The sequence below is a fragment of the Castanea sativa genome, chromosome 12 (assembly GCF_040712315.1).
Source record: "Castanea sativa cultivar Marrone di Chiusa Pesio chromosome 12, ASM4071231v1".
In the NCBI taxonomy this organism is placed as follows: Eukaryota; Viridiplantae; Streptophyta; class Magnoliopsida; order Fagales; family Fagaceae; genus Castanea; species Castanea sativa.
The window spans coordinates 37650080-37722168 of record NC_134024.1 but is presented as its reverse complement, the minus strand read 5'-3'; the positions used below and the strand labels follow the sequence as shown (position 1 = coordinate 37722168).

The following is a 72089-nucleotide window of genomic DNA, read 5'->3' as shown; positions in this document are numbered from 1 at the left end:
TTAATTTTTAAATAATGGAGTTTTTAAGTCACCTTAAATGAGAAAATGTTTAATATATATATATATATATATATATATATATATATATATATATATATATATAAAGTTGGAAATAAAAAATGATGACGTGGCTGCTGATGTGACTCAATGTGAGCGTAGCAATATTAAATGCTACGCTTTAGCTTTTAATAATATATAGATTTGAAATCTTTATAATGCATACCAAAATAGCCAATCATGTATTTATCATGTAATGTGCTTGAAATCTGAGTTACAATTACCAGCAGTAATTTATTAGTACTTGCAATTAAAGATCTACTAGTACTCTAGCCATTACATAATCTTAAACAAACAATTGCCTTCAGCAGCATAAATTTGACAGATTATATCACATTCCAAACAATTCACTATATCCTTGCTTGTCCTGGTGAGATTGTGTGGCCCTAGGAAAGTGCATTTTGGATTGACAACAGTTGAGAAACCATGTGCATAGTTGGTCTACAGTCTGGATTTGCATGCAAGCATGCAATTGCCAGCTTTATGATGACTAGCAATTGACTCTCAAGTTGAAGAGTGGGAGGTGAAATGCGTAAGTCTAACAAATCTTTCAATAGTAAATTATCCCCCACAATTGAAGCAGATAGAATGGGGATCATTTCACCAGGATGTCTTCCTTTGATCACTTCAAGAGCCAAATCTCCAAAACTATAAACATCACATTTCTCATTTATCTTCATTGTATAAGCAAGCTTTACAAAAAAACAGAATATTAATGTCAATGTGTTCATATGCTTTGTATTCTACATTGATTAAAAAATTGAAATATATTACCTGGTGCAATATATCCATATGTGATAGCAAGTGAAGTCCAATTGGATGAGTCTCGATTAAGAAGTTTAGCTATGCCAAAGTCTGAAACATGAGCCTCGTATTGAGAATCTGGCAAAACATTTTTGCTTGATATGTCCCTATGAACAATTGGTGGTGAGCAATTATGGTGCAAGTAAGACAAAGTGTAAGCAACACCTTTGATGATATTCACCCTCTTATTCCAGTCCAATCTTTTAGCTCCTCCGCCATTGGTAAAAATCATGTTCAAGCTACCCTTTTCAAGGAACTCATAAATCACGAACGAGTGTTGTGAGTGGGAACAAAAGCCATGCAAATTCACAATATTTAGATTCCGATTCTCTGTTAATGCCCTTATCTCATTGAAGAACTCTTTTTGTTGTACAATCTCACCATCACCCAAGGATAGGATTTTCTTCACTGCCACAATGTTTCCTGATGCTAGACTTGCCTTATAGACAGTGGCATGTCCTCCCTTCCCAATACAGAACATAGCATTAAAACCCTGGGTCGCTTCAATGATTTCATTGTACATTGCTCTTCCCTCAAAACTTGATATCGAAAACACATTTTCATTGTGCATGTTATTTGTTTGATCAGTACGGGGGTGCTTCCTTTTTCTTTGAAAAATTAAGAAAATTCCAAGAAACATCAATACAAGTGAAAGTGTTCCCAGAAGAGGGAAAATGATTAAGAAAATGATTTTGTGTCCCTTCTTCAAAACTTGTCTTCCTATCACACAGGGTTGCAATCCTGTAACATTTCCACATAGCCCTTTATTACCTTGTAGTGCTTCTATGGGAGCATGTTGAAATACTTTGCTATCGGGAAGAGAACCCTCCAACATATTAAAGGATATGTCCACATATGATAGGCCATGCATTTCTTCAAAAACAATTGGAACAACACCAAAGAGGTTTTTGTGGGAGACGTTCAACATCTCCAAGTCCTGAAGATTGTCAATTTGTGAAGGTATCTCTCCTTCAAGCAAGTTATGACTCAAATCTAGCTGTGACAAATGAGCTAAATTGCACATTTCAATTGGAATGTCATTGCTAAAGTTGTTGTTGCTCATATTCAAATAATTTAGTTTCAAAAGGTTCCCTATATTTGAGGGGATTGACTTATCAAATCTATTAGTTGATCAAATCTATTAGTTGATAGATCTAGATACTCAAGATTTGTTAATGATCCAAACTCTGGAGATATATCACCAGAAAGTTGATTTCCATTCAACTTCAACTTCAACAAAGAAGTCAACTTCCAAAATTCCTTTGGAAGCTTCCCAATTAACTGATTATAAGAAAGATCAAGTACATGGAGTTGAGTAAAATTTCCAATTTTAGGCGGTATGACACCACTAATATTGTTCCTAGCCATCCGTAGTGTAGTTAGTCGTGGACAACTACTCCAATTCTCTGAGATTTCGCTATAAAATCTATTGTTGCTTAGGTCTATGAACTCCAGGTTATTGTAGACACCAAAATCTTCAGCAATATTTCCACTAAGTTGGTTGTCTCCAAGGCGGACTCTAATTAAGCTCTTGCAGTTTCTCAAGCTTTTTGGTATTGGACCTTCGAGATGACTGTTGTTTGCAGAAAACTTTTGAAGATAACCACTTTGGCACAAGTTTTGAGGCAAAAAACCAGTGAAGTTGTTTGTATCCAACTGTAGTATAGCCAACTTTGTCAGGTTTCCTATTTGTTGAGGAATGAAACCAGAAAATTGGTTTTCACGAAGGTATAGAACTTCCAAGTTGGTCAAATTGCCCAAGGAAATTGGAACATTACCATTTAACATATTTCTGCTCAGTATAAGATGAATTAGGGACTTCAAGTTTCCTAATTCTTTAGGAATGGAACCCGAAAGTTGATTGTTGAATAAATATAAGACGGTGAGGTTGCTGAGAGCACCTACCAATGTTGGAATGGTGCCAGAAAGATGATTTGTATAAAGGCTTAAGAACATGAGAGACTTCAAATTCCCTATTTCAGTGGGGATGTTACCAGAGAGCTGATTTTCATACATTTGCAACAATGCTAGATTTTCAAATTTTCCGATACTAGGAGGGATGAGACCTTTTAGATTGTTGTGGCTTATGTCAAGTTCAACTAAATTGGTAAGGTTTCCAATTTCTGGAGGAATGGAACCGGAAAGTTGATTATCACATAGGTACAAATAAGCCAAGTTGCTTAATTCAGCCAAAGATGTAGGAATGGAGTACAAAAAAAAATTTTCATCAAGATACAAGTAAGCCAGGTTGCTCAAATTACATATAGAAGCAGGAATGCGGCCATGGAGATGGTTGGCATACAAAGAAAGGTCATTGAGAGACTTTAAGTGGCCTATTTCTATGGGAATTGAGCCATTTAACTGATTTTCACCTAGGTGCAACACCTCAAGATTGGTCAGTAGACCAATTTGGGGTGGCATTTCCCCCGATAAGTTATTAAAGGACAGATCAAGATAAATGAGTTTAGAGAGATGACTAATTTGAATAGGGATTGTACCAAAGAATCCATTCATGCTGAGATCAACGTATGCAAGATTGGGGAGAGATGAGAATGGAAATTCATGAAGCGTACCTTTCAAGGCTGAGCTAGTCAGGTTTAATCTAACAACACTTCCTGCATGCAAGAAACGCCAAACCAACTGCATGGGGTTGAGCTGGTGTATTGATTGTTGGAAGAATTTGTTGCATTATTAGGAAGGAGAGTCCATGAAGGCAGGGGTGACTGGGTTTCACGTTGAAGACTGGCTTTCCAAATGAGTAGAGCATCTGCCTCTGCCTCCCTCTCTGCATTCACAGAAATAGAAGCAACTTCGAATGAGGAATGTAAAATGGCGAACGCGACCAGAGAAGCAAAGGAAAACGCGTTTTTCAAGCTAGTCAATCCCATGGGTGTTTGTTTTGGAAGTTGCAAACTGATTCTCTCTATTTAAAATGTCCAAGCTTATCCGCACTATTACTTTACAGGTCTCAGATTTGGATGTCTCTTGCAATCTGATACAATGGATCATTGTTTTTTACTGTTCTTCATGTGGAAAGTATCATTACACGGGTCGAAATTATATTATTTTGTTTCAAGCTAGTCAAAAAGTTAGTGAGATATTTAGGAAGTGTTTGATAGAGGTGTTTGAGATAAGATTTTTATAGTTTTTTGTAATTTTTTGAAAGACGTGTGGGTAAAAAAGTGTGTAGAAATGTGTGTATTGTTGTTTAAAATATGAAAATGTGAGTTTATAATTACTCACCAAACAGACCCTAAAGATCTAAAAACAAAGGTGGGACCAAGGTTTGATTAGAGATTTACGAGCATCCACATCAGACTTGTCAAACCAATCAAACTAGTTTGATGATAAAAATATAGCTTAAAACACACAAAACTCTCACACATCAGTTTCAATAAATTAGCATTAAAACTTTAATATGTAACTATCAGAGATTTTACTAGTTGAGCTAATTAATTGAAACTTACAAAAATAGAACAAATCCTAGATTTTAAGTTGTTACTAGTTTTAATTGGAATCTACCTCTAAAATTACTTTTTTGCCCACCAATAACAGCTAGTAACAACTTGTCACTTAGGATTTGTTATGAAAAATGTTTTGGATGTAACATCTTTCTCTCTCTTTTTCTTGTTTTTCATTTGATAATAAATTATTATTTTATTTATTGGCTAACTTTTGTGCTTATTTAATACTGTTACAATCAAAGAAATAACTCTATTTGGAAAAATTTGAAGGTCTTTTTCTACTTGGGATTTTAGACAACTGCCTCATTCGTCTATATTGTTGCGCCACCTCTGGGTCGTTGTTTGGAAGTTGCAAACTTCCCCACGCTATTACTTTACAGGCCTCAGATTTGGATATCTCCTGCAGTCAATTTCCACGGTGATGGGAAAGAGAAAAGGGGATCTGAATGTTTTTTGATACAAGGGGATCTGAATTTGTATATTGATACAATTGATCATTGTTTTTTTTACCGTTCTTCATATGGAAAGTATCATTACACTGAAATTATATTATTTTTGTTTCAAGCTGGTCAAAAAGTTAGTGAGAAATTAAGGCCCTATTTGGTGAGTGAGTTCTAACTCACATTTTAAATAACATTACACACATTTTCACGTACTTTTTTACCCACACATATATCAAAAAAACTAAAACAACAAATTCAAACTCCTCTCTCAAATACCCCCTAAATATCTAGAAACCAAGATGTGAGCACATGGTTTGTGACTCAGTAGCAATACTGGTATTGATTTGTGATTTCTTACGTGTAAATTTATTTTGTAATTTTTTAATAAAAAAATGTTACATCATTCAAAAAAATATTAAGTTATTGTTTTGTTAACCACAAAAGTAACAGTACTAACGACAGTTAGTAAAATGACTATTACAACTTAGTTTTAAAACTTAAGAGACTAATTGTGCTTCCTTAGAACTTGAGGGACTAGCTGCACACACAAGGTAAAGTTGAGGGATCAACATTGATATTGTTTGACATGTTCGTTTAGGTCTAACTAGTCTAATGATGTGAATTATAGATTCATGGTGCTACTCCTATGTTATCACTAAATAAATGGGTTGGAATAGTTGTTCCATTACAATTTTATATATTCATTATGATATTTATTTCTAAATAATTATCATTATAGTATGAGATATTATGTAGAAAAAAAAAATTGTCATAAATTTGATGTGTTAAATTGTGAATAGAGAAAAAATGATGACTTTATGTAAAAGTGACGAGACTATGTGAAAGTAACAAACAATTTTGCCTTATCATAGTTATGACAAAAACTATGGCACAAAAAATGAGTCAAAAAAATATATACCAACTGGGTCATAAGATTTTAGAGAAGTCTGTAGGTGCATTTGCAATTATTTTAAATGACCAATCAAATCAACAAGACATATAGCTGGCAATCATTGAAAAAAAATAGAGAAGATGTTTAAATGTTGGACATTTTTTAAAGAGGTAAAGACTCAAGAAATTCGTGCATTTGTAATTATTCTAAACTAGTATGTAACCGTCTTTACGCATAGGAATGATAAATTATAGTTGTGCTATTAATGTTAGTTTGAGTTGTTAAGCATATAGAGCATAGTTCGATCAAGACATTTAAAGATGCTAAAATAGTTTTTCCTTGCAATTTGAATGATATTGGTTATGCTAAATTTCTCATTATATTGCTAATGCATAAATAATTTTGAAAATAACTATTGGATACGGCATATACAATATCAATTCACAATCATTGTCTGTAAAATTCTACTAAATATAATGCAAAATAAAATAATAAATTGGTCAAATAGTATCTCTTAAATTAAATGAGAATAGGTGCATAGAATCATACAGCTCAATTACAGTTTGTTACATTCAATATCTTTGCATACAAAATATCTAAATAGAAACAGTACCAAAATAGATTAAGGTGTACATAGCATAGTTATTAAACTCAGGCTAGCTCGATAAGTCGTACCAAAATTTCAGTGACTTGGCACCTAAATTGGTACAGGTGTACATAGCTAGCTAGGTTTGGCTACCTTTGTAACTTGAACGGTTTTTTTTTTTTTTTCACCTAGCTGGGTTTGTGAAATTTGTAAAATTACATCTAATAGGTTCATTTTATTGCCTTTTTTTTTTAATTTTGTTTTTAACTTACATATTTATTCTATGATTTTTCAAATCTATATAAATAGCAGATCAAGCAATGATCCACTTGTTGAACTGGCAACTCAGTGCTCATAAATTGAGTCAACTTTTGAGACGAGTTTAATGACTATGGGTAAGAGGTTTCTAGAGAAATTGGTGCAATGGAAATTATTGCAATTGACCCCTCAGTGCAAGACTTTTTTTTTTATTTTTTTTATTTTTTTAATAGTCATGTAGGGCAAGACTTGGAAGCACGCTTGTATAGGAAATTGATGCAGTTTTAACTTTTATGTAATTCTGCTTTACTTTGACTTTTTGGAGAAATTATACAATCCTCTGGTGAATCAAGTCACTTGTTTACCATTCCACTAAAAGACTCCCCACTTGTTTAAAATTGTTGAGTCAGTAATTAGTTTTTATTTTTATTTTTTTTAAAAATTCTGACTCACCAATTTTAAACAGGTGGGAGTTTTTTAGTGAAATGGTGGACCACGTCACTTGTCCACCATGAGGACCTTATAATTTTTCGACTTTTTGAGGGGATTCACATGGAAAATTAGAAGTTGTTTTTAAGAAAGAAAAGAAAAGAAAATAATAGTTTTCTTGGTTTTTAAAATTAGAAACATGTTTGGTAAGTTGAATTTTTCAAAAATGAAAAAAAAAAAAAAAACAAAAATTATTCAGAATAATAACTATCAAAGATACTTCTTCATCTTCTATTTCTTTCTTTTAGAACTTTTATTTTATTTTAAATTTTTTTGGTATATAAGGTTTGTAGACGACTAAATTCTTAGTTTGAAATAAATCAAACAAGTAAAATAGTTTCACAAATGCGAATTTGTATTGATGAATATGTGGTACAATTCTCTATAATTACAAAAGAGTGATCCTCTGATTCGATCTCCTTGAAAGATTTGTTAATTGGAATTGTGGTAATATAATTTTGATTCGAACACAAGATATCGTTCAATTTGGCTGAGGAATGGATCGAAGATCTTTAAAACGGAATTACAATGAATCTTTGGCTATGAGCTTGTTAGAAATTCTTTGTTCTTCGTGTTCTTTGTGTTCTTCGTGCGTTCTTCTTTTTTGAAGGTTTGTGGTGAAAGTTCTTCAGGGCTTTAGAGGCTAGAATCCTTAGAGTTTCGCTGATTTGTGGTTTGTTGAGGTTTCTAGAGGCTTTTAAGTTTGATTATAATGACCTTTGTGATCTACACAAGTAGTTTGGATGATTTTGCTTCGAATGTTGTTTGTATTTGAGGTTGAAGTTTTTGAAGTTCCTAGAGGCTTCAGGGTTTGATTGCGACAGAGCTTCTGAATTTCTGAACTCACGATATCTTTTTCTGTCTCCCCAAATGTCTTAGGAAGGCTTCTATTTATAGGAGTTTGGGGGTGGGTGAGTGACACGTGGTAGAGTCTGATTGGTGACACATGTCACAGCCTGATTGGTCCGCTTATGTCATCGCTTACACGTGTTGGATTGCTTGTGTCATCGCTTAAACGTGCAGGGCTGCTTGTGTCATCGCTTACGCATGCTGATGCATTCAATGCCTTTATTTCAATGACACTTGGCAAATTTCTATTGGTTTCTGAATAATGATAGAAAACCTAGCAGCAGTACATGGCGCTTTGTAATTGGTTGTATTTTGTGGACTTGGTAGTATGATGTGTCAGCCTGTGATAGGTAGGGAATTTTCCCTCTCTACAAATGCCCCTTCGAGACTCGTTCATGCACACAGTTTTGGAGTGTGGTGAGTGAATGAGTCTTGAAAAAAATGGATTTTTATACTTGACTCTTCTAGTAAAATAGCTAAAGGTGGTGGAGCTTTTAACGGGATGAAGTAATTTTAGAAGAGTAGACCCACCCATATGAAAGGCTTTAATGAGATCGAGAAGGGGTCTGCGAGTATTTGAATGTACTTACGTGACTAAGTTTTCTCAGCAGAGGTTAAGTCGAAGTAATTTCAAAAGAGTGTTCAATGGTACTTGGAGTGGGTTGGTGTGGCTGAAAGTTATTTACAAGAAGTTGGATGTACTTGCAAGATTGAAACATTTCGGTAGAGGTTAAGCTGAGGTAATTTCAGAAGAGTATTTTGGATCGTTGGTGGCGATCATAGGGTGTAGAAGATGGAGAAGAGGTGAGAATGTTGGTTGGGTACAGCATGCAGAGCTCTGGAGCTAGCCTCCTATTTTTAAGAACTTCTGGTGAAGTTATATCTAAAGGGTATACTTCGGATCACGGAGAGAACATGTGGGAGTGTGGTTGAATGTGCATGTGTTATTGCATCACTCAGGTTAAGTTGAGGTAATTTCATAAGGGATTCTGGGTGTGCTGATGTTGGTGGTGAAGAAGATAAAAATGAAAATGAAGTGAATGAGTGAAACATATGACATCATGGCGCTGGCCCTGCATGTTGGGGACTCTCTGGCATAGATGTCTCTGGGAAGTACACCTTGGGATGTGGGACTGACTGCATGCTGAATGAGGCCCGACAGCAAGTCGTTGAATGTGCCTCTGTAACTGGACCATGCTGACGGACATTAAGTTGAAGTAATTTCAGAAGTATATTTTTTGAAATTCTTCAAGTTGATCTTAAGTTGGAGTAATTTCAGAAAATGTGTTTTGAGGTACCAGCAACGATGACCTTTGGGCCCCACGCTGGTGGAAACATGGAATAAGGCTTTGGCGACCATTTACCGACACCAAAGGCTGAATTCTGATGAGCTAGTACCTTGGAGGTTATCGTAAGTGTTGGATGGGAGACAATTTTTAGGATACCCCAACACTTTTTACCACCTTCACCTAATGCAACTTGTTGGGAAAGCACAACAAAATGAAAGGTGGAGCTAACTTGTGATCCTGGTTTTAGAAACCAGCCAAGTTGCTGTTTGTTTCGAACCACTGCTTCTGATGGGAGACCAAACAGTTGGAGAGAGACTACGGGAGCCCTAATCTTAGGAATAGGTGTCTCTGATGGACTTAGATTTCCTGGCCAACCAAGTCCAAGGAAGCATGGAACGACAATGCAGACCTTGCTACGAGTAACTTTATGAATAAATGTGGTCATTAAGTGGGGAAACAAAATTTGTTTGGATCCTAAAACAGCAATAATGTTGTGAGAAGGGTTTCTATTGAACCATGAGGGGGTTGATTTCAAATTGATTATGAAGTGATTTTGGTTGCTAGTTGTTGAGAATGATGAGGCCATGGTAAGAAATGGCTGTGAGAAGGAGGAATTGAAAATTTGAAAGAAGCAAATCTTCATTTCATGATTTAGTGTGTTTTTCTTGATGAGTTTCGGTGAATCCGACCCTTCTATTTGTAGCGGAAAGATGAAGAACGGTAGCTAGGTAGTTGAGAATGACAGACGAGACTTTTTGGTGAGAATGGTGGACAAGAACGGTAGGCACCGAATGAGAATGGTAGGTTGGAGACTGGTAGGCACCGACGAAAATGGTAGGCTGAAGTAGTGACCCAATGTAATTTCAATTTTGAGACATACTTGTAAGAGTTCATCTGTTCCTTGAAAGGGGAGCATTGATCAAGTCTGGAGGATAATCTTGAAGGAATTCAGACCAAATGGATGGATCTCAAATTATGATCTTGAGAGCTTAAATTTTGGACACCGCTAGTACTTCGGAGAAGTGGGTCAGATTGGTGGTTTCTAAGTCCAAAACAAATACGTAGATTTCAAAGTCAAAATCTTTGTGAAAACCTGATAGGACAAGCTTTGCTTGAACATCTTGACTTTCGGTCAAAGTTTACATCAAAGCCAACAGTTGTAGAATCACACTATTTGAGCAATTTTGGGTTCTCAAATGAATAAATAGACCCCAAAATTGGAACGTACGTGAAAAATCGAGCAAGACAGGTCCATCTCAAAAATTTTGACTTTTGGTCAAGATTTATGCAAAAGTTAACTTTTTAGAAATTGGACTGTTGTGCAATTTTCAAGTCTTGGTTGAGGAAATAGATCCCAAAATTGGAAAGTACGCGAAAAACTGAGTGGGACTGGCCCGTTTTGAAAATTTTGACTTTTTGGTCAAAGTCAAAGTTCCAACTAGTCAAAGCATTTTTTTTTCAAGCAGTCCGGATTCGGGTCGGTTTTCCAGGTCGGTCTGGGTCAAACCAGTTGATGGAGAATGATGTCATCCATGACGTCATAGCGCTGGAGTGCGTGTCAACGTGTGGCGCGTGCACGCGCGTGAGAGAAGTGCCGGCGTGTGTGTGCGCGTTTCCGGTAAGGGTGGCATGTGGGAGCGCGGGAACTTGATGCTTGGATCTCCGAAGCATCTGGTGGCGTGTGGAGTGTGTGGCAACTTTTTTTGGTCTCGAAATTTTTGGGTCTTGTAGATCTAAGGCCGCTGGATCGAGTGGTAATGCCACTTTCTTGAAATGAAGTCTGGATTTGTACGAATATGAAGGAGTAGGCTGCGATCCTCTGAAGCTTTTGGTGGTGCGTGAAGGCGCATGGTAACTTTGATGAGGTTGACTTTTCTAGGTTTTGGAGGTCGAAGTCAATTTAAGATCCTTATGTGTTCATTTTTGTAAAATAATGTCAGGATTTTTACAAATATGAAAGAGAAGGTTGTGGGTGACCATTTGTCTCTGTATTGACTTTTCTTGTTCTTTTGCGGCGGCGGCTCTGACAAGGCGTCGCCTGTGCTTAAACTTGAGGGTCAGAAAATAGTCGGTGAGCTACCGTATTCTGTTTTTCATCTTTCATTTCAACATTCCGTGCAGTTTTCATTGACTTTAAGTGCATTTGAGTTGCAAAGTCTGACTTTAAACATTATCTATTTGGGTGGCAGCATTTTAATGGCTTGCCTACTGTTCCTTTTTTTGTTTGTTATCTCAGAAGTTGTCTATATAAAGCCACTGGGCCATGCATGAAGTTATACAAAGCATAATCTCAGTGGGTAACGTAATACAAGTGTAGAGATTTTTTTTTTTTATTTATTACTTAATTGTTATTATTATTATTATTATATATATACATATATTTTTTTTCACTTTTTGATTTTTTTTTTTTGATTGATTTTTTTTTTGACAGGCTAGAGACTAAAATTGTAGCTCACTTTTTTTTTTTTTAGACATGCTACAAGATTTTCTTTTGAGTGGTTGCTTGTTTTTGTTATGCAACAATGTCAATAATCTTTGCAAAGTAGCCGCATCACGAGTCTTGGCCATTGAAGTTGCACCAGTATTTGTCTTTGTATTGAAGCTGCACTGACACTCTTCTTTTGCCATAAAGCTGCCTTGACACTTTATTTGCATGGCCATGCCGATATTTATTGTTGCCATGAAGCCATGTCAACACTTCATTCACACCAAAGCTGTGCCAACATTCATCTTTACCATGAAGCCACGTCAACAGTTCATTTGCACCGAAGCCATGCCGACATCCATCTTTGCCACAAAGCAATGTCAACGCTTCATTTGCATCGAAGCCGTGCCGATATTTATTGTTGCCATGAAGCCGCATCAACAGATCATTTGCACCAAAGCCATGCCAACATCCATCTTTGCCATGAAGCAATGTCAACACTTCATTTGCATTGAAGCCGTGCCGACATTTATCGTTGTCGAAGCCGCGTCAACAGTTCATTTGCACCGAAGCCATGTCGACATCCATCTTTGCCATGAAGCAATGTCAACGCTTCATTTGCATCAAAGCCATGCCGACATCCATCTTTACCATGAAGCTATGTCAACACTTCATTTTGGCACTTGCATTCGCATTGAAGTTGCACTAATATTGGCCTTTATAATAAAGCTTGAAGTTTCAAGAAGCTCCCATCAAGACTTTGAGGATGCAAAGAGATTCCAACAAGACATTGAAGATGTGAGAAGAATGCTGCCATAATTTTGACATCGTACGAACATGCCCTTAGAGGAGAGATGATGCAACACCAACTTCAGATGATGCAACACCATTCAGAAAGGAAATGATGTGGTTCAAATTTCAGAGCTATGAAGTGGCACAACCTAGAAGAGAGATGATGTAGCTTAGACTTACAAGGTACAAGAAGATGCCCCCAGGAGATAAGTGATGCAAAGCATACTTCATAAATGTGGGAGAATGTTTATAGAAGATGGGGAATGCCATGCAGACTTCATTTCTTGCAAAAGAAGTTGAAGATTTTATTTTACTCCACAACCAAGAAGTAACTTATATTTATCATCATTTCAAAATAAGCTAAGCAACGTTAGCTCCTTACAGTCTTCATTTTCTACTACAACGATCTTTGAAAAACTCCTCAAGCTAGACTGGCAATCCTTCTTCTCCTCAAGCTGCCTACGTACCCCGGAGAGGGATCAAGTCATTACGTAGTTCAACAAATTTTTTTTTTGTTGATGATTTTTTTTATGGTTTTGATGATTTTTTTTATTTATGGTTTTGATGATTTTTTTTTTTTTTTTTGGTTTTCAAAAAAGGAGGGCTCACGTGTGTAATCCTCGCCCTACACCCCACAGCATTTCATGGGTACCAATTGTGCAATAGTGGGTGTCACCTCTAATTGAACCCGAGATCTCGGCCTCAAGGGCGACATGGGCATCCAACCACTACGCCACACTCGCAAATGGTGACATAGAGTGGGATTAATTTCTCTTTATTTGTACACTTTCAAAGGTAATGGGAAGACATCATGTACCCTTGTAGTGCTGCAGTGGGCAGTTTAAACTCTTACTGAGGAGCAGTTCTCGATTTTCAAGCATAGAAGCGTTTGAGGAACTTCCCATTGATGGGGTCGATCCTTACACCCTCCTGATCAATCAACTTGTAAGCTCCATTAGTGTAGACTTCTTGCACAACATAAGGTCCATCCCATTTTGAGGTGAACTTATTTCCTGTACGATGAGTCGTGATGATAGGTCTTCGAACGGCGAGGACTAAGTCACCAACTTGGAATGATCGTGGTTTAACTCTTTTATTAAATGCGCTTGACAAATGAGCTTGATAGCACTCAAGGTGTTGTTGGGCCTCGAGCCTTTTCTCATCTAGTGCCTCATGCTCTTGTAACCTGAGCTTGACATTTTCCTCTTTAATTAACCCTTTTTGAACGGCGATCCGTAGTGATGGGATCTGGCATTCTAGGGGAAGGATAGCTTCTACTCCATAAATGAGAGAATATGGGGTCGCTTGAGTAGGCGTTCAAAATGTTGTTCGATATGCCCATAATGCTTCTCCAATTTTTTCATGCTAGTCTCACTTAGTTAAGCTTTCTACTATGTTAATAAAGCTGCTTGCTGCGAATGACTACTCTTCATTTTTTGCAGAAATATTTTTCTACTTCCTGCACACAAACAAATCTAAAACCCAAAGAAAATACCAATTAAGCAAGTGTTAGCTTACATGGGTTAGCATATTCTCAAATATATACATACGTATATTCATAAATATACTTATACATATACACAGAATGTGAGAAACAAAATATATGTATATATATATATATATGTGTGTGTGTGTGTGTGTATATATATATATATATATATATATATATATATATATATATATATATATATATATATATATACTTGTGGTAAGATAATGGGTCCAAAGTAAAACACGTAACAACAAATATAGAAGAAAACTTCGGCAGGAAAGGTTAAGATAACACGGTAAATACAATAAAAAGGTGTTATAGCAGAATAACTAAATACAACAAATATAAGTTTTAATGAGTGAAATCAAATATATTTGTGCTCAAAATCAAATATTGAGTCTTCTCATAGAATAAGTAAACCAAGAAGGAACCCAAACCCCAAATTGAACAACCTTGTCATAGGCTCCTGCCATAAGCTTTTGCCATCAAAGTTGTGCATTTTGGAGAATAGGCCTAAATGGCTACTAGCTATCATTTTTTGGAGACTTCAAAGAGTGGGTTTGCTAAGAGGGAGGGAAAAGATGGTCTATTGATACATGCTCCTATTCCTGCCACATTTTCTCTCTTCTTTTTACCACTTTCTTTCTTTCTCTCCGTTCTATTTTTTTTTACTCCTAGTTTCCTTACTACTCTCTTTCCGTAAATTGTTTTTTCTTATTTGGGCCTTTTCCTTTAGGTGCTTCCTCTCTTGGGTCCCCTTCCCATTAGGTCTCTCGTGCTTCCTTCCTCCCCTCCCGGTTTTCCCTTTTCTCATCCATGGCTACCTCCTTTTATAGTGAGCTAATTCAATGAGATTTCTCCTTTTTACCCCTAGGGCTTCACCAATTGTTTTTGGTCCTTTGTGGGCATCCATTCAAGACTACCCATTGACCCATTGGTTGCCCCGACCACTACTATTGCTCAGTTTGTTTGCTGCACCATTCTCATTTCACGACAAAATTCATTTTCCTTGTTCTTGCTGTATACCTCTACCTCTTGGGCTATCTCACTACCTAGCTCTATGGCATGCATCAGATGGTTCCAACCATTTATTACTTCTTTTGTGTAAAATACCATCCCAACAAGGTATACTCCCAAAAGAAGTTATGGTAAGAAACCAAATATAGACCCCCTTTTCCCCTCACCACCAAACCACACCCTCTAAATCTCCTTGACCATGGGCCCACCTCCCTTGTATTGGCTGGGTACAGGTTAGTGGTGCCCTGGCCCTTTTGTACTTGCTCTATCGTGTGCTGTTTTTGTCTCCCACGCCGTTTCTGCCGTAGCAGATTAGTTCTGTTTCATCCTACTGCACATTTTTTTTGTCTTATTTCTTCATGCATTCCTGCTGCATTTGTCATTTTCTTTGGTTTGACTTTTCTTTCCTTCACATAATTCCTGCTGTTGACACTTCCTGCCGTTCCTTATTTCTTTTCACAGTGCTTCTTCATTTTAGCTTTCACGCCTATCTTTTTTTTAATATAAAAGAATTTGGGCCTTTGTGGGCCAAATAATGTTGAATGGATCAAAAGGGTCTTGGGCCCAATTTATCTTTATCTACTGAAGCCATCCTGCCAGAGAACTGTATTCTACGGTAGAGCCGTATTCTACGGTAGATTTGTATTCTGCGGCAGATCGCTACTTCTTTCTTTGGACCTTGCTTTTCATTGGGCTTTCCTTCGTATGGGCTTTTGCGTCTTGCAACTTATAAAATTTTGGGTGTGGATTTGCATAAAATGGGCATCAACATTCAGCCCCCTGAGCATATGGATTGCTCCTGCAATTTGTATGTGAAAACTCATGCAGTTTTGGTTCGCGGGTTGTTTCACAACTCACATGCAAATTCTTCTCTCTTTTTTTTCTTTGCGGGCTTGTTGCTTCAATCTTTACTCTCCTTAGGCAAATCGTTCTCTTTCTTTCTGCAAATTTATAATCCTCCTAGAGTAGCCAAAAAGGTTGCTCTTCATGAGGGTGGTGGTTTTGTTGCTGTCACCCCAAAGCAAGTTTGCTAAAAGATTTGCCTCTTTTTAGCTCAATTGTTTCTACTGATTTCCTGCATGTTATTATTTGACTTGTGTCTGCTGGGCCTCTTTTAGGCCTGCTGTATGCTTTCCTTCTGCTACACTCCAATAGCCCAGTACTATCATTGGGCTTGTACTCATGCTGTTTTGGGCTTCCCTGACCCATTTCATCGCTTTTGGGCTCCTCTGGCCCATTTTATTCTTTTAGGCATCCTCAACCTGTTTCATCTCTTTTGGGCTCCTTTGTCCCATTCGGGCTCCTTTGTCCCATTTTATTCTTTTAGGCATCCTCGGCCCATTTCATTGCTTTTGGGCTCCTTCGTCCCATTCGGGCTCCTTTGTCCCATTCCAATTCTATGCTTCCCATGGGCTTTTACAATCTCCTTGGGATTCCTTGGCCCAAGTACTTTATTCTTCATCCTTGGGGCTTATGGGTTTTCCATTACCCTTTACTCTCTTTACTTACATTGCTTTGGGTCTGCTATAGCAATTATGACCCATTCTCACTTTTCTACATTCATACTGCCCATGGGTTTGCTATTTCTCTCCTTCCGAGCCTTTTTAGGCCCATTTGCTTCCTCAAGGTCCATTTGTTTGCTTTATGGACCTATGATCCATTATTCCTGCCGCTTGGACTTAATGGCTTTTCTATCCAATTCTCTTTTGCCCAAGTTGTTGGGCTTCTTCTTCTTGCTATTGGGCTTTCTTGCCAAAGTGGGCATCAACACTACCCTCATTTTAAGGGATTGTCGATGATGATGATGATGTGTGCCCTTCTCTTCTTCATCATTCCTTTGCTTGTTTCTTGGTTTACTTCTTGGAAATTCCTTGTGACCTTGGACCTCTACAATGGTACTCATTTCTTTGCTTTTGTAGGGATAAATTCTCATTTTTCTGCTTCCGCAAAATATGTAATACATGCTCTTATTTCTTTGTGTTAATGCACCCCTTACTCTGCTTCTGCCAAAGCAGCATCTATACTATAGGAAATGAAGGTTGTAGCAGATTTTGCAGCAGAAGGATTAGGCTTGACTGCTTCAGCTATCTTACTTTCCCCATGTATTCCTTATTATCATCTCTTCATTCTTCCATAAGTGTAATTGCTCTCTAAGAATGGTCAGAAGACATAGATGTCGTGGAGTCCTTCCTTGCTGGGTTCTTCTTCATTATGATGTTCTACATTTCTATAAAATGCTCAAAATTTGCTCTTTGGACTCTTTGACTCTTTTTTTTTTTTTGCCAACTTCTCGAACAACACTTTTGCAAAGCAAGGATCCTCCTTACGGACTTCATTTTTCTTTTCTTTTAGCCACCTAAGATTGCTTCATTTTGGGCTTCATTCATTCTCTAAAGAAAGAGAAAGTATTGTCTTCTACTACCTTTGCATCTTAGCCGACAACTGAAAAGAGTTTCATCAAAATAGTTCTGTCACATCACTTTCTTCAAGTAGAGTTCCTTCACGAGAGAAAAGCTTCCTCTAAGTGTGTGGATCAAAGGGTGGCTTCATACCCTTTTCTTGTGCCTTCTTCTTCTCTTTGCATTTACGTATCTTCATTTCTTTTGCTCAAAACAAAGCGTAGAGCTAACATTGCAAGCCCTCATCATAGTAGAGTACTCTTTGATTTGCTGATAATGTATTCTTTGCCAGGATGAAGTTTCTACGGAGAAGGATATTGGGCCTTGTAGAAAGGCAAGTTTCTTTCAGTGGTGATGTATTTATGGAGGGCCTCCTTATTTGGAGCTACTACTAACATGGGCAAATGTATTGTTGCAATAATAGTGGACCTTTTAGCCCCCAAGATCATCAATACTCTTGTACCTTTGCTATTTGCATTGCAGGTTGTTTTCGATTCTGCCATAAATTCTGGTTCTGTTGCAAAATTGATCTTTCCTCAGACGTGACTAAGTCTGCCACTCATTTTAAGGCGCTTACAAGTGGTGCCACTACAAATATTTTTCCAAGATAAATTAGGATGCTTTCATGAGAAATCTTCACCTTTTAAACATTTTCTTTGTCATTCGGCCACAGCACTATTGATTCCTCTGTGTTTGCTTCTTTTTTTTTTTTTTTTTTTTCTTCTTTAACGTATTCTTCTTGTCATTCTGCTATAGCCGTTGTTGGTGAGGATATCACTCCCTTTTTTATGAAAAGGCACCAAATCTTTTAACTTTGTTGTAGTCTTCCGTAGATCTTATTTCTCCCAATTCTTCTTTCTCATGTTGCTAAGCTTGGTAGTGTCTTTCCAATTCTTATGGAGAGTGGCCTGCCACTGAATGCATTGCTAGAGATGCTTGGACTTTATCATTGATTTCCACATTTTGTTCCTTTACATATGTTTCTGCTGAAGTGCTTGTAGGCCTCATCTTCTTACTTCCTTTCTTTGTTTCTTTGACATTTGCCACAACAAGGGTGGTAGAATTTCTTCTCATGGATTCACTGCTGCATAGACTTCATATTGTGTGAGAACACAATCTCCAATTGCTAGTTGATGCTTCCGCAAAAGATAGATGATGTGGTTGCTTTATCATAGACTAAAATGTTACTTGACCATGGTAGGTTGCAAGAAATTGAATGGGTGTTGAAGTTGCTGCAGATCAAGTGGCGGATGAATGTATACTTGTTGAAATGCCATAATCAGTGCTTATTTCGCAGTGGGTAATGTTGCTACCAAAAGATTGATACTCTACGCACTTTGTGGAAGCCTTTCTAAATTTGCTACAGAATGGGCCTTAGCCTTCAACATGTGAGACAATTGGATGAGTCCTTAGATTTCTGTAGAAGGCTTCCCAGATTTTGTTGCAAGATGAGACAGCCCCCAGTATACGAGAATAACTCCTTATCTTTCAGCAGGAGGCTTCCCATATTTGCTGCAAAATGAGCTTTAGCCCCCAGCATGTGAGACAACTAGATGAGCTTGATATCACCCTTTTCTTGATGTTGATGCTCCATCATTGGGTTTATGCATTCTTCAGTAAAAAAGTTAGATGCCATAGATCTACAAGTTTCCATTGTAGAAATTCTTTGTTGCTAGAGAATTTGGGAAAAAGTTACTTCCCAAACATGCTTTGGCTTCATTCTACTGCACACACAATTGTTTCCCATGTATTTTCTACTACATATGATTGCAACTATAGCTCCTTTGCAAACTTTTTCCAAAAACTCACAACCATGGTTCCTTTGCTGGTTTGATTGAGTGTAGCCCCCATTATGGGCTTTTGCCAAGAACTCACAACCATAGTTCCTTTGCTTGCCTCTGGCCAAAAAATTCATGTCCACGATCCTTTTGCTGGCTTTTGCTACTAAGATCCATATTCCTTGGATTTCTTCTTTGTCTACTTTGAGTATGGGCATATTTAGATGGAGCTTGCTACGTCTCTTGCTTCATAGTTGGCTAGTAATAGCCAAGAGTAAAGGCTTCGAATGTAGAATTTTCCCATGACGTGCCAACATCTTCCTAGGACAGCACACTTCTTTATTCCTGCGGCAAAATGCCCTTGTGGAAGAATGCCTTCAATAAACCACGTAATAATTTTCTGCAACAACAAGATAAGCAATTTTATTCACGGAAGAATGTGAGCAATTGTTTCTTTTATTTCCCTCTTGTACACAAGCTGAAAGAAGGAACTTTGAGTTTGTCACTGTTGCAAAGTTCTTCTAGGATGAGACATGGGCATCAATGAGCTTTATGACTTGAAGCGTGCTGGTGGAGTTGCATAGTTTGTAGTACAAGTGATCTGATACATTCTTTCTCAGAAATATCATAAAAATCATGATAATTAATGCCACTCTAGGCATAAATCCTCCGAGGTGCTTTAAAGAAAACTTCTCAACTCTTCAAGGTTGTTCAATCGGTTTGCTAAACCTAATAATGGACAAAGAGCAGTTTGCGCAGCTTGTAGATTTGGGCTTCTTTATGGAGAGTACACAATAGCTAAGTGGTTGGCTTCATTCCAAGGCCTGGATGGTCTGGACACTTCACCACCCTGTCACATGCTTTCACTGTATTCCTTGGTTGAAAGCGGATGTTTCGATATCGCCGAATCGATTACTTCTCCCTCCTCTCTTCATTGATACTTATATATTTGCTGATGTTGTAGCAAAAGATTGATTCAGCAAAAGTGAACATGAAAGGCTTTGTATGCAGCTCTCTTGCTTTGAGAATAAGTCTCAATTTTTTTGAATAAAATCTGGACTCAAATTTCTTGCTGTAGCAGAATCATCCATTACCCTTTTACACATCTTCACACTGCTGGTGTTTTCATGAATTCTTTATGGGACAATTATCACTTTTGTTATAGAAGAAAATCATGTTGGATTTGTGATTGCACTTAGAAAGTTCAAGAATTTGATGTTGAATTTTGTAGTAGGACATTCTGCGAAAAGACTTGCTGGACTTCAATAAAAAATTCTGCTAGAAAACATTCTGCTGTGACTAGAAAACATTTTGCTGTGAAAATTTTGCTGAGATAGCTGCACTTTGGCTTCTGAAACTTTCTGCCATAAAATATTCTACAGATGAGCATTCTGCATTTTTGAAATTCAGCAGATTTTGCTGTAAACAGCTTGCCGAAAGATCTATACATTTTGCTACGAAATTTCTGCGGCAGGACATTCTGCACTTTTGAAAAAGTTTACTGGAGGAAACATTTTGCACTTCTAAAATTCAGCAGATTCTGTTGTGAACAGTCTGCCGAAGGATCTGTATTGTCTGCCATGAAATTTCGGCGGCAGGACATTCTGCACTTCTAAAATTCAGCAGAATCTACTGTGAACAGTTTGCCGAAGGATATGTACTGTCTGCTATGAAATTTCTGCGGCAGGACATTTTGCACTTATGGAAAATTCTACTGAAGGATACTTCACAGGGGAAAAAATTTATTCGCCATAGTGAAGTAAGGATAAAGGTTTTCCTTTGGCTTTTATAGCTTCATTTTTTTGTTTCTAGCCTTTGGTTCTTGAGGGGAAGTAGAACTAGAATTACTAGCATAAAAAGAAAATGATTGAAACCTTGTGAAGGAATGAAGGGATTTTTCTCTTCTAAATACTGGACTCGAAGGTGGAGATGGAGGGAGTTTAGAAAGTTTCTAGTGTTTCTTTAAAAGACATGAGAACAAAAAAATGATAAATGGCCTTTTATGAGAGTTGTATGTTTGAATAAGTGGCTTGCCACATGTCTTACATGCATGACAAGGAGGACAAGTGGCATTTAAAGGATAGGCCCAAGTATTTGTAGTGATATTTTGCTACCACGTTTTGAGGCAATGCCATTGAACATCCTGCTGCAATATTCTACCATAGCATTTTGCTCATGATACTGTTCTGTTTTAACGTTGTTGTGTTCTGCTACAGAATTCTGCTATAGCACTGTCCTGTCGTAACGTTGCTGCAATATTCTGCCATAGAATTTTGCTACAGCACTATCCCACCGTAACGTTGCTGCAATATTCTACCATAAAATTCCGCAACACCGTTTTGCTGTAATGTTGTCGTGATACTCCACCATAGAATTCCACTATGGTACTGCTGTGATGTTTTAGAAACTTTCCTGAGGTTATAGCTTGGATAGTTTAAGATCATCCGCGTCTTGCTTTGATATGGACTTAGAAACATGTTCGCGGGGGAGAAATATCTCATTTTCCCCATCTTGATCCCAACTCCCCAGTGAAGTCGCCAATTTAAATGTGGGGGCCTTTTTTGCAAATGTTGGGCTAGGTCACCTGTCGCTACACTAGGCCCAAAGATTTCTGGATTAGAGAGTTAGGACCGGTCCAAGAGCAGCCTCCTTGGTCCGGTTTATGCGCAAACGATGAGTCCAAGCCAAAGGGAAGATGCTGCAAAGTGGGCTTATTCCTTATTTTTGCCACAGAAGGAATTTTCTCCAGAATCTGCCGCAGGTCTGACTTTTCTGCTATGCAGTAAAACTGTATGTTGCGCGATAAAGCTTTTTGTTGTGCAATTAAGCTTTCTGCTATGCTAATAGAGTTGTTTGACGTGCAATAAAGCTTTCTACTGTGTTAATAAAGCTGTCTGCCGGTAGTTAAACTTCCTGCTGTGCCAGTTAAGCTTTCTGCTATGTTAATAAAGCTACCTGCTACGAATGACTACTCTTCATTTTTTGCAGAAATACTTTTCTACTTCCTGCACACAAACAAATCTAAAACCCAAAGAAAATATCAATCAAGCAAGTGTTAGCTTACATGGGTTAGCATATTCTCAAATATATACATACGTATATTCATAAAGATACTTATACGTATACACAGAATATGAGAAACAAAGTATATGTATATGTGTACATATATATATATATATATATATATATATATATATATACTTCTGGCAGGATAATGGGTCCAAAGTAAAACACGTAACAACAAATATAGAAGAAAGCTTCGGCAGGAAAGGTTAAGATAACACGGTAAATACAATAAAAATGTGTTATAGCAAAATAACTAAATACAGCAAATGTAAGTTATAATGAGTGAAATCAAATATATTTGTGCTCAAAATCAAATATTGAGTCTTCTCATAGAATAAGTAAACCAAGAAGGAACCCAAACCCCAAATTGAAAAACTTTGTCATAAGCTTTTGCCATCAAAGTTGTGTATTTTGGAGAATAGGCCTAAATGACTACTAGCTATCATTTTTTGGAGACTTCAAAGAGTGGGTTTGCTAAAAGGGAGTGAAAAGATGGTCTATTGATGCATGCCCCTATTCCTGCCACGTTTTCTCTCTTCTTTTTACCATTTTCTTTCTTTCTCTCCGTCTTTTTTCTTTTTTTACTCTTAGTTTCCTTACTACTCTGTTGCCGTAAATTGTTTTTTTCTCATTTGAGTCTTTTCCTTTAGGTGCTTCCTCTCTTGGGTCCCCTTCCCATTTTGTCTCCCGTGCTTCCTTCCTCCCCTCTCGGTTTTCCCTTTTCTCATCGATGGCTACCTCCTTTTATAGTGAGCTAATTCAATGGGATTTCTCCTTTTTACCCCTAGAGCTTCACCAATTGTTTTTGGTCCGTTGTGGGCATCCATTCAAGACTACCCATTGACCCATTGGTTGCCTTGACCACTACCATTGCTCAGTTTGTTTGCTGCACCATTCTCATTTCATGACAAAATTCTTTTTGCTTGTTCTTGTTGTATACCTCTACCTTTTGGGCTATCTCACTACCTAGCTCTATGGCATGCTTCAGATGGTCCCAACCATTTATTTCTTATTTTGTGTAAGATACCATCCCAGCAAAGTATACTCCCAAAAGAAGTTATGGTAGGAAACCAAATATAGACCCCATTTTCCCCCCACCACCAAACCAAACCCTCTGAATCTCCTTGACCGTGGGCCCACCTCCCTTGTATTGGTTGGGTACAGGTTAGTGGTGCCCTGGCCCTTCTGTACTTGCTCTATCATCTTCTGTTTTTGTCTCCCATGCCGTTTCTGCCGTAGCAGATTAGTTCTGTTTCATCCTGCTGCACTTTTTTTTTTGTCTTATTTCTTCATGCGTTCCTGCTGCATTTGTCATTTTCGTTGGTTTGACTTTTCTTTCCTTCATGTGATTCCTGCTGTTGACACTTCCTGCCGTTCCTTATTTCTTTTCACCATGCTTCTTCATTTTAGCTTTCACGCCTATCTTTTTTTTAATACAAAAAGATTTGGGCCTTTGTGGGCCAAATAATGTTGAATGGATCAAAAGGGTCTTCGGCCCAATTTATCTTCATCTGCTGAAGCCATCCTGCCAAAGAATTGTATTCCACAGCAGAGCTGTATTCTGCGGCAGATTTGTATTCTGTGGCAGATCGCTACTTCTTTCTTTGGACCTTGCTTTTCAATGGGCTCTCCTTCGTATGGGCTTTTGCGTCTTGCAACTTATAAACTTTTGGGTGTGGATTTGCAAAAAATGGGCATCAACAATGAGAAGGCAAAAAAGTAATTTAAGTTGTTGATTCAAATTTTTTTAAGAAGAAATTATAAAATTAGAATCAATAATAAGTTACAACTTATGATTTTTTGTAACAAATGTTATATGCGTAGCACTTTTAAGCATTGTGTTATAAATCTGATTCGTATTTAGAGCTGCCATTTTAAGCGGTAGTATAGTCAACTAGATTTGATTCTTCTTTCTTTTTTTTTTCTTTTTATTCCTAAAAAAAAAAAAAAGAAAAAAAGATCTGATTCTTTTTCTGTTTTTTAGTTAGATCTTTTCCTCTTTTCTTTTTCTTTTTTTGTTCAGTTTCTTTGTGTTTGACTCTTGATTAGACCTATTCCTTTTATGTAATTTCAGATTTCATTGATTTACTATTAGTTTTGACTTTGGGTTTAATTTTACATGTGTTGGATCGCTGACGCTTCTCTTATTATGGTAGTGTCTCCAGCATAATTTCTGACGGCACTGATGGTGATAGTGGTGTATGGGCAGTGGATTTTCCTAAGGTGCTTTCTTTTGAAAAACCTCTAAAGAGATTTTTGAAAGGTGTGGAAAAGAGGGAAATAAATTATACCATGAAGTGGTTTGTTTTTTGCCATTAGAATTGGTATATGTCACGGGTCTTTTGTCTACATAAAAATGGGAGGAATTTGGATGGGAGGGGAGACATATCCTTAATGTAGATGTTCTTTGGAGCTTGAATTCAACGATCTTTGATGGTTGAAGTTCTTGAAATTCTTGGAGGCTTTAGAGCTTAATTGAGTTAATTCAAGCAGAGCTTTGAAACTTGTGAGAGTTCCTTATAAGACCGATGAGAACCTCTACTTATAGAAGTCTTGAGGAGGTTTAACGGACATGGTTGATTTTAATTTGTTAAACATGTCATAATTTGAATAGAGGGAATTTAGGTCATGTTCTCCAAGAGACACATGACATCGTTTGATTTGTGAAATTTCTTATTTTTAGGATACACATGACAATATTCAATTACCTTTCTTGTGCACCTTAAATTAAAGTATCAACACATGTTGATGCGTGATTGGCTTTTGGACACTCTTTATACATTCCATTTTAGTGACACTTGGAAAATTTGTCTTTGGATAGCCATGATAGAACCCACTAAGTAGCATTTGGTACTTTGTCATTGGCCATTTCAAACATGCTACATGGACTTAGTGGTGTGACATGTTAATTTGTGATTGGTTGAACATTTCACTCTCTAGAATTACATGTATGCAAGGATGAAGCCACTCATGGGCATAAGGGGGCAATGGGCCAACCTCCCCCCCCCCCCCAACCCCCAAATATTTTAGGTAAGCTACGTATTTTGGTCCATATTGTAGAGTTTTTTTAGACCCCTTAAACCAAAATTGGATTAACCTAGTTAACAAGCCAAGTTATTACTTAGTCCAAATTTCAGATCTAGGTTAACACAATCATATAATCATATCAATGTAAAGTGCGGAATATAAAAACACAAAGATATGATGACCCAGGAAAACCAAACCGGTAAAAAACCTGGGGAGGATTTAACCTAGCTATCCTCAAGGTAAACTTGAATCTCCTATGAAAAAATCGAAGTGTATAATAGCGACTTAGACCACTACCATCCTATTGCTACCCACTAGTAGAACTTACTGACACAACCATGTGCAAGCTCCGAGACCACAGACTCCTTCTTTCTTGGATTCTCTAGCAAGTACAAGCACCCCCGCTTGTGTATCTTTAAGCTCTTATGGCAACAACTGAATGATCATCAAGTTCTTGATGCAATCTCCTTCTTGATAATCCTAAGCTTGTATGAAGGCAAACACCTCTCAGATCTCACAGGAGATTCACACAAACAGCAATATGAGCAACCTTAAAAACGTGACTAGGGTTTGCCTTTTATACCTAGGGCAAAACATAAAACTCTATACGTCATATGGGCTTAGGGCTGAGTTGGAAAATCTACAGAGAAAACGATATGCACGACTTTCGATCAGTTGAGTCCAATTCTCAATCGATCGAGTCAGGCAAAAATGCACAGTAACTTCTGCAGTTAACTCGATTCCAACTTTACATAAAACACATACTTTGAGCAAGTCTAAAACATAACTAAACACCTGTTTTGATCATGGTTTGCCAACAATACATATTAGAGTTCTAATACATTAGTTCCTAAGTACTTAGAACCTAACACATATCCTTTCCACCATATTTTAATTTGGTCCATAATCATTCAATTGTGTTATCTTGGCCTTTAACCTTTCAGTAACATATTAATTTAGTCCTTGCCATTATCTCCTAGATAGAAATTGTTGACGTGGCAAGTGGCCAAAAAAAAAAAAGTTTATTGCCACATCAATGAAAATTGATTTTTTATTTTGCCCGTTTGCTCCGTTAGCAATTTTCATCTAAGAGGGGACGACACAAATCAATATTGAAAGGTTTGAGACCAAATTGACTCAATTGAAAGATTAAAAACCAAATTGAAATATGGTGTCAAGGATAGGGACCAGATACATAGTTTACAATTTTTTTTTTTTTTAAAAATACTATATATGTAATACTAATTGTGGGGAGTAAAAGGACCTGAGCAGGTATTTAGGCCTTTGGGCTTTGTTAAGAAGGGCCAGTTCGTTTTTGACTAAAGGCCTTTAGGACTGCAAGTCGGCCCACAGGCCGAGGGTCCGAGGAGTCGTCCGAGGAAGAATCTCTCCTCGGACAAATCTGCGATGATTTGGAGATTCGCCAAAAAGATCAAGACAGAGCTCTGGAAAAACTGTTGGTTAAGAGGGGGATCCCTGTATCCTCTAGATGCACCAGTGTTAGAGAAATATCTCAAAAAAAGGCTGCCACCTCCACATTAAAGATCTTGTACCTACCTCCCTGACCGCATTAATGGAAAAGTGACCCCTGAACAGTAGGACTGAACCTTCTAATTACTATTTAAACACTTCAGGAGGGTGGTGTCAAATGGGGGGGAGGATAAGATTTGTATGACATGTGGAAAAAGGAAAGAGAAGAAGTATTTAAGAAGAGTGGAGGCCAAAGAAAGGGGGATCGGGCAGTTATCAAAAATAGGGATTAAGAATTGTAACCTTCAAAGAAGAAAGAGAAATAATACAGAAATTGTTCTTGGCTTACATCCGAGGAAGTCCCTTTGTCATAATCATTTACTATTTGCAAATACTTTAACACCTTAACTTGTTTATCAAGTTTCCAACATCCCTATACTAGATTTCTAATCCACACTCTACAAATCTCATTGTTTAAGGCTTATTGGGCCTGAGCCCACGTTTTTCTTTGGGTCCAGGTGTAATTGTGCGCTTACACTAATTTTAGCAACTTTTGTTCTATAAAATTACATCTTCCCCTCTTAACAAAACCGTTGATTTTTTTAAAGAGTAATGCTATAGCTACAAAATTTTCTAAATTTTTTTTACAAACTATTGTAGCAAATTTTATTGGTTCACATCTAAGTCCACCACTTATATCACTTTTTTACTTAACGATAACCACTCACCACATCAACAATTTTTTTATAAAAAAAAAATTTGCAACTCTAGCATTTTCCACCATTTAAAGGCCATAAAAAATTATAGATAAAAAATCTAAAATAAAATATTGAAATCCCAAAAAATAAACCCAACAACAAAAATTACCAATATCAAAACTAAAAAATACTAAGTCCAATAAATCAATTTTACCCAAAAAAAAACAATACATCCCTTTAAGAAAATTAAAACAAAATTATTTTATCTTTATCCAACTGCAAACACATGCAAAAGAATAAAAATAAAAACCCTTAGTAGCTAAGCAATAGTAGAGTTGGAGTCAAAGTTGCCACACATAGTTGGCATTAGAACCACCCCCCCCCCCCAACTCCAAATCCTGACTCTGTCATTGTATATATGCTCTCATTTTTCCATCCTCCCAACCAAACAAAGTCTAAAATACATTTTTTTCAAAAAGATTTAGTTTTTGGTTAATAAAAATGAGGGTAGCACAGTTCTATTTTTTTCTCTATGTTGTTTTTTTTTTCTTTTTTTTTTTGGGAAGAATTTTTAGGGTCAATTCAAATTGAAACAAGAAAGAGACCAAGAAATTAGTGATGGTTCAAAGAATTTTTTTCAAGGTGGTCACTAAAATGAACTGAAATAATGCAAATTCTAATGAAAAAGAAAATTTCATATATTGACAAAAACACACACACACACACACCAACGCAAATACATAAAATTTTACAATTTGCTTTCATGAGTTTTCTTATTTGAAATAGTTAATTTCATTATCAATGGCTACAAGTTACATATCTTTCAAATTTTAGTTCAATTATCAATGCTAGCTATAAGCTACATATATATATATATATATATATATATATATATATATATATATATATATATATATATATATATATATATCTTTTAAATTTTTTTGTTCAATAAAATTTTTCTTGGGCTTTTTCTTTATGTTTGAAAGGGCTTAATATATTGTTAAGGGACTAAAGTCTAATTTTTTTAGGCCTATAAAAATTTAGAATGGTCACAATTTTTTTAAAAAGATAGACAAATCTTAAATTTTTTAAATTTTATATGTGAAATTTTTTTTTCTAGGTGAGGATGACCCTATGCAGTGGTGTAGCCACTTGAAGATAGTGGGGGCCTAGGGCCCCCAAAACTTTTGAAAAAAATATAAAATTTTTTGAAAATATCCTAGATAATTTGAAATTTTTTTAAATAACTTTATTGTTTTGACCCTCCATACTTGACAATATACATATATATTTAATAAAGTCAAAAATTAAACATGATTTTCATTTAAATAAAATACAATCCATAAATAGATATGTCAACAAAATACAATAATTAAACATTCAGCATCTTTAAAATAAACAAATTGGTATTTTAACAATTACCTCAACAAAAAAAGGAAAAAAAATTATAATTTTCATCCCAACACATTTATAGCTTACTTGTACATAGCAGTAGAAAAATTGAGAAGTCATCAATACTTGATGACTTTAGATCTCTTAAAGAGTGTAAGTTATAGTTTTGAAAAAGATGTTTAACTTTTATGTTATTTTATGTTTTGTGACTTTGCCCATTTCATAGTTGATTAAAGATATTAAATTGTTTTGTCAATCTTGTCTCATGATTGTTTAATTTTAATTAATACACTTTTGTTTATAATACATATTAAGTTATGAAGTATTGTACAGTACTATTTAACATTTCATACACCAAGGAAAAAAAAAAAAATTATATACAACCCCCCAAAGATAAATTTTTGGTTCCGCCTCTGGCCTTGTGATCACCATACCTTCAATGTAGAGCCACCCCCGCAGAAAATTCTATCGGTAGGCTGGGTTTTAAGAAAGTGCCTAAAAATAATTGGCAGAAAACGTTGTGGCAGAATAACGCGTGAATTGACTTGGCCTTTAATTGACTTTAAGGATTGAGTGCTATTAAAGTGTATATGCGTATGCGTATATCTGTATATATAACAGAAGCAATATTGGAAGTGGTTATCAAAAAGAAGCAATATTGGAGTCTTTACATGGATGCCAATACTGCCATGAAGACTGTCATAATCTCGACCCTTCTCTTTTGGTTTCTCTCATCAGCGATGATGGTTGCTGAGCCAAACAACGCCGTCCTACGAGAGAGTGAGTGCTTTAATTTGTGTCCTTTTGTGAAAATATCGCATGCAGGAAGGGGTTCATACTCAGTTAGAGTTATTTATTTATTATAATTAACTACGATACTTAACAAGAGATTTTAAGTACAGGTTTAAGAGTTATGCAATAATTTCTTGTTATGTTTCCACTTTGCAGAGATGAGTAGCCTGCGACCAATTATTGTTCAAATGAAAATTCAACGGCATCCCGATCCCCCCATAGGATATTCAAATAAGAAGATTCCACCGGGCACAGGATGTGTCGGTAAAAATGATCATCATCTCGATAATGAATGCCACAAATAATTTAAATGATTCTCGGGAAGTATCCATATCAGAGTTATGCAAAAATTTTAACGTAGTGTTTCCGTTGTTTTAGCTTTTCTCGTGTTCGAAGTGAGGAAAATTCTGTTTCTTATAACAACCTTACTAAGCATGTCTATTCATGTCATATATTTTTTAGTGTAGATGAAAGATGTCTCATCATACATCTTTGCTGTATTTGGCTTCTATTTCTTAATAATGTTTACAGCTTCTTTCTAAAATTAAAAATTAAAAAAAAAAAATTCGAAGTTCTCTAATAAGAATTCTACACTACAATTTTAACATGTTTATTGCTTATTTCTTATATTTTTTTAGTGGAATGTTCTTGCCTTATTTAATGTTAATTTATTCCTTCTTAATCAATTTGGATAATAACAAGGATACCCAATGGCTATTGGAAAATCCGCAAAAGTGAATTTTAGAATATGATTGCAATATAAAATGCTAAATATTAAAAAAAAAAAATTACAAGCTATTAAGCAATGATAAGATTTCTAGTCAAATTGCAAGTGATCTTGGTTGGACTAACAAAGAGAAAGATTGTTGGAATCCACTCTATCGTCCAACAGAAAGTTCAAAATTATTTAGAAATTCTCTACTTAATGGCAATTAGGTTGAGACCCTTATTTGCAGGATATATATATATATAAAGTACAAGTTATAAAGAAATTATGAGATTTCTTGTCTAATTGAAAGTGATTTTGGTTGGACTAACTAAATAATGGTGATTATTTAGTATTTTTATGTTGGAATCCACTTTATGGTGATTGTTTTAAGGGTTTGATTTTCTAAAAGTAGTCCATTTGTCAAATAAGGAGTTATTGATTATCATGAAACAACCAATTAAAAAAGTGTACATCCCATGCTTTATAATATTTCCAATCTAGTCAAGCCTAATTTTGTGAGTATAGGTAGTGAGTTGGATAAGAAAAATCGTATGCTATAGTTCAAGTCCAAAGTAATAGTCAAGAATTTCATAGTTCAACTGATAACTCCCGATATTTTTAATGGAAACATCAAATTTTACTTTGTTCTCCTCATTTTTGTAATTATGGCATTATACCAAAAAATAAAAAGTCCGGAGTTATGAGAAGAGAAAAGAATATTATAATTTTTGTGGTCTTAAAATAATAAATTTTGAGGTTAATGAAGGGAAACAATTATCACATTAAAATCTCATTGGGATAAAAAAAAAGTAAAAACTACTCTACTCAAATACTCTATCTCTATTTCTTCCAATTTATTTAGTTGTAATTTTTTTTCTTTATTTTTGGTTTTTTAGGTAATTTGATAGTAACAATGCAGAAAAGATATTTGAATCCCAAATGTTTTAGAAACATGAGACGTCAATTAGTCAAGTTACAAGATTCTTTACTATATGTTTTATTTTAGAGAGTTGTGTTAATATTTGTTTTATTAGTAGCCAAGCACTTTTTTTTTTTTTTTTGAAAAATGCTAGGACCAAAAATAATACTTGGAAGGAGTTAAACAGTTTGAGTATTGAGATTTTAAAAAATACATGTGTTATATCTATGATGATAGCCTCCATCAAAGTCCTTGCTAATAGTACACGTCATATTACTCATTGTCATCATATGGTGTGAGGTCAATGAGTCTATATCAAAAATTATTTTTTCTTTTTTATTCAACAAACAACCAAAAAAAAAAATTCAAAAATTTTGCCATAATTCTCACGAGGCAAAAATTGTGAATTTTTTTTTTTTTTTTTTTTTTTTTTTTTAAGGTCAAGTTTTGTAAAATGAGTTGGCAACGGATAGGGGAGTGGCGAGGTCACCAAGTTCACCATATATGCACTGCCCTTTGTTTTAATTTTTAAGCCATCAACTTCTTTTCTTTTGGACATCTACTTTATTTCTTGGTCGTGGGTCCACAAAGTGATCAGAAATTCTCACCAATAAATTTATCTACTCCAGGGGATCAATATGTGAAAATCTCTTGCTGGATTCCTTTTTGTTACATTTGGATGTTCGACGGCTGGGAAACTTACTAGTAGCTTTATAGGGGTGGTGCTAAAAAATTTAGCTTTTATCACCTCAAAAGACTATATTATCTATTTTAGAGTATCAACATTGGTGCTCTCAAATTGCCATGTTGTTATTTTTAACAATCCACAACGCAAAAATGGAGCTGCATTGATGATGCTATAGTTAAATTTTTTAGCAATTGAGCTGCAGTAAACTGCCATATGGCAGTTTACTATAGCACAAAAGCTACAAAAAAATATTCTTTATTCTATTGATTGAATTTTTCTTGTTAAAACAGTATCTTCTCCATTTTTTTTCCTCTCACTTTTCTATTTTAACTCTCTCTCTCTTCTCCATTTCTCCCTCTTGCCTCAGCCCTCATCCCTCTCTCTTCTTTGTTTCTCCCTCTCGCCCTAACCCTCGTCTCTCTCTCTCTCTCTCTCTCCAAGAATTTGTGGGTTTTGTTTGTGGCAATTGTCCTCGTTGGTGGGTTTTTGTCGTTGCCATTGTGTTTGTGCATTGGTGGCTAATTTGAATTTGAATGAGCACTGAGTTTTGCTGAGTTATGGTTGATCGGTGGGTTGACATGGGTTGTTGTAGGTTGCCATGGTTTAGTCAGTGGGTTGCCATGGGTTGGTCGGTGGGTTGACCAGTGGATTGTTGTGAGGTTCAAAGCTAAGGTTAAGAGTAAGACTATTTGAGCTAAGGCCTATGGGTTGATGGGTGGCAACCATGTGATGTGTTGGTCGGCCTGTGGTTTGTGATTTGTTGGTCAACTTGTGGTTTGTGTGGTGATTTTTGGCTGAGAGGAAGAGAGAGTAAGAGAGGAGAGACATAGAGGAATAAGAGAGTGAAAGAGAAGAATAAAAAAGATTAAAAAAAATATTTAAATGAAGTGCTAAAAAAATAGAATCATTGATGTTGGGTGTGTTAAAATAAATAAAGTGAGTAAGACTATTTGAGCTAAGGCCTACGGGTTGATGGGTGGCAACCATGTGATGTGTTGGTCGGCCTGTGGTTTGTGATGTGTTGGTCGACTTGTGGTTTGTGTGGTGGTTTTTGGCTGAAAGGAAGAGAGAGATGAAGAGAGAGTAAGAGAGGAGAGAGACATAGAGGAATAAGAGAGTGGAAGAGAAGAATAAAGAAAGAATAAAAAAGATAAAAAAAAAATTTAAATGAAGTGCTAAAAAAATAGAATCATTGATGTTGGGTGTGTTAAAATAAATAAAGTGAGTTTTTGAGATGCTGAAAGCTAAAATATTTAGCTCCACCAATGTTGATACTATTACTAACTCATTTTACAATACACCCAATATCAAATATTTTATTTTTTTTAGCACTTCATTTAAACTAATATAAACAACTCATCAAAAAAAAATACAAAACAACCACCACAAAAATAGCCACAATCGCATCACCTCCACCATTAGCCATAACCACCTGCAACCATAACCCATTATAGAAAAAAAGGCCGGGGGGGGGGGGGGGGGGGGAAACCAACCCATCACCACCAGCCACTGCCACCAACAGCCACAACAATCCATTGCCACAGCCAAACCCATAAAACTTATAGCCACAGTCAAAATTAACTACCACCATCACCAAACCCGAAGACAAACCCACCAAACCTATAGCCACAACCAAAATCAATCTCCACCATCACTGCCACAACCAAAACCCACAAAACCCACACCCAAAATCAATCACCACCACCAAACCCATAAAGATGGAGAATAGATAGTACATGCCTTCCTAGAACAGCAGGGGCACCAGAAGTCACAACGTAAGATCAAGGAAGGAAGGTGCCAAGAGAGGCTATCAGGGCGACAGTGTAGGAATTGCATGAAATTTGGCAGGTTAAAGGAAAACAACATTCTGATCTAGAATCGAGCCTCGAGCGTTGCCTAAATTTAGGCAAATTCCTTTACTAAGGCCCCAAAAACAGTGTTTTTGCTATTTATAGTAATATTTGTATTTCCTTAATAACCTTTAGTTTAAAAGTCAAAATAAGGTCCCTTCTGTTTTGGGACGTCTCTTAGAGACATTTTTTTCAATTTCTGCAATTATCTCAATTTTGCTATTTTTGGTAAAAATCACTGTTTTGCCACCTAATTACGTGATTATCGCGAATTAGGGTTTTTGGGCATTGCCCTAGCCGACCGAGGGTTTGTTTTACTATTTAAACATATTGTAGCCTCCAAAGCAATTTAGTTTTTTCTGATTTATAAAAATACAGACTTTGTTTATTTCTTTTTGGTGGATTATAGGACTTCATAACCTTGTGGATTCAAGGGATCCCTCGTGGATTCGAGGTTATCATTTAGAAGCAAATGTGTTTAGTTTCTTTTTCCATTCAAAAAGCAACATATTTGTTTTCTTGTACCTTTCGTGACATCATAGAGAAAAGAGGAGAGAGAAGGGAGGGAAAGAAAGAAAAGAAGAAGAAGAAGAAGAAGAAGAAGAAGAAGAAGAAGAAGAAGAAAGAACCGATAAAGAAAGAACAAAACAAAAAGAGGGTAAGAGGGAAGAGAGGAACGATGAAGAAAGAAAAAAGAAAAGAGAGAGAGAGAGAGAGAGAGAGAGAGAAGAAGAGGAGAACAACTAGGGAAGAAATTATAAAGAGAGAGAGAGAGAGAGAGAGAGAGAGAGAGAGAGAGAGAGAAAGGGATGTGAGAAAGAGAAATATTATTCTATTTGATACTAGAATAAAAAAAACTATTGTTTGTTATAACTTGTGAGCTACAATGAATTGTCATAAATGATAGTTTACTGTAACTGATTTGTAAAAAAATTGAAGAATAACGCCATCAATGTAGCATGCTTTTGTGGTGTGAGTTGTTAAAATTAGCAATTTAGCAATTTAAAAGCATCATTGTGAATGCTCTAAGTTCCTAGAAATCTGCAAAACAGTACTCAACAGTCAATCAATTCTATATAGGAATGGCAACAGGTCGGGTTCGGGCTAGGTTTTTTGATACCCGGACCCGACCCGCAGGTCTTTTCCTATTACCCGGACCCGGCCCGTTTAATAAATGGGTCTTTTTTTTAGCCCCAAACCCAGCCTGTCGGGTCTCCGTGGGCACCGCAAGGCCCGTCTAGCCACTTCTGGGCCTAATCTGTGGCCCAATCCGACCCCATCTTTTATATATATATAAATAAATAAAAAAACCCAAACACATACACAAATAGCAACACAAATAAATCACCATTCTTATAAGATTGAATCACTATTCTTACTTCTCAAAAAAAAAAAAAAAAAAAGAATCAACATTCCTATCACAAACAGCAACGCACCTAAACCAACACAAAATATACACATGCATTACATTCTATACAGATTGAATCCTCAAACAAATACCCAAAAACAAAAACTACTGAGAGAGGAAATGAACCAAAAAAAAAATGAAACAAAAAAATAAATAAACTCAAACCACTAAAGAGCTCCATTGGTGGTGCTCCGATCTAACAACACAACCACATCTCTCTCCGATCTAACAATCCCATGCTCCGATCTATGGATTTCATGCTCCTCCGTGACAAACGGCGACCACCACGAGGGTGAGGGTGGTCCAATCTATGGATTATGCGCTCCTCCTTGACAAACGCGCTCCTCCTTGACAAACGGCAACCACCACAAGGGTGAAGGTGGTCCGATCTATGGATTTTGTGCTCCTCCGTGACAAACGGCAACAACCACAAGGGTGAGGGTGGGTCGGTGACTATGAGTGCATGAGAGTGAGGGTGGGTCAGTGACTGTGAGTGTATGAGAGTGAGGGTGAGGCGTGACTGAGAGATTGAGGGTTAGGGTGAGGGCCTGAGGCATGGCTGCGTGATGAGGCGCGAGGGCGTGAGGGGCTGAGGGCGTGAAAATGGAGTGAGAGGTGGCTGGGTGAAAATGGAATGAGAGGGGCTGGCTTAGGGTTTCATTGCTACAATGATATATATATATATATATATATATATAAGTGGGGGTTTTTTGTAATTTCACCTAATCGGGTTATATCCGGGCCGGGTTCCAGGTTGGGTTCCGGGTTTTTTTGATAAAATCCGAACCTGACCCAGACCCGCTTCAGGTTTTTTTTTTAAAAAATCCATACCCAACCCTATTCTTTATCGGGTCGAGTAAAATCCGGCCCATTAGGGTCGAGCTGGGCCGGGTATCCATGGGTCAGATCTAAATTGCCATCCCTAATTCTATAATAAGATAAGGGTAAATTTTGCATATATAATTTCAAAAGTTACTTATATTAATTTATATAAATTTGTGTAAATTTGAATTGTTTTTACTTTTAACTTTGCACGGTTATTATTCAGTGCATTCTATTTTTAATACTTCTTTACTAATAGTCTGATATACATAAAGTGCAAGAGAAAGATGATTTGAGAAAGTAAGAAAAAATTGATAAAGAAAAATTATTTTAATAAAATATAATATAAAATAGATAAAGTTAGGTATTTTTGAAAAGTAGTTATGCAAAATAGAAAAAATAGTTTTTTATGTTAAAATAGAATTTTTTTTTTTTTTGAATGAACTTATTTAAATGCTCTAACCATGCAGTGATTTTGTTTCTTACGTGGGAAAATGTGGCTTGATGAAAGAAATAGTATACTGGGTTGCTATCTACTTTTGCAACTGATAAATAGTAGTTAGGTTGAATTGTAGTTTGGGCAATTTATTGTACTAGGTTATTCTTGTATTTGAGCATTTCATTTTATATGTAAATTTTGTCACGAATTACTAAAGGGGAGATTGTTAGGTTCTAAAAGTTTAGAACGATTGGCAAATCGTGAACACAAACTTATCTAGATATAAATCCTAGAGTCTATAGGTATTATTAGACAATGCTCAAGATGATACAAGTCAAGATTCAAGAATATACAAGCTGCAAAAAAAAGAGTTCAGAAACTACCTGGTTCGATCGATCGAAAGACAAGCTCGACCGATCAAAATACGGGTCTGCAGAATTTTAAGTTTAGCCCAACAACATTTTAAGCCCAAAAATGATTAGGGTTTCAAATCTACTTCTTCTAGTATATAAAGGAAACCCTAAGCACGTTTTTGAAAGGCTTTTCAGAGAGAGAAGAGTGCCTCTTTTGTAGATCTAAGGTTTTGTACCCAAAATCTCTTTAGAGTCTTTGTTAAGTTGTGTGATGAATCTTTTGTGAGATTTGAGAAGTATTTACCTTCATAAATACACATAGAGCTATCAAGATCAAGATTCACATCAAGAACTTGATGGTTGATTCAGTTGCTACATAAAGAACTTTTAAGAAGATCTTAAACCTTTAAGTGGAGTCTCAAAGTCACAAGTAGGAGACTTGTGGTTGTTGCAAGATCAAAGAAAGAAGCAGTCCGTAGACTTGGAGCTATCACGTGGTCATGGTGCTTAGGTTTCTACTCGAGGTAGCAATAGAATATTAGTGGTCTAAGTTCTATTGTAAAAACTTCAATTTTTTCATAGTGGATTTGTTTTTTACCTTGAGGATAGTTAGGTTAAATCCTTCCCAAGTTTTTTTACTTATTTGGTTTTCCTGGGTCATCAAATCTTTGTGTTCTTTATTTTTCCACGGCTTAACTGTTTGTGTTTATTTGTGTTTAACCTAATCTTGAATAACAATCTTGTTAATCACCTTGGTTAATTAATTAGGTTAAACAATCTAGTTTACAAGGATCTAAAACTTAACATATATATATATATAAAGTACAAGTTATAAAGAGTGATGAGATTTTTTATCAAATTGAAAGTGATTTTGGTTGGAATAACAAAGAAAAAATTGTGAATGTTCAAATCCGCTCCATTGTCCGGTATAAAGCTTTAAATCATTTAGTATTTTTATTGTTGAGATCCACTCCACGATAATTGTTTTAAAGGTTTCGATTTTCTAAAAGTAATCTATTTATCAAATAAGGAGGTAGTGATTATCTTGAAACAACAAATAAAAAAAGTGTCCATCCCATGCTTTGTAATATTTCCAAACTAGCTAGTAAAGCCTAATTTTTCCAAACTAGAAAAATCGTATACAATGTGGCTTGATGAAAGAAAGAGTATACAGGTATATACAAATTTATTCTTCGGGTTACTCCATAGCTATCGGATTTCTAAACTAAAACTCTTTAATTTTTATTACCTACGATTCGTAGAGAGCTGTAGGTCAAGGATCGATTAAGCAAAACTGAAAGATTAAATGTGAATAATTTGATTGTTAGCACACATTATTTTATAGATTATTAATAAAAAATAATGGATATTGGAGATTGTATGTTTGGCTATTATTGGTTTTGTGTTTGTGGGATCTAACTTAGTCAAACATGCAATTAAAAATTTCTAGAGATATGGGTTGTGAGGTAGCTAGACAGGTGGTGAGAAAGATGAGGGGGTGAGAGCTTGGATAGATGACAGGAGAGCAAGAAAAATCAGAAATCAATCGGCTCATGGACTTGCCGAAAGATATTGCAATGCCCAAAAAGTTTTAAGATATTGTCCAGGTACCTTTACACACAATGACTGAAATGTTCTATCAACTTTATGTTGTTTACGGTCTTGAATGCTAAATCTTACAATTCAATTCTAGCAACTAATGACAATAATAATTTTTTTTTCCCAATCCATAACAAAGTTATTTGGAGCCTAGAGATTGAACATCTTATTGACTAAGCACATACATAATACAACCCATTTCAAGCAAACTTTGATATTTAGATTTTGAACTAGGATTTAATAAGCATTAGTCACAACCCTTCGTAGGCCAAAACCAAAAATCACTCACTAGATATAGATTGTTTTATTTTTGGGAGAAATTACACTTTACAGCCTAAACTATACCTCATGTTACACTTTGCACCATAAACCTTTTAGATGCATATTTTGCACCCTAAACTATGACTCCTGTTACATTTGCACCTTGCTATTAAGTTTGCTATTAATTTGGATGAAAATTTGAAGTTTAGTGTGCGAAGTGTAATAAAGAGTATAGTTGAGGGTGCTAAAATGTAATTTATTTTTTGTTTTTAAAGCATTGAGAATAAGGGAAATTAGGTCTTTTCATGTAGTGTCATTTTTTTATTATCTAAATTACCGGCAAACTTAACGTCAAGGTGCAAAGTGTAACAAGATCATAATTTAGGGTGTAAAAAGTGCATTCGAAAAATTTATGGTACAAAGTGTAACATGAGATTTAATTTAAGGTGATAAAATGTAATTTCTCCTTATTTTTGATAGTCTATTAGCTTGCTAATGTTAATCATGTCAAACGGCTCAGATAGAAAAGCGTGGGTTTGATCTGATAGTTCTTGTGCAACAGAATGCATGGTTGGTCGCCACTCTGGAGTGGTACACGTGCATGCGAAGGCTATGGTGACTGCAAACACCACTGCCTCTGCCAATTGACCTGTTGATCTATAACATCCTTCAAAAGAAATTCTTGGTTGTCCAATAAGGTTGATGTAGTTGATGTCTAAGATGGTGATAGGGACACTAGGAGTTCCCCTGGGTGCCTTTTTATCATGACTTCCAATACTATGTTTATGTAAAGAGTAAGAGTAAAGAACACAAAGAATGCGAATTAGCTTTTCTATATAAACTAGAGGTGTATATATCCAAATAGGAGGAGGAGGAGAACTTATTTATAGGCTTAGTGAATTGTTATATTGAATTAGACTCTGCATTCTTGCCAAAAGACATTACATGTCTAAGGAGTTTAAGATATTGTCCACATACCTTGACACAACGATTGAGATGTTCTACACCCATAAGTTGTTTACGGGTTACAGCCTTGAATGCTCTAGATCTTACCATTCAATCATAGAAAATAATTAAAATTTTATATTTTTTTTTCCCAGTCCATAAGAATCTTATTTTGAGCCTAGAGATTGAACATCTTATTCACTCAGCGCTTACATAGACTAAGAAAAAAAAAATTTACTCAAGCCCTTTCAAGCAAACTTTGATCCTAACTTCCTAAAATTATGAACTAGGATTTAGTAAGCATAGCCACAACCCTTCCTAGGCCATATCCAAAAAACACACTCACTAGCCAAAGAGTGTTTTATTTTTGAAAGCCTGTTAGCTTGCTAATAGTAATCATGCCAAACGGCTCAAACTGAAAAGCGTGGGTTCGAGCTGATAGTTCTTGTGCAACAAAACGCATATTTGTTCGTGATTTTGGAGTGCTACGCGTACATGCTATGGCTATGGTGACAACAAACACCACTGCCTCTGCCAATTGACCTGTGGGAGGAGGAAGGCGTTGGTCTAGAATATCCTTCAAAAGCAATTCCTGGTTTTCAAATAAGGTTGTTGTAGCCGATGATGATGATGACAAGGATGCTAGAAGTTCCCCTGGATGCCTTCCCATCATGACTTCCAATGCCACCACTCCAAAACTATAAACATCACACTTATCTGTGACCCTCATTGTAAGTGCAAGCTCTACAAATTAAAATAAGTAGAAAATGAAACCAAAAAAAATGTTATTTGAAACATTTCCATACCAAAAGTGTAAAAATCATTTATGTTCAATGTATAATCTAAATAAGAACATAGTAGAGATATGAGGAAAATACTTTCTATTTTGAGAACATTGTCTTTGAAAACTACTGGAAAATAGTTTACCATGTGACAACAACCCATATTGTTTCAATCTTTTATTGTTAGCAGGGTTTGAACCTCAAAACTCTTGCTCGACAGCAAAAGATTTTACTAGTCAAACTAATTGGAACCACTTCCCTTCTATGAATCTAGTCAGTTATTTTTTGACTTGGAAAACTATTGAAGAAATGGGAACAAGAATATACAGATTACTAAAATGTTCGATTACCTGGAGCCATGTAACCATAAGACCCAGCAATTGTTGTCCAGTTGGATGACTCTGAGCTTAATAGTCTCGCGGTGCCAAAATCTGAGAGCCGTGGTTCAAATTCCATTTCCAGCAATATGTTGTTCAAAGACACATCCCGGTGCACAATTGGCGGAAAGCAATCATGGTGCAAGTAGGCCATAGCATGAGCCACTCCTTGCACAATTTTCACCCTTGTAGACCAGCCTAGTTCTGCTTCCCCTTCCACCCCATACAATACTTTTCTTAGACTACCTCTCTCTACATATTCATAAACCAAGAACAAGCATCCATTCCAGGAACAAAAGCCATATAGCTTAATGATATTTCGGTGCCTAACCTCTGTCAGAATTCGTATCTCATTCTCAAAACTTCGGCGATTTATTGTGGGAATGTCACTAGAGTCTGAAATGTTAAGCCTTTTAACTGCTACAACTTGACCTGTTGGCAACACCGCTTTGTAAACGCTTCCAAATCCTCCTTTCCCAATGCAGTACTTCTCATTGAAGTCCTCAGTGGAATTCAGTATATCCCCAAACATAAATTTTGCTTCTCTTTCCCATATCATTGATTCAAATCTCTCATACTTTATACTACTACCCTCTTCATCATAGAACTTGGTGGTTCGACTGTATACTAGAATTCCAACAATAACAGTTGCAAGACATAATAAGCCAGAAACCCAAACAATGGCACCAATAAGGACCTTTTTTGTAGTGTTTGAGGATTTGTGGGGAAGGGATACTGGACTGCAGGGAGTTAATCCTTCTGCTTTTCCACAAAGACCTGAGTTTCCAACATAAGATTTTGCTGGCACTTGCTGGAAAATTTTACCAGTTGGGATTTCACCCGTCAAGTTGTTGTAAGAAAAATCAATGGAACGTAGACTAACCATGCTTGATAATGCTTCCGGGATTCTCCCAGATAGGTAGTTATGTGAAAGATTGAGATACTCTACCGCTGTAAGCTTTCCAAGGTTTTGAGGTATTGTTCCGGAGAGGGAATTGCTGCTGAGATCCAACATATATTGCAGTGATACTAGGTTGCCAAGCATGGATGGTATGCCACCAGATATATTGTTGTGGCTTAAGTTCAAGGTCAATAAGCCGTTACAATTGCCAAGCTCTACTGGTATGTTACCAGTCAGGCTATTCTCTGACAAATCAAGATGCTGGAGCTTGCTCAAATTGCCTAGACTCTTAGGGAGCTCTCCTGTCATATGATTCTGGCTCAGATTAAGCCTGTAAAGCAGGCCTAGATTTCCCAGTTCATCTGGAATTTCCCCAGACAGTTTGTTTGAGTCCAGCGTTAGAACTTGCAATTTCGTTAACTTCCCAAGCTCAACAGGGATTTTTCCAGAAATTCTATTTCTGTCCATCTGTAAATTGGTGAGATTTCTACATTCTCCCCACATTGATGAGAGATGACCAACAAATTGGTTGTCCCTAAGAGCAAGGAAATTAAGATTTTGATGAACTCCAAAGGCTTCTGTAATGTTTCCAGTGAATTTATTCCCATCAAGCCGGACTCTATGTAGCTTTGAACAATTCCTCAAGCACTCTGGCAAGGATCCTGTAAAGCTGTTGTTATTCACCGTTAAATCTTCAAGAGCAAAACCACTGCACAATTCAGATGGCAGTGCCCCAGAGAAGCTGTTGTTTGAAAAGCTAGCGTAGCTTAAATCAGGACTATGCTTCCCAAAGTCAGTGGGTATGCCGCCAGAGAAATTATTGGTGAACACAGAGAATGACTGTAAACTATTTAGTTGAGAAATGGTTTCCGGCAACTGTCCATACAATCGGTTAGTGTTGAGATCAAGAGTAACCAAAGACTTCATTTTTCCAATCTCTGGTAGAAGTATGCCACTAAGATTGTTATAGAAAAGCTGTAAGACATGAAGGTTTATGAGATTCCACAATGTCTGAGGAATTGGACCGGAAAGCTGGTTCCCTGAAAGGTCTAAAGCAAATAGATCACTACAAAAAAAGAGTCTACTAGCGAGGACCATATGCCCTCGCAAAAATTCAAATATCGTCGTAAAAGGTTATTAGCGAGGGCATATAGCCCTCGAAGGCCGTCGTATTTGCTCTTGTTACTAAAAGAGATTTTGCGACTATACCTTCGCAAATAAATAATTTACGAAGGCAATTCACCGTCGCTACTGAACAAATTTGCCTTCACAAATATATTACCAAACGACGAGAAAAATCGACGACTTATTTTTAGCGAGGGAAAACAATCGTCGTTAACAACTATTTGTGAGGACCTTTATACCCTCGCAATTAGTTATTTGCGAATTCCAAATTGACGAAATAATTTTTAATGACAAATAATGGCATCGCTAAAATTTATTTGTGAGGGATTTTAATCCCTCGAAACTTATTTTTTGCGAGGGGAAGCAGTTGTTGTTAATAAATATTTGTGAGGACATTTATACCCTCGCAATAATGGCATCGCTAAAATTTATTTGTGAGGGCTTTTAACCCCTCGCAACTTATTTTTAGCGAGGGAAAGCAGTCATCGTTAATAAATATTTGTGAGGACCTTTATACCCTCGCAATAATGGCATCGCTAAAATTTATTTGTGAAGGCTTTTAACCCCTCGCAACTTAGTTTTAGCGAGGGAAAACAGTCGTCGTTAATAACTACTTGTGAAGACATTTATACCCTTGCAATTAGTTATCTGCAAAGGATTTTTAACCCCCTCGCAAAAGGTTAAAAAGTGTCGCAATTCTATTAATTGCGAGGGACTTTGTCCTCACTATAAAGTTATTTATGACCAAATTTTTATGTCATCAGTGGTAATATTTTTAATAATTTTTGAAATATTTTATTATTTATTTATTTTTAATTTATTTTATATCATTTTTGTTTAACCATCATGTTACAATAGTAAAATAATTACTAAAAATTGATAAAATAGTCCAATAATTACTAAAAATTGATCCATTGAAAGATAAAAATTCATATAAATTCAAACTTTAAAATATAAAATATCCAAAGAAATCCTGAAATTAAACATTGTTTTAAACTTAAACTATTCTATGACAAGATCTATATTAGTCTTCCTCTGAGTCACTCTCCAAGTTGTTTTCAACCTCCATATTATTGTTTGAGTTGTGGTCTTCATCTCTGCTAGTACCATCCTAAAAAATAAATAAATAAACATTAAACATGAGTTTAAATGAAACAATTAAAGTGAATTTGTATCAATGCTTCAATAAATAAATACACATATACCATATCAAATCTAATCATATAATAATATATCATAAACAACAATAAATTCCATATGGTCTCGAATAAGCTATGTGCAAAGAAAGCAGTATTGCAACTAACCTATTTAGCAAAGAGGCTCCGAGACAGATAAAAAAGTCAGGTTTGCTATTCATTGCTTATGAAGGCATAAAGCGACCATAGGAGCAGTTACCGGTTCTAGTATCCCTAAATCGCTCAATGTAACTTTTTTTTTTAATTTAACAATAATAATAACTGAATTTGATTACTTAAACCACTATCAAAACTAAATATAAATTAAAATAATATAATAATGGTGTAAAACGTAAACCACAAAACACATATGACATACAAAACCTATACACAACTGTCAAAACAGTAAATAGTGTCATAGTCGTATTATCATTTATCAAAACTAAATATTAAATAATATAATATTATAATAGATGCAAGCTGTAAACCACAACAAACCAATAGAAAGTTGTAAAAGATCCAAAAGGCAAAAGCATAAGTTTGAGATTGTACCGTGGTAGCTGGATCTATGTCAGATTGTTGTGGTATGCCCATCGACTGCAACTTTTGTGCAAACTTCTCCTCAAGCTTCTCCACAACTTTTGCAAGTTTGGAATCCATTTCCTCTCTAAGACGTGCCTCCAAATCTTCTTTTTCTTTTGTAAAATCTTCTCTGCAACGTTTGCTACAACCTTTACCAGATGAAGTTAAGCCGTACACATCCTTAGCCTTAATACCTATTCCCATGCCAAGAATACGACCATGACTTGGTTCACCAACCACTTCACGAAAGATCTGATAATCATTTGTCTTAGTACCTTCAGAAACAGCTTTGGCCTTTATGGCATCCATTTTTTCCTACACATAAATAAAAACTATGTGGATAATGAAAACAACAAAAAAACTAGAGTTGATAACAAAATTAAAATTTTGGTCTAAGTTACATACATATAATGTCTTAGCATGATCAGTGGCCCATTCTTTGCCATTCTTTTTTGTGTGAAATTTCTTAAAGCAATCAATGGGGCTAGGCTCAGAGCCCGTCTCAAGATACTGCAATATTTAAAAGAAAAAAAAACATTAGTAAAGTTATTAAACTATGTAAATACACAGTAACATGTAAAACTATTTGATGATAATATAATATACCATTTCATATCTGTACTTGGCCATTGGTACAGAACCTGTAGTGGAGAAAATTTTAGACTTATTTCTGTTGCCCTTATTTGTCAAACTTGTCTCCTGCAATCAAAATTCATACACTAGAACATTAGTTTCTATGAAAATATTAACAAATAATGGTTAGAGAGAGAGTAAGAGAATTTATGACATGTATTCCATTTACACTCACCCCCCAATCTTTCACCATCCATTTATCCACCATCTCTTTCCAAAAAGTGGTAGGAATGAAAGAAGGACCATTCTTGTATCGATCTTCTTTCTTTTCGTACTTCTGAAAAATAGGATTTCTTATGCGAAACATCCAATCAGAATAGCGGTGTTTCACTGATTCTACAAACGCTTTCTTGACTTCCTCATCTGGCTATTTATGCTTAAAGCGTTGAGCTTTGTATCGAGCATATAAAGTCTCTAGCTCGAAATTTAGGTGATACATGCAGTAAAATTTGTCCAAGCTCCATTAAGTTTTTGGTGAAAAAGAATGGTAATCTCTCGAGTGGCTTTTGGTGTAATAATTCTGAAAATTGAAATCAAACATGTTAACAATATCTTATAGCTATGATACCATAATTAATTTCAATAAACCAACATAGCAATAAGTCACTCACTTGCCATCATAAATCTCAACCTCTATTTCACCATCTCCAGCATTGATGCCTTTAGCCTTTCCTCGACCCCTCTTTTTTCCAACATTAGTACCTATTGATAAAACAAATACTATTAAAAATTATGAAGGTGCAACCAAATCACAACATAAATTATGAATATAAGTAAATGCGATAAAAAAAAAAAAGGGTATATAATGTAAATACTACCTATTATAATGGAATTAGAGGCCTGAGGTGCTCCTTCATCAGTTTGAGGCTCAGATGAAGGGCGTAGAATTTGTGAGAGCTCCTGCTCACAAACTTCATTATGATCTAAGGAAGGCCTAGTTAACTGAGCTTCTTGTACTTGAGAGTCTTGAGACTCACTAATGCCTTTACCTTTCCTCTTAACTTTCCTTGCCATGCCTACCTACTATTAGAAAAACTAACATTTGTAAACAACACGATGAAAGTAGAATATAAATATGTTAATGTGATCACAAAAAATAGAGAACACTAGCAATTATGGATATTAATGTGAAATTACACATGAAACACAGCTCTACCTAACTCACAAAGCTTTTACTTCAATGACATTACTGTGAAGAGAAATATAACTAACAAATTTTTCAAATCGAAATACATGCTCATCATCCTATCACATTGATAAATTAAAACAGAAAATTTTAATTGACAACACTTTAATCAATAAATAGTTTCTCAAGTTGTGGAATCCAAAGGTTATCATCATCAATTGAATTGTTTCCATAAACAACACAATGAAAGTAGAATATAAATATGTTAATGTGATCACAAAAAATAAAGAACACTAGCATTTATGGATATTAATGTGAAATTACACATGAAACACAGCTCTACCTAACTCACAAAGTTTTTACTTCAATGACATTACTGTGAAAAAAAATATAACTAACAATTTTTCCAAATCTAAATACATGCTCATCATCCTATCACATTGATAAATTAAAACAGAAAATTTTAATTGACAACACTTTAATCAATAAATAGTTTTTCAAGTTGTGGTGTCCAAAGGTTATCATCATCAATTGAATTGTTTCCTTTCATCTACTATAATACTATGGAACATGGAAATAACTGAGGAACAACCTCAGAACAAGTGCCAAACCACCAAATCAACAAATACAGAAAATAAATGGATATATTGACATTAAATTCTGGATACAATTTGTATAAACTGTTGACTGGAAGAACAAACTTAAACCATTGCATATTTGCTGCACAAGGATAGCTTATTATATGAAATCACCTTGTTAAGAAATTCATTACAATACAAAAAGACATCACAGAATTCAAAAAAAAAAAAAAAAAAAAGCTGCAATATTGTGTGTTTCACGGCTCCTATTAACTCTCACATATTTTGTGTTCCATACAACCTGTTTTTTTTTTTTTTTATAATGATCCATACGGCAATTGTTAAATCTCATACTGCAATTGCACTGTTATATTCCTATAAAACTGGAATCCTATAAACTAGGACAGTATTATATGCCTATAGCTATAAAATAAACCAAACGAACTTCTCTATCACATCAATCCTTAAGATTGATTCAGTAATACATTAGTTTATTCAAAGTTCAAATACAAGCTACACATTGGTGACACATTGAGCTAGACGCAAGCCTGTAAAAAAGACAGCCTATTCGGTGCATTCAATGTGGAAATAGGCAAAAAAAGAAAAGAAAAAAAGAAGCAAAGTGACAAAGAGAGCGGAAAAATAAATAAATAAATCTTGGAGAGTGCTAAACACGGTGGAAAATTGACCATGGTCCAAAGTACATCCAACATGGAAAAGAAAGTGGCAAAACAGTTCAATTGAACAGCATCTCAATTCCTATTGAACTAGGATATCTTCTTTGTCAATGACATGATTGATTTAAGAGTCTTTTCTCAAACTCATGTGGTTTATAACACGGAATTCCACAATCTTTCAAACTTATCTTATAAAGAAATGAGTAATTTTAGGCGTGTACCTTTGACTGATGGATCACCAAAAGCTATAAAAGATTGAGCAAATCTGCCAATGGAAAACAGAAATATGAAATTAGGAAGAGAGAGAGAGAGAAATCAGAGGCGCAAGGAATAAAACTGGAGGGGATAAATCAGTACCTGACACCCTTGTCTTTGGTTTCGTTCTTAGCCTCTCTGTGATGAACCGGAGGCCTAGCAAAAAACAGGAAATATATAGTAGGATTTGTGCGGGAATTTTTAGCACAAAGTGGCGGCAAAGAGTGAAACTTATGTGAAGTAGCGGCAAAGAGAAAAATAAAAAATAAATAAAAATCAAAGAAGGAAATATTTGAAAGCTTATTCAAAGATCTTATAACCATATACAAAACCCATTAAAAATAAAATTTAAACCATAAATTAGATATTGAAAAAAAGAAATTCTATTTTTTATAAAAGGAATAAACAATCTGAGGACCTCATAACCAAAAATAGGAGAAATTCTATTTTTTATATCCGTGTAGAAAGTTTGATTCTAGCAAATGATATACTGCAGTGAACCTAATACAACCACTTCTCACATTCTTTTCTATAAAATCAAAAAGGAAGCAAGGTAAAAAACAGAAAGATCTAAACTTTCTTTCCAGGACTTGTGTACATTTTCTCAGCAACCCTAACAATAGGAAATAAAGTTAACCTCAAAACCAAAATAAAAGAAAAAAAAAAAAAAAAAAGGTAGCAATCTTTTTCACATTTTGCTCTATTTGAAGTAATGGGTTTTGTTTTCTTGACCGTATGAAACGATCCAGGATATCTTGAAGACACAGCAAATAGGCCAATAACACTGAATAGTAAAGAAATAAAAAATAAAAAATAAAAATTTAAAAATCCTAGATATAGAGAAGTGAGATTGAGGACGAGACCTTGCGAGCACGACCCAAGATGTGTAAGGAGAATCGACAAGGTATGGTTTGAAATGTAAAATAGAGGCTGCATCAATTGATTGCGAAGAGCAGGAATGGGAAAAATGCAAAATATAGTTTGTTTGTTTCTGTGAGGCATTTTGTCGAACAGGTTGTGAACTTTTTTTTTTTTGAATTGGGAAATTTTTTGGAAAAAAAAATTGTAGGCTTTTGATTTGAAGGATGTGAAGCCGCATGAGTTTGTATGGTATGGTTTGAAATGTTTGGAGATGTTGGCTGGGATTGGTGACTCTTGTGCCAAAGACACACATGATAGGTTAAGAGTTGTGGTATGTTAAGAGTTTGGAGAGAGTTTGAGAGAACCTAGTAGAGAACTAAGACTGAAGGAGTGAAGAGGTGAGGAAGCGTGTAAAGGGGAGGAAGCCATGAGGCCCATGACCACGGATGCAAAGCACTCAATCTGACCTCTGGAGACTTGAGTCCGAAGTGAAAATTGAAGGAAGTGAAGAGAGCCATTAGCTAGAAATATGGAGAAGCATTTCACTTTTTTCTATGCTATGACTTCTCATGTCAATCTGCAGGGAGTCATTAGAAGTCAAGACCCATGTGAAGACCACAGTTACACGTTTACATCAACATAGGAGTTACACGTTTTCTAATAAAGCATTCCACTTTCAGATGAGAGCTTCTATTTTCTTTGTCTTTATTTTATGGGAGTGCTTCTACTTTTTAGTGCTTCTATTTTCAACACTATAGTACACGTATACTTAATTTAATTATATTACAACTTTAGGATAATATATTTTGTATTAAAATTAACTTGTTAAGTTATGTGATAAATAATTTTTTATTCCAGAAAATTAATAATTTTTCTATTACAGATCATGTTTTATTTTAATTATAAATATTTACTAAAAGATTAAGTAATTTTAAAAGGAAATGTTAATGAAACTTAAATATAAAAATTTAATTAGTAATTTTGTATTTCAAAGAAAATGATAAATAGATTTTAAATATAAAAAAAATTAAAAGTTAAATAAATATTATCTAATTAATATTTAAATAATTAAGAAAAGTTCCGCTTAAAGATTTCGACTAAGACTCCTAAATTTGTTGAACCGGCCATGTTTATAATTAATTATTATTTTTAATTATTCTTAAAATCCTTTTTCAAAATTAATTGAACTTGCAACCAAAATTATGTTGTCAATCAATCACTTACACGTACACAATGGTCATATGGCTTGGCCGACCATAAAATTTGGTGATTTTATAAATATCCCTCTTGGATGTTTATGTGTTTTTTTTTTTTTGGTAAGCTCTTGGATTTTCACGTGTATTAGGTGTTAATCTAGTTTTTCTTTTTTCTAATTTAAATAATTAATCCTTGGACATTATGATGAAAAACCATTTTAATATCTTCAAATGTCTTATTATTAGTATTATTATTATTGATGATGTAAAAATAATCAGTAAGCTGGATGCTTTGGATTTCAAAGGACTACTAGCTGTCTTGATGGCTTGAAAAAGAAATAACAATGATCAAAGGTGACCGGGGTTGCCGGCCAAGAACCTTCCGATGCCAAAGCTAGTTTTTCTCTTAAATTCTGGAGTTCCCACTTTTCAAGAATTTTTTTTTTTTTTAAAAACGTACCTTTGTCTAGTCTAAATGGACGTTTATATAGTGTGCCCCAAAAACGGTTATTAGATTTGTAACTCCCCCTGTATTTTAGGAGATTAGAGAGTTAAGGGTAACTTTCACAACCGCCACGAGAGTTATATTTCATCATTCTGTAACTGTTATTGATGGTTAAACTCCTCATTGGAAGGCACAGTGGTGAACCCAGGTATTACTCGTGCCTTGGAACCATTATCCATGGTCACCTTGAGTAAGGGAATTATTCTTGGAATTTTCCCAAGTACGTACGTGGTCGTCCATGTGCTTTCCTATGGACAACCCTTGGTATGGACGACCATTGGTGGCTTGTCTTGTTTATCATGCTGGACACCTGTGGGTCGTCCATGTGCTTTCCTATGGACGACCTTTGGCATGGACGACCATGGACGGTTTGGAGTTAATCGTTTTTTCACTACTCCTTATCAATTATTAGTATGAGATAACAAAATCAAATGATCATTAAACTTTCATAAATGTAAATTATTTATTTATTTATTTGACATTGTATTATAGAACTTAATTACTCCAAAATATAAAAGTCTTGGTTGAACTATTTTTCTATATGTTTAATAATCCAAGCTTAACATTAATAGTACCACCACAATTGAACATTCTCGTGTGTAAACATGGGTTATATGTTAGTTTAGAATAGTACATGTTGTGGGATACATAAATTTAATATGGTAATAGTGCCACTTGTCATATCTGAGGTGAAGGATGCCACGTCGATGTCGAGTAGACCCTACCCTCGGATGGCCAGGCCAAGGAGGCGAGCCTTGACCACGTCAGTTTAGCTATTGTTGTTTTCATATGGACTACAGTTTAGCTAGTAAGCATTGACCATTGAATGATATTTTTTTTTTTGAATTGTTGTGACAACCTTGGGTAACGTGTTAGACTTGCTAGTGTTGCGAATTGTCTTGTCATGAATAATGAATCTCTATTCTCTCATGTCATGACAAATTTTTTTTTTAGTTGTTTATTTGTTTATAATTTTATATGATTATATTTGATTACTAGTTTTGGTACTTAGGTGCTTTATGTACATAGTATTTTTTTTTTCTTTTTGTCATGTCTATTTCAGATACAAAATTACTACTAATTAACATGAACAACATATAATTTTTTCTTTTTTTAGAAATTTTATAAACACAAAAAATTTGACAAAACTTTTCACACTTGTTGACATGACAGATTGATAGTGATTAATAAAAAAGTGGGATTAATGGTAGATCTAGATGAAAACAAGTAAAAGTTTGATAACTCAACTCTTATTATTATTTTATTTTTTAGAAGTGCAACATTCAAAATATTTTTCACAACAAATCTTAGGTTTTAAGTTGTTTATTGTTTTCTATTTGAAAACACCACTATAATTATCTTTTTGCCATCAATAACAGGCTATAACAACTTATTATTTAACATTTATTATAAAAATATTGTAAAAAATATTATAAACGTAACATTTTTTTTCTTTTTTGTTTATTTTTTATTTGATAACAAAAATATTATTTTATTTATTGATTAAAATATGAGAGCATTTTTTCTTACTAAGGGCTCTAGGCCACTACATCTATTGATTATTTGATTATACTATTCGGCCGGCCACTGGAACACAATTCCCCTTTCCCTCTAAATTTTTTCACTTTTCCCTCTAACCCTCCGAACTCACTCCAGCTAACAACAAGAAGCTGCGCGGCAAGACACCCAAAACAAGCAGAAGAGAAAAGCGGCGAAAGATCTCTCTACCAAATTCTCAACTCCTCACGCCATAGCCTAACTCAGTTCTTCTCCATTATCCCAATCACTTTCCTCCTTCTTCTATCTTTCCCTGTTACACTTACACACCACCACCACCTTCGTCTCTCGCTCTTCTCTCTCCAAACGGCGCCGGTGAGTCTTTTATGATTTCAGAGAAAGTAGTTATTGGACCCGAGAGAATTTTTTTTATTTGTCACAGTTAAAATTGGAAAGGCTTTTGATGAATTTAGTTTGATTTTATTTTGCTTTTATATTAATATAATATGGTTTTCACTGTGTATGCTTTACCAATATCTGAACCTGAACTTACCGAACATGAATGAATACAAAATATCTCAATATGTTCATACTTGTTTTATTGTAGGCAGTTGTTGGTTCATGAAAGTTGGGATGGTTCAGTGGGGAATGCAATTGAAAAAATTGTTTCTGCTAATGACTCTGCAATTTTTTACATGTCCTAGTTGTAATTGCAGCCTTGGTACTTAAAATTGGTGCTCTGATATGTTTTGAAACCATCCTTATTCTTTCTTTAATCTGAACAGAAGAACGATTTTTAGAAATTTGTTGAATTGAAACAAATATTTTAGCTAAGAGCAACAACGTAAGAGCAGGTGATCAATTGTTTTGGCCATCTTCTTATAAATAAGTTATTAGTAAATATATGTTGAGTTGGTTTCTTCAAATTTGTTAGATATTAGGAGTTATGTGTCTATAAAATAATAATAGTTTATTGTAGCCTACTATTTATGGACTTTGTAGGTGTCTTTCCACTTTGATAAGTTTCCAGTGCCCTGTGTTTCTGAAAAGAGTGGAGGGAAACCAAATGGCATATCATGAATTATATTATGTGAGTGTTGAGCTTTTGTTGTTTTAAGTAAATAGAAAAATTGGCTAATGGCGAATTAAATCTATAAGATTACCCTAATTTGCTATGATAATTTGAGTTGTTCCAAGCTTTAGATAATCATGCAAAGCAAGAGTGCCTTGTTGGCTATTAAGGTTACGGGATTAATATAGGTGAATCCTTACTCTCCCTCAATGTGACTAGACACTAAAGTGAGAAGACCAAGTTGCAGTATGTACTAATTACATCCCAATTAATTTTGAGGTGATTTTTGTTTAGTTTTGTTTATGCTTTTTTATGAAAGGTGTCTGTTGTGTTTATGCTTTTTTATGCTTTTTTTATGAAGCATGGCCATTGATTTTCTTTGCAATTTGCAGGCCTTGATATTGTTTGCAGAAGCTTTGTTGGAGAAGCGGTAAAGAGTGTGGTTTTTGTTCCAATTTGGTATGAAACGTTCATGTTTGTTTAAAATTGACGTATGCAGATTTACTATCAGCACCATCAGTGTTAGTAATGATTAATACAATGCTTTAAATGGTGTAGATAAAATGACGGTTGATAAATCTTGGATGCATCTTTCTACTAGATCGTGCACTGAGTATATTAATGGAGTTGAAAACTTTCTTGATTATGCATTTAAACATTCAATAGATGGAGATATGAAAATCAACTGTCCGTGTATTGATTGTAGCAATAGGTATCGTAGGACTCGAGATGAGGTCCAGTATCATCTTTTATTTAGGGGTATAAGGAGAGATTATAGTACTTGGTACCTTCATGGGGAAGGTGATAGTGAAGAGGAAGGTGATAGTGAAGTGGAAGGTAATGATGATGATGGTATGCTATATGGTGATATGTTTGATATGATCAAGGATGCTTATCCACAAGTGGTGCGTGACAAGGAATCAAGTGGAAATGAACCACAAGAGCCAAATGGAGATGCAAAGAAATTTTATAGATTGTTGGAAGCAGTTAAACAACCTTTGTATCCAGATTGTGAAAAGTATTCAAGCTTGTCCTTCATAGTCAAGTTATTGCACATAAAGTGCATATCATCATGGAGCAACAAGTCCTTTAGTATGTTGATGGAGCTGTTAAAGGATGCATTTCCTATGTGTGAGAGACTACCTAGCTCGAACTATGAGGCAAAAAAAATAGTCAACGACCTAGGCCTCCATTATGAGAAGATAGATGCGTGCAAAGATGATTGTGCACTTTATTATAAGGAGTATTCAGAAGCGACTCAATGTCCAGTTTGTAAACTTTCAAGATGGCAGCCAAATAAGGGTGGTAAAGGGAAAAATAAAAAGGTACCATGGAAGGTTTTGCGGTATTTTCCACTTAAATCAAGGCTACAACGATTGTTTATGTCAACAAAGACTGCTGCGGATATGAAATGGCACCATGAAAAACGTGTTAATGATGGAGTGTTACGACATCCGGCAGTAATGAAGCTTGGAAAAAATTTGACCAAATTCATGAGTCATTCGCAATGGATCCCCGTAATGTTAGGCTTGGACTAGCTACGGATGGGTTTAACCCATTTGGAAATATGAATATTAAATACGATTAATAAAGGCCTATTATCTTATTTCCATATAATCTTCCTCCTTGGATGTGCATGAAGGAGCCTTACTCATTGATGTCATTACTTATACCGGGCCCAAAGGGTCACGGGAATGACATTGATGTATTCTTGAGGCCGTTGATTGATGAGTTTGAAAGAATTGTGGGAAGATGGGGTGTGTACATATGATGCTTCGGCAAAGGAGAACTTTCGGATGAGAGCGACGGTGTTATGGACTATCCATGACTTCCCTGCATATGCTGTTATTTCCGGCTGGAGTACAAAGGGAAATTTGGCGTGTCCTTGTTGTCATAGTGAGACTACTCATTGCAGGTTACGAAATGGACATAAGATATGCTATATGGGACATCGTCGTTTTTTTGCCTTATACCACAAAATGCGTAAAATGAAGTCACAATTTAATTGTAAAAAGAAAGGAAGACGACACCCAAACGGTTTATGCGGTAATGATGTGTTAAAACAAATTCTTCCATTAAAGCCAATTATATTTGGGAAAGGCCAGAAAAAACAATTTCTAGAAGGGCATGGGCAGTTTCATAATTGAAAGAAGCATAGCATTTTTTTTGAATTGCCATATTGGAGAACACTTTTGTTACGTCACAATTTGGATGTGATGCATGTTGAAAAAAATATATTTGACAGTGTGATTGGGACAATTATGAATATTAAAGATAAAACGAAGGATTCTTTAAGCACTCGTCTTGATCTAAAAGAAATGGGCATACGACATACGCTCCACCCCATAGAGGTTAATGGGAAGATAGAGCTACCCCCAGCTTGCTATGCTCTATCAAATGATGAGAAAAGGGCCATATGTTTATGGGCAAAAAATCTTAAATTTCCAGATGGCTACTCTGCAAACTTATCTCGATGTGTGAATATTGAGGAGAGAAAATTTTCTGGTATGAAGACTCATGATTGTCATGTTTTCCTAGAAAGATTACTCCCACTTGCAGTGCGTGACTTTTTACCTAAAAAAGTATCTGATGCTTTGACTGAGTTAAGTAACTTTTTCAAAGAATTGTGTTCCAAAGTGTTACGAATGGATGATTTGGATCGTCTTGAAACCCAAATTGCAATAACCCTCTGTAAATTAGAACAAATTTTTCCACCTTCTTTCTTTGATGTAATGGTTCACTTGGCCATTCACCTATCATGGGAAGCTAAAGTTGCAGGTCCAGTGCAATACAGATGGATGTACCCAGTTGAGAGGTAAAGTTTACAAAATTTCATTATAATCTAAATTACAATTGCACACTAGTATTTTGTTTTTGATAAAATTTCATATTATGCCTTCAAATATAGGTATTTGCACAAGCTTAAGAATTATGTCCGTAATAAGGCACGGCGAAGATCTATTGCGGGGAAAAGTATTTAGCGAGATGAATGTCTTACATTTGGTTCTCGCTATTGACATGGAATAGAAACCAAATTTAATCGGGTAGAGCGAAATTATGATGGAGGTACTTCCGCATGTGCAAATACCTCTCAATTGTCCATATTCTCGACACACGGACGACATTTAGGGAAAGCGATAAGGTGTGAGTTGAACGATGATCTTCACAATGCAGCAACATTTTATGTCCTTCAAAATTGTGTTGATGCCTTGTGGATTTGTTGAGTAAGATGATCTTCACAAAAATTACTTCTTTGATATTCTCATGATATGATATTAAAACTGATTAGGATATTTAAGCGTATTGTAGAGAACATAAGAACATCCTTACAAATGCTGGTGTTCTCGACATTGACAGGGTGCATAGACAAGAATTTATTGCGTGGTTTGAAAAAAGAGTAAGAGAGTAATTTATTTTGAAAATGTATGTTTGTTTATTCTTTAACTACTACAACTTGAGTTTAACTTTATTTAGGTTTTATTGCAGATCACCAACTTATATAATACAAGGCAAGTTGATAGGCATATGCTTTCATTAGCTCGGGGCCCTGAGAAAAGGGCTATTTTTTATCGAGGTTACAATGTTAATGGGTTCAGATTTCATACAAATCAATGTGATGAAAGTAAAAGAACACAAAATAATGGAGTTATGGTGAGAGGGGAGGATCAAAGCTACAATGTGCCTTATTATGGACAACTAACAGACATTGTTGAACTTCAATATATTGAAGGGAACAAAGTTGTGTTGTTTAAATGTGATTGGTATGATGTATCTCGTGAAGGAATTGGCTATAAGAGAGATCGGCACGGAACCACCATTGTTAATACATCACGAAAGTTGAAAACCGTAGAGCCATTTGTATTAGCATGTCAAGCAACTCAAGTTTACTATGTTAATGGAATAAAAGATCCCACATGGAATGTTGTGATTGAAACCAAACCACGAAACCTTTATGAAATGCCATCAAATGAAGAAGAGCCATACCAAGATGAAGAAGAGCCATACCAAGAAGAAGAAAATTTACACTATAATGCAAATGTGCTACAAGAAGAAAATGAGGATGGTGATATAGATTGGAGTAGAAGTGGTGTTGAGAATATGATAATCGAGTGACTTCAAAGGCTTACAGCCTCCACTCCATCACCGTATTTGGCTTCATCCAGATTAGTCATTTGTGTGCATAATACTAAGGATGCTTATTGAAATAGAAATTTAGTTACAGACAAGGTACAGGCATTTATATCCCATGCTCTCTTTCTTAATTATCTAAGGCTATTACCCTAAAAGTATAGAATGCTCTTAATGACCCCATTGAGTTTAATATGTGATTATTGCTTGAAGTTACTTTTTTTTTTTTTTGAAAGAGATACTATTGTTGGCTTTATGAATGTGTCCCCTTCATGCTTATATATCTATTTTGTCTCAGACATGCACTTTAGACTAGGGAGCCAAGGACAATGGAGTCATGAATACAATTTAGACTACATATTTGAGCTTGATCAAAATTCTTGGATACATGGAGGTTATTAGCGAGGGTATTGAACTTTAATATATTAACTACAATCGACTCAAAAAATAGCATTAAAAATTTACCTCCTTACCTGATTTCTTTATCATTTGAGCCAATGTCTATTTGGAAGTAGAGTCAAATTTGTTTTAAGAATATCAAAATGTCTATATATGTTCATAATAAGAATGACTAAGCTTTTAGTGGCGAAACAACGATTAAATTTTAGTTTATTTTGCTAGACTCTTGTATGATCTTGTTACTTACATGTAACACAATGGTGGATTTAATGGTTTAGAAACATTTTACGCAATAAGCGTGAGTTTTCATAAGTAAAACTTATTTATTTATTTTTTTGTAATTAGGGTGTTAATGTTAGTGGTGGTTGATTTTTCGAATTTTAGATTGCGAGGGACGGTAAGAAAGTGGACATTACGGTGGTTGCAGATAAAGTTTATCATATCTCACTTTTGGAACTAATCCATTTGTGCCAATGGGAGTATTTGGATCAATAGTGCCTGTTCTCACACTAGGGTTCATATCAAAGAGATGGCTTGTACCAGGTTGGCAAGTAGGATGGCTTCTGACTAGCGACCCTAATGGCTAGAATTCTTCCTAGACACAAAGGCTAAACTTCTTGGATCCAAGTCTAAATTACTGCCTCCAATTCTCACCACTTAATTGCTTTGCACTGATTTTGAATTGAGTTTTTTTTTTGTTCATCTTATTTCCCAGTACTATGAGTGATTGGCAATCACTGACTGCTATGTGTTGTGGATATGTAAATAACATTTTTACTATAGTCTAGTTCATTCAACTTTCCAAAGAAGCGATCATGTAATTCTTGTAGGGGTTAATTACACAGATAGAAAATGATGGATAAATTAGAATTATGAAGTTCAAAGTGATCAAGCTGAGTGCAAAGGTTTCAAAGAATTTGAGCTAACCATCTATAAGTTGGTGGCCTAATTGAAAACTAGAGATGAAAAATAAGATATTATGAATTTTAATAGGCATAATTTTGAAGACAAACTTCCTATCACTTTATCACCAATCATTATATTCTTTGAATCTTAGAATTAACTTATCTCCAAAGAAAATTAATATTTTCATGATTATTTGCGAAGGCCAATTGTAGCCCTCGCAAATAATTTAGTATTAGTGAGGGTATATTTTTCGTTCACCCAAAAAATAAACATTTTGCAAGGAATTTTTATTGTCCCTCGGAAATAATTTGGCGGGAATATTTCCCTCCAAATTTTTTTGCATTTTAATGATTGTTTGTGAAGGTCAGTCCTAACCCTCACAAATAAATTTAGTATTAGTGACGACATTTTTTTAACCGTCACAAATAATACACTTTTTGCGAGAGATTTTTAATTATCCCTCGTAAATAATATGGAGGGAAAATTTCCCTCCAAAATATTAGTATTTGTGACAGCTATAACACATACTTGCGACAGCTTTTTTTTTTCGTCACAAATATTGCACATTTTACCAAGTATTTGCGAGGGCATTATTTTTCCATCACAAATAATATTTTTTGAGAGGGCTTTTTGGGTCCGTCAAAAATTCTTGGTCGCTAATAGACATTTTTTTTGTAGTGGATCTTTCATATTTCCTATCTCTAAGGGAATTGATCCAGAGAGCGTATTATTGTACATAAGAAGATATTTCAGCTTTGTCAGCAGGCCTATTTCTGCAGGAATTTTCCCGGAGAACTGATTATTTTGGAGTTGCAATGAGACTAATTGAGTCCAATTAGCAATTAAATTAGGTGAAATATCACCAGAAAGAGAGTTATCTGATAAACCTAAATCGGTAATTTTGGTCAGATTGGACAATGACAAAGGAAGCAGGCCAGTGAGATTGTTCACTGCTAAGGCCAAGTAGGTGAGGTTGGTACAAAGGCCTAGCTCAGAAGGGATTGTGGAATTCAAGGCATTGTTTCGAAGATCAAGGGACTGAAGCTCCCTGAGTTGGCCTATTGAGGAAGGAATCATCCCTTGGAATGAATTGTTATACAATTCAAGTGTTTGAAGATCGGACATCAAATCCATTTCTCCAGGAATTGGACTGAAGAAATTATTATTTCCTAGGCGAAGTTCTATGAGCTTGGAAAGCTTGGAAATATTTGATGACAATGGTCCTTGGAACAGGTTGTTGGTCAGGTGGAAGTGTGTGAGCTTGCCCAGATTGGTATATACCAATTCTGGTATTGGGCCTGTCAAATAATTTTGAGACAAGTCAAGGTATGTCAAATTCTGGCAACTTGTTATGAACTCTGGGAATTCAGAAGTGAGTTCATTGAGCATTAAGTTGAGGTGGGTCAAGAAAGGCATGCCTGAAAAGTTGGACCAATCAAGACATACTAAGTAGTTTGCTGCTAGGTCTAAGTACCATACCTTTTGAAGATTGCTGAGTTGATAGGGGATGGTATCATTGAGACTGTTGTTGTAAAGACTAAGATACTGAAGCTCTGTCAACTTTGCTATCTCAGTAGGTATGTTTCCTTCAAACTGGTTGTTGCCCAAGTCCAAGTAAGTGAGCATCCAGAGGTTGCCGATGGCTGGTGGTATCGATCCTCCAAGTGTGTTGTTGTTGAGGTCCAAGTGGGTGAGATTATAAAATGAAGTGAAGTCAAATTGGGTAAGTGTGCCAGAGAGGTTTGCATCGGACAGTTTTATTTCTGAGACAGTTCCTGTGGTGTGGCAAACTATGGCTGTCCAATTGCAAAGATTGTTGAGGTTGGTGGGGTACCATGAATTAAGGGATGAAGAGGGAGAGAGACTGTTTTTCCATTTGATGAGAGCTTCTGCTTGTGTTGTTGGAGATGATGTGATCCTCACTGGAAGTGAGGAGAGCAAAAGAATATGAAATAGAAGAGACTTTTGAATGGTTGTCATGCCTAGCTTTCTAACTGCAAGTATACTCTCTTATAACTGATACGAATTCTTGTCACCCCCCATGCCTGGTTATATAGTAAGGTATGAGTTACAGTGCCAAGTGACACTTGGCAGAATTACAAATCACAGGCAGTCACTGCCTCTGCCAATTGAAGTGATAATTTTAGTTTAAAACGCACACGTGTATAAATTTAAGTCACGATTTCAGTTTAAAATGCGCAAGCATGTAAGTTTGTGTGTATAAAAGTCATTTCTTGTTGCACATATTTCATATTTTTTGCATCGTACATATTTTTAGAATCAATGCATGTCAATTGGCATTGGTTCAAGCCTCATCAAAATCATCATATTAATTAGCATTGTGCTCCATTTCAACTGGTTCGAAGCTATTTGTTTGCTACTTTGCTCTCTTGTTTGTTACTTCTATTTTATTTCCCTTTCTTTTCTTATTAGTACCCACTTGTTCTTGTATTTGTACAATACTTACACTGACAGGATTTGAAGTCAAAAATTTCAAGAAAATATTGAAGAATGTTAATTTTGCGAAAAAAAAAAAAAAAAGACCAAGATTGACCGAAAATCAGACCGTCCAATCAGGACAATTCTAGCTCCATCATGAAGAGAATGAAGCCTTTTTCTTTGTGGCTGCTCATACGTCAAAATGGGTTTTGAATCTCATAAGATATTGTAAAGCAATTAGTTCAACAACAAAATCATTTTTTTCACAAAGTGTTGGAAGAATGCAACGTGATCAACAAGGGTCAAAGAACGTCAAGTTTGGGCAAGAAATATCTTTAGAAAGTGCATCAACACAAGTTCTGATTTATGAAGGATAGTTTTGTATATTTTTCTCAATAAACGATTATTATAGACCATGGACAAGGATAACAATCTGTGCTCTAATTTTTATAACGTGAAGTGGGGACTGATGATGAGCACTCCTCTTAGTGGAATTCTAAGAAGACCCCATGTATTTGGACCTAATTACTTACTCTTGGATACTGAGTGCCCAAATCCCTACTTCACTAGCATTCGGTCCATGAACCATAATTGTGGCTAACTTGACTTGTGGATAGCACAATTAATGAATTTGCAGCATATTGACTTAGAGAAAGATGTTAAAAGATTAGTGGATTTGAAACTGAATTCAGGGCCGAACAAGTCTAAACCCAAGTTCTACCTTCATTGAAGGCCTCCAGGAAAGTTAGATTTGGATACAAATTTATCAATGAGAAAATTCCCCAATTGATACCAATTAAACCGAGAGGACCATGTTTGCCTTGCCCAATAGTCCTCCTAACCAATAAATTACAGCCACTTGTTTTAAATGATGATATCAAATCCTAGAAAGCCAATGACATAGTTTATGTTAGGGGTTTAGGTTTAAAATTATAAAAAAATAAAAAATAAAAAAAAACACTGTTAGGGTTTTGACTTTTGAGACCCAGTTGTGTGAATTAACAAATTTAAGGCCAAGTTATAAACAACCAAATTATAAAAAAAATCTTCGAAAAGTGATTAAAATCAATATTATGTAAACCAGTTGCAAACTCACTTTATGTGTGAGAATATATAATTACTTTGTAATGTGGTATAATGTATAATTTTTTTTTAGAGAGTTTCAAACTATGACATCCGCTCCTGTTAATCACTTTTTATCATCAAATCAAGACACTAATAAATTTTTGGTGTAAGTGGGGATTGGACACCAGATTTCCTATTCAACTATCAGAGACTTTACTAGTTGAGTAAACTGAAACCAACTGGTATAATATATAGTTAATTCTTTAAAATTTATTGAAGATAATTTGTTTTCTTTAAAAATTGAACTATTTCTAAAAATATTTTCCATTTTTCTATCTCTGCAAATATATTATTCTATTATTTTGAATTTCTTTTGGGAAAAAAATTAGGTGTGTTTAATTGATATTATACTTTTTTTGTAAGAAGAGCTATTATTCTTTTTTCAAGTAATCTATATTCTTTAAACTTTTATTATAGTGTGTTATGTTTTCCTTTCTTTATTTCCACAACTAAATATTTTTAAGTTTCAAATTAATTACTTAAATTTCTCATTCTCCTAAGGAGATTATTGTTTTAATCAAAGCTCATCACAAATTTACAATTGATATTACTCAAATAATTGATAGACACATTCAAATATTACAGTTGTTCTCTTTGATTGTTAAATGTTATCTTATTCTATTATAAAGAATTAAAAATGGTATATAAGAATATAATATTATTCAATTACATAACATGATTTGGATAATTTGATTTTTATTATTATATCTTTTATTCTTTTTTTTTTCTTTCTCATCTTATTTTATTCAACATTTAATTCTCTAAAATTTGTTGAATATAATTTGTTCTCCTTAAAAATTGAACTATTTCTAAAAAAACTTTCCATTTCTCTATCTCTTCAAATATATCATTCTATTATTTTGAGTTTCTTTTGGGAAAAAAATTGGATGTGTTAAATTGATATTATTCTCTCTCTCTCTCTCTCTCTCTCTCTCTCTCTCTCTCTCTCTCTCTCTCTCTCTCTCTCTTTTGTTTTGAGAAGAGTTATTATTCTTTTTTCAAGTGATCTATATTTTTCAAACTTTTGTTGTATCTCTACAAATATATGATTCTATTATTTTGAGTTTCTTTTGGGAAAAAATTGGGTGTGTTTAATTGATATTATTCTTTTTGTTTCTTTTTTGAGAAGAGCTCTTATTCCTTTTTCAAGTGATCTATATTCTTCAAACTTTTATTATAATGTGTTATGTTTTCCTTTTTTATTTTTACTGCTAAATATTTTTAAGTTTCAAATTAATTATTTAAAATTTTCATTCTCCTAAGGAGATTGTCATTTTAATCAAATCTCATCACAAATTTAAAATTGATATTACTCAAATAATTGATAGACACATTCAAATATTACAATTGTTCTCTTTGATTGTTAAATGTTATCCTATTCTATTATAAAGAATTAAAAATGGTATATAAGAATATAATATTATTCTATTACATAACATGATTTGGATTATTTGATGTTTATTATTATATCTTTTATTTTTATTCTTTCTTCTTCTCATCTTATTTTATTCAATATTTAGTTCTCTAAAATTTATTGAATATAATTTGTTCTTCATAAAAATTGAACTATTTCTAAGAATATTTTCCATTCCTCTATCTCTACAAATATATCATTCTATTATTTTGAGTTTCTTTTGGGAAAAAATTGGGTGTGTTTAATTTATATTATTCTTTTTTTATTTTTTTGAGAAGAGCTATTATTCTTTTAACAAGTGATCTATATTCTTCAAAATTTTGTTATAGTGTGTTATGTTTTCCTTTTTTATGTCTACAACTAAATATTTTTAAGTTTCAAATTAATTATTTAAATTTCTCATTCTCTTAAGGAGATTTTCATTTTAATCAAATTTCATCACAAATTTACAATTGATATTACTCAAATAACTGATAGGCACATTCAAATATTACAATTGTTCTCTTTGATTGTTAAATGTTATCATATTCTATTATAAAGAACTGCAGGATGTCCCACACGATGCACGAACTACTTTACAATATTATTTAAAATCATTTTATGTATTTTAAGACCTACATATAATACTTATTTTGTTGTATAATATTTATGTTTGTCCACAATATTGTTGAATACTTTAAAAATTTTATTTTCTTAATTCATATTTTATTTTAAAAAATTGTATAACATTATAAGGCTATAACATATTATAATACTTACCGTTAAAAGTAGATTTTATTTTTTAAACTGATTAAATGATTTTGAAATCTATAAATAAGAATTCATAGCATAAAATACTTTTCTATTCTAAAATTACATAAATTTAACCAACCTCCCAAACACTTTTTCAATCACTCTATTCTTAAAACCAAATATGAAGACCTCAATCGTAAACACCCAACTCATTATCTCAATAAAATTAAGGAAATCTGTAAGTATTAACATAAAGAGAACGTGGTTTAACAAAAAAAATAAAAGGCTAAAAACACATCCATTTATCAAAATTTAATAGTTTTAAGTTGGGTTTCCGTATCCTTAAAAAAAATGCAGAAAATACTTTGAAATCATCATCGATTTTATTTTTATCACTATAGCTTATACCGCACAAAATAATAGTAAAAAAAACCTACAAAGAAACCTACAAATTATGAGTTCTATCACAAATTTTTTTTTTTAAAAAATAGCTAACTTCATGAATAATCAATTAGAATTTTTCTTTATCTTTAGTTTAAAAAAAAAAAAACATTTATGACTTTCCCAAACCAAATTCCCAAACACCTAAAGGCTTAAAACGAATCACAACCTTCACAAAACTCACAACGTCTAACTTCAACATCAAAATCGTAAGCTATCATCACTGAATAAAAAACACAACCCCCTTCCTTAGTCATAGTCTACTCATATGAGTTAGAATCAAATGATACCACAATGTCGGAGTTATGTAAGTGTCATTGAAAAGTTGAAGGTAAATGACATCATTTGTTTTGTCTGAGTGTATTTGAGATGAGATGGTATGAAGGGGTGTAGGCATGTGTATATAGAGGAGTAGAAGTGAAAATGGGGAATGGCAATGCAAAGAGTTTTTTGTGTGTGAGAGAGAATAAAAATCTTGAAACATTAAATCAAATGAAAGAAATAGCAGTCTTAAAACATTTTTTTTTAACACTTATCTTGTTATCTTTTATTTACTCTTTTGAATCTTATTGTTAGTTTGTATTCTAACTTCTAAACATTATTTATTAGTTATGAATTCATTTTATTATCTCTTAAATTAATATAGTTAAGTTTAACATTATATGAAAAAAAAAATGTTTAAAAATATAAATAAAAATATATTTAATAATTAATTAATATGCATATCTTTGTTGTGTCATGTTCTAATTTTTCAAAACTTGACTTGCAGTCATAATTTTAGTTTAAAACGCACACGTGTATACGTTTAAGTCATGATTTTAGTTTAAAACGCACAAGCATGTAAGTTTGTGCGTATAAGAGTCATTTCTTGTTGCACATATTTTTTGCATTGTACATATTTTTAGAATCAAAGCATATCAATTGGCATTGGTTCAAGCCTCATCAAAATCTTCATATTAATTAGCATTGTGCTCCATTTCAACTGGTCCGAAGCTTTTTGTTTGCTACTTTGCTCTCTTGTTTGTTACTTCTATTTTCTTTTTTTTCCCTTTCTTTTCTTATTAGTACCCACTTGTTCTTTTATTTGTACAATATTTACACTGACAGGATTTGAAGTAGAAAATTTCAAGAAAATATTGAAGAATGTTAATTTTGCAAAAAAATGACCAAGATTGACCGAAAATCAGACCGTCCAATCAGGACAATTCAAGCTCCATCATGAAGAGTATGAAACCATTTTCTTTGTGGCTGCTCATACGTCAAAATGGGTTTTGAATCTCATAAGATATTGTAAAGCAATAAGTTCAACAATAAAATCATTTTTTCATCAAGTGTTGGAAGAATGCAACGTGAACAACAAGGCTCAAAGGACGTCAAGTTTGGGTAAGAAATGTCTTTAGAAAGTGCATCAACACAAGTTCTGATTTATTAAGGATAGTTTTGTATATTTTTCTCAATAAACGATTATTATAGACCATGGACAAGGATAACAATCTGTGCTCCTCTAATTTTTAGAACGTGAAGTGGGGATTGATGATGAGCACTCCTCTAGTGGAATTCTAATTATGAACTTGGAGAATATAAATATTCAACTGTAAGAAGACCCCATGTATTTGTACCTTATTACTTACTCTTGGATACTGAGTCCCCAAATCCCTACTTCACTAGCATTCGTCCATAAATCATAATTGTGGCTAACTTGACTTGTGGATAGCACAATGAATTTGCAGCATATTGACTAAGAGAAAGATGTTAAAAGATTATTGGATTTGACATTGAATTCAGAGCTGAACAAGTCTAAACCCAAGTTCTACCTTCATTGAAGGCCTCCAGGAAAGTTAGATTTGGATACAAATTTATCAATGAGAAAATTCCCCAATTGATACCAATTAAACCGAGAGGACCATGGTTGCCTTGCCCAATAGTCCTCCTAACCAATAAATTACAGCCACTTGTTTCAAATGATGATATCAGATCTTTGAAAGCCAGTGACATGGTTTATGCTAGGGGTTCAGGTGTGTATATATATATATATATATATATATATATATATATATATATATATATATATATATATATATATATTTTTTTTTTTTTTTTAATTATTATTTAAAATTGTTAGGGTTTTGAGATCCGGTTGTGTGAATTAACAAATTTGAGTCCAAGTTACTAATCAGCCAAATTATAAACAATTTTTGCAAAGTGATCAAGACCAATATTGTGTAAATAAGATGAACAGTGGAAAATCAATCAACACACGATAGGGAAAACCAACGAAATAACTATTTCAAAGTAAAAACCTATAAAGTAAAAACCATAAGGGGAACCTTCCCAACAAGTTAATCCACTACGATTAGAGAAGTTTTACAATCAAGGAAAAATACTTTTTCTAAACCCTACTACCCTACACAACTTATAGGGAAAACCTTTCACTGTGTCAGTATATTTGGACTTTTCAATCACATAGACAACTTCACAAATGACGCACTGCGGTATGATTGGAACTTCCGATCAACTCTAAGAACTTCTTGAAGGTTTTTTTAACAATAGCATGTCTATGGTGGTGGTATGACTTCAACTTTTTACTGACTGATCTATTTAGAACTCTCTAGTATGGTGAATTTGAGAGAAACTTTGTTACAAAAACCTAGCCGCACAAATAAAGTGTTTCTCTCTTTGAAAATTCACTCTTGGGATGACTTATACTGTCCCTCTTATATCCCAATAAGTAGGGCTTCAATCATGCTTACGGACAAGTTATTGGGCATTTCGCATATATTGTTATGTTTTCTAATTTCCATAGTCTCAATCTATCGAGTTGGTGTCAAGTTGCTATCTAGATGGTGTGGAGCTACTATCAAGGAAACATAAAACTTTGTTATTCTAGGCTCGATTGATCAACTAGTATCAAGGTTGGAGACTTGGGAGTGTAGGCCACTATCAACAACTATCGAGTTGGTACTGAGGTTGCTATCAAGACTGTAGAAATTTCTCTTTTATGTTCTTCGGCAGTTTTTGTGTCTTTAACTTAATCTTCAATTACCAAGATATAGTAAAACTCACTCTTTGACACACAATTTGACCCCCAATTTGACATATTTGTTACGGTTTGCACACAAAAATATATGAATCTAACAAAAAATATGGAAAAAATTCCTTTTTGTCTCTCAGTGTATGCATTCATTGTCGTTTTGGTCATATTTATATTTTAAAACCGGTAGTTTATACCGTCAACTTTGATAACATATCATTATCATTAAAAAATAAATAAATGATCTGATTAATAGGTATCTTTAAAACATTTGTTAATTAACAATTTTAGGAATGATTTGATACCACTTTCTTAGCAAATATATATATATATATATATATATATATATATATATATATATATATATTAAAAAAAAATTAGTTATTTTTTTCTTTTCCCATAAAAAGTTTCAAAAAATATTTTTTAAACCAATACTCTTAGGCATCTATTAACTATTCTTATATCCCTCTTTCATTTGAAACTGTCAACATTTCTTCCATAACCTCATTAATTTTATTTTTACCCATTATTTTGAATTTTTCATTTTTAAAGTGAGAAAATTTTCTCTTATACTCATTGTTCTGCGCAACATAATTTACAATCATTTTAAAAGGTGAAAACAGATGTGATTAAATAGATTTGAAAGAGTGAAGATGAAAAGGAAAAAAAAAAAAAATGATGATCTGCACAGAAACAAAAGAAAATTGTGCTGTTGCGTTGTTGGTGTCGCCCCCAGCTCAGAAATCCCACCAGCTACATTGGAATCCCAAATTGCCGCCACCTGATTTAGTCAGTTAAATCATCAAACCAATATGAAGTATCTAGATTATCTATAAATTTCTTAACAGCTACATGGATTGAAAAATGTTTGGAATAAAAACACAATCTGAGTGTAGCCATATCATGCTAAAATATTTGGCCTCTCTTGCTTATTTGATATTATGGAGTACTTGTTGAAATATTCTCTATAACAACAGCATTGTGTTTTCTTATTCTTAACCTCCCTTCCTTTGTAGTGCTTTTTAGCTATGCATGTTGTTGTTTGGGTTTGATGCATACGATGTTTGACATATAAAAACATATGTAGGATCCATGTGTTTTTCTTGCACTAGTCCCCAGTAGTCTGGCACATCCATGAGTCCTATATTTTGCGCATTATTGGTCTCCAATTCATCCTCACTTGTCCTTATTTTATGCAGTTTACAAAATGGCTTGATTTTATTGCTTAGTAGGGGATTGAAAGTTTACGATCCATAGTTTAGGGGGGACAAAATACACTTAACCCAAGAAGGCATTACTAGACCCTTCTTCTTAAGCATTTTCATTTATGATATGAAAGGTCACATCCATAAGTAATTTGATTTGTATTAGCCTTTGCAGTAAATCATAAAAAGAACTACAAAACAAATTATCCAGTCAAAATCTTTGCACAAGTATTAGAACCATTTTTGAGCTAAAACTGTCGCTGAAAACTTAATTATCTTCAAGATGACAGTAGATAAAAGGTAGAACATTAGATAGTCTTCATATTTATTAAAGAAAATAAAGTCAACTGTTGTAACAAATAGGACACATCACTTGATGAGTAATAGGTACTAGATTTTGTTGGCAAACCACTTTGGACATAGACCGCTTGAAGAAGTGCGCTACGACTGAGTGGACCAAGTAGAGAATCTGGGAGTTGTCACTTGGTTTAGATCCTATAACAGACCTAACCCTTATGCAGAGGTTTATGCACCAAACATTGTTGTGCATATTGCCTTTTAAGTCCTAGACACGAATCTGTGCTATCTAGATAGAGGCTGATCTAGGTACATGACTGGGGATAAGTCCCTTTTTAAGACCTTAGAAAAAATCTTCAAAGAACACCAAACCATTACAACAAAATCTTAGAACTCTAGCTTGGAAACTCTAAAACTTGTAGAAACTCTGCCCAAATTTCTCTAAAACACTAAGTTTTGTTAGGATCATTAGCCAAACCAAAACCAATCATAATCTTTGTTTATGCAGATAGTCTATCTTTTTCTTTCTGAGTGTTTGATCTTGTTTGATTATCCAATTATTTCATAAGCATGTTTGTCTATAATGATATGGGCTAATTTAGGATCAATAAATATGTTTGTCTATAATGATATGGGCTAATTTAGGATCAAAGCAAGCTAGATTTACTATATTTAGTTTGAATGTTCATAGGTTACTCTTATGATTTTCACATGCTAAAAAACTCTTTTTCAAAATCCTTGATATTAGGGGCCTATTTGGTAATGGCTTTTAAATTGCAGTTTTCAGTGTTTAAACAACAATAACACTTCTAACACGTACCTATATATATCTAAAAAATTGAAGCGTAACATTTATTGTTACTACGTTTCAGTTAAGTCACATCAGCATCATGTCATCATTTATTTTATTTCTTTCTTTTTTATTTTTTTGTTTTACTAATTGCCATTTATTGAGTCCCTTCTTAAATTTAGATGTTACTTCATCACCATATCTATCATGTGTCTCTCCATTAACCCAAACTCTTGAGATACCACTATTATATAGAATTCTTGTTGTCACCGGTACTTTATCTCCAAATCTATCATGTCTCTCCATTAATCCAGACTCTTGAGATGCCGTTATTATATGGAATTCTTATAGTCACCAATAGATTGCAACCTCCTTACCTCTCTTTTTTTTTTCCATAAATTTTCAACTGTTCTCTCTTTACAAATTGATCGGTATGGCCTTCAATGCGATAGTTTCTTGAGTGTTTTTTCCGTTCTTTTGGTCATGGCTCATGTTCATCAACCAAAACCCAATCAAATGAGTGCAAGAGACACATAATGAGTCTAGAGCTTGCAGATGAAATTGAAGCAGATGAGAGGTGAACAATGGTAGCCAAGTCCAAGGAATATAAACTGAAAATGAGTTATGCTATTTGTTTTTTATTTTTTTATTCTTTTTTTATTTATTCCCATCTCATTACTAGGAAAAAAAACGTAGTTCAATTTTGGGATTTCATTATGAATGAGATTGAGTTTTCATTGTCTCAAAACTATTAAAATATATATTTTTTCTTTTTTAAAATTGATTTGAGTTGAGTATTTGATCATGTTTGTTATAAATTGTTTTATGGTTGCCCTTCTCTAGACTGAAGGAATGTTACTCTCAATATGTTTGGTATAATGTATGATAATTAACTTCAATGAGATGTTTTTTATTTTGGTCTTTGTTTTATAGTAAGAGTGTTATTCATTTTCCTCAAAGAGAAATTGATATTGTTCTCTTTTTCCAATCATCTTATATGCTGAACCAAATTTCATTTTTATCTCAGTTTTGTTTGTCAACTCCTCGATAGATGTCAATGATCAAGACTTGCAATCACTGGAGGTTTTTAATCTATTGAAGGTCATACTAATCAATTAGTAACCATTCTTTTCTTAGAACCTTTTGAAGGAAAGATAAATAAATTTTTTGCTTTTCTTGGGTGGTGCTTGATAAATTTGCTTTTCATGATTCAATACACATCAGTTATATTAGATTTTCATTTCCTTATACTAATAATTTGTTGTTTATTGTTTGATTTGAGTGTTTGGTGTCCCAGAAATTGTGGGAAAATGAAAGAGAAAAGAGAGTAGAGTTTGAATTTTAAATTTTTTTGTATATGGAACTTGGGATGTAATAGTTTGAATTTTTTTTTATCTTAATTTTTCAAAGGAAACTCTAATTCTTCAAAGTACATCAGCTTAAGTAGACTGTTGTGTTGTGGCTAGAATTATTGTGTTTGGGACCTTACTTGGCTTGTTTGGTTGATGAATAACTTTGGGGATTGTTTAGCTTATGAGAATTTTTTTGGTATTTTAGAAGTGAGGAACTTCAAAAAACTGAATTATTTTTAAATTCCATTAGTACCTAGCTTTATGCTAATTGTTGTGTGGATAGAAAAAGTAATTGGTTCTTGATTTTTGAATACCTATCTATAATACTATGTACATGAACAATAATTGGGTTTTTAGTTTTAGATTTTGAATGATGCTATTTTTTCAACAACTTGATTTTCTTTTTAGAATTTTCTCTTCTTGAATATCTAGAATACTATGCACATTAGTTTTAGACAAATCTTAACAATACTATTTCTTTTGGATTTTACTATTTCTTTCCTTATTAAACACAATATGATATAGCTGATGTGTTCCAAAGAAGGCAAAAGCAATTGCTATTTTTGGAGCATAGCAACTAATACAATCTGATAACTTCCCGTAGCCATTTGAAATTCATAACCTGGAATGTTTATAGACATCTTCTCTGAGGTAAGAACAATTGGCTGAGTTTAGCAAGTTTGCCACCAACTTTGACCAATTATGGCAATACAAGTGATTCACTTACTTACAATTCGTATACGCACTATTTTGATTTTCTATGGGAATTCAAAACAATTACAATTGAGTGATTTGTATATGGACACATCGATAAATGTCTGTAGTGGACATGGGTGGAATCAATGGCACATTACTATTTGACAATTTGGTCTTTGATGGAAATTGATATAAGTGAGAGTCTATTAAATTTGATCATTTTGTTGAAGTAAGGTTTGTTTAATATGTATTTTATTTATTTACCTTATTGTAAATAAGTTTTTGTACATGATGATTCTAACCTATAAAACTTCACG

The 72089-nt window shown here is 34.5% G+C and overlaps 3 protein-coding genes and 1 pseudogene across 3 annotated transcripts; all 4 read right to left on the bottom strand.

The window, feature by feature from the left end:
- Positions 1 to 295: 295 nt before the first annotated feature.
- On the bottom strand, positions 296 to 3749 carry LOC142621251 (uncharacterized; annotated as a pseudogene).
- Positions 3750 to 39836: 36087 nt separating this feature from the next.
- LOC142618739 (uncharacterized) lies at positions 39837 to 60230 on the bottom strand. The gene is made up of 3 exons (XM_075791748.1): positions 58935 to 60230; positions 40608 to 42600; positions 39837 to 40219 (listed from the first exon to the last, which is right to left on the bottom strand). Exons 1-3 carry the CDS (start codon positions 60228 to 60230, stop codon positions 39837 to 39839), a joined length of 3672 nt encoding a protein of 1223 aa, XP_075647863.1.
- Positions 43631 to 45358, bottom strand: LOC142621321 (uncharacterized). The gene is made up of 5 exons (XM_075794639.1): positions 45226 to 45358; positions 45024 to 45116; positions 44823 to 44927; positions 44388 to 44732; positions 43631 to 43771 (listed from the first exon to the last, which is right to left on the bottom strand). Exons 1-5 carry the CDS (start codon positions 45355 to 45357, stop codon positions 43685 to 43687), a joined length of 762 nt encoding a protein of 253 aa, XP_075650754.1. The 5' UTR covers position 45358; the 3' UTR covers positions 43631 to 43684.
- Positions 45477 to 47865, bottom strand: LOC142619395 (uncharacterized). The gene is made up of 5 exons (XM_075792485.1): positions 47789 to 47865; positions 47653 to 47696; positions 45869 to 46073; positions 45662 to 45752; positions 45477 to 45570 (listed from the first exon to the last, which is right to left on the bottom strand). Exons 3-5 carry the CDS (start codon positions 46062 to 46064, stop codon positions 45477 to 45479), a joined length of 381 nt encoding a protein of 126 aa, XP_075648600.1. The 5' UTR covers positions 46065 to 46073; positions 47653 to 47696; positions 47789 to 47865.
- Positions 60231 to 72089: the final 11859 nt, after the last annotated feature.

What these genes read in the sequence shown, in the direction of transcription:
- LOC142621321 (XM_075794639.1), bottom strand. Translation starts at nt 45,357, where the DNA reads ATGTTTCGCATAAGAAATCCTATTTTTCAGAAGTACGAAAAGAAAGAA. An exon ending in CCAAGTACAGATATGAAATG is followed by an intron (nt 44,928 to 45,023) that starts GTATATTATATT and finishes TAAATATTGCAG; the next exon opens with TATCTTGAGACGGGCTCTGA. An exon ending in ACATAGATCCAGCTACCACG is followed by an intron (nt 43,772 to 44,387) that starts GTACAATCTCAA and finishes TTTATTTTTTAG; the next exon opens with GATGGTACTAGCAGAGATGA.
- LOC142619395 (XM_075792485.1), bottom strand. Translation starts at nt 46,064, where the DNA reads ATGGCAAGGAAAGTTAAGAGGAAAGGTAAAGGCATTAGTGAGTCTCAA. An exon ending in CTCTAATTCCATTATAATAG is followed by an intron (nt 45,753 to 45,868) that starts GTAGTATTTACA and finishes TTTTATCAATAG; the next exon opens with GTACTAATGTTGGAAAAAAG. An exon ending in GTTGAGATTTATGATGGCAA is followed by an intron (nt 45,571 to 45,661) that starts GTGAGTGACTTA and finishes TTCAATTTTCAG; the next exon opens with AATTATTACACCAAAAGCCA.
- LOC142618739 (XM_075791748.1), bottom strand. Translation starts at nt 60,230, where the DNA reads ATGACAACCATTCAAAAGTCTCTTCTATTTCATATTCTTTTGCTCTCC. An exon ending in TAGAGATAGGAAATATGAAA is followed by an intron (nt 42,601 to 58,934) that starts GATCCACTACAA and finishes TTTTTTTGTAGT; the next exon opens with GATCTATTTGCTTTAGACCT. An exon ending in TTATGGTTACATGGCTCCAG is followed by an intron (nt 40,220 to 40,607) that starts GTAATCGAACAT and finishes TTTAATTTGTAG; the next exon opens with AGCTTGCACTTACAATGAGG.